General features: G+C 36.3%; 6 protein-coding genes across 9 annotated transcripts; 4 read left to right on the top strand and 2 right to left on the bottom strand.

Moving 5' to 3' along the window:
• The first annotated feature begins 12,466 nt into the window (after positions 1-12,466).
• Positions 12,467-16,928, top strand: LOC149416235 (uncharacterized). Of its 2 annotated transcripts, XM_089642097.1 has the most exons (5): positions 12,467-12,629; positions 13,649-13,712; positions 13,975-14,189; positions 14,383-14,592; positions 15,282-16,928. In XM_089642097.1, the coding sequence occupies exons 3-5, from the start codon at positions 14,036-14,038 to the stop codon at positions 16,046-16,048; spliced, it is 1,131 nt and encodes a 376-aa protein (XP_089498223.1). In that variant the 5' UTR covers positions 12,467-12,629; positions 13,649-13,712; positions 13,975-14,035; the 3' UTR covers positions 16,049-16,928. The 2 variants fall into 2 exon arrangements, with proteins under 2 accessions (XP_089498223.1, XP_089498224.1); XM_089642098.1 differs by lacking the exon at positions 12,467-12,629 and having other exon boundaries at positions 13,504-13,712.
• Positions 16,929-19,624: 2,696 nt separating this feature from the next.
• Positions 19,625-21,846, top strand: LOC149416234 (uncharacterized). The gene is made up of 2 exons (XM_089642099.1): positions 19,625-19,708; positions 20,349-21,846. Exons 1-2 carry the CDS (start codon positions 19,639-19,641, stop codon positions 21,098-21,100), a joined length of 822 nt encoding a protein of 273 aa, XP_089498225.1. The 5' UTR covers positions 19,625-19,638; the 3' UTR covers positions 21,101-21,846.
• A 2,167-nt stretch (positions 21,847-24,013) lies between these two features.
• Positions 24,014-34,907, top strand: LOC149416233 (uncharacterized). 3 transcript variants are annotated; one of them, XM_089642095.1, is made up of 6 exons: positions 24,014-24,114; positions 26,076-26,285; positions 26,808-26,828; positions 31,985-32,190; positions 32,336-32,455; positions 33,260-34,907. In XM_089642095.1, exons 4-6 carry the CDS (start codon positions 32,046-32,048, stop codon positions 34,363-34,365), a joined length of 1,371 nt encoding a protein of 456 aa, XP_089498221.1. In that variant the 5' UTR covers positions 24,014-24,114; positions 26,076-26,285; positions 26,808-26,828; positions 31,985-32,045; the 3' UTR covers positions 34,366-34,907. The 3 variants fall into 3 exon arrangements, with proteins under 3 accessions (XP_089498221.1, XP_089498220.1, XP_089498222.1); XM_089642094.1 differs by lacking the exon at positions 24,014-24,114 and adding an exon at positions 24,860-24,915; XM_089642096.1 differs by lacking the exons at positions 24,014-24,114; positions 26,076-26,285; positions 26,808-26,828 and adding an exon at positions 29,837-29,934.
• A 6,479-nt stretch (positions 34,908-41,386) lies between these two features.
• On the bottom strand, positions 41,387-49,727 carry LOC149416232 (uncharacterized). Its single transcript, XM_089642093.1, has 4 exons — positions 49,594-49,727; positions 48,241-48,462; positions 42,920-43,007; positions 41,387-42,126 (listed from the first exon to the last, which is right to left on the bottom strand). The coding sequence occupies exons 1-4, from the start codon at positions 49,642-49,644 to the stop codon at positions 41,948-41,950; spliced, it is 540 nt and encodes a 179-aa protein (XP_089498219.1). The 5' UTR covers positions 49,645-49,727; the 3' UTR covers positions 41,387-41,947.
• Positions 49,728-50,619: 892 nt separating this feature from the next.
• Positions 50,620-54,277, top strand: LOC149416231 (uncharacterized). The gene is made up of 2 exons (XM_089642092.1): positions 50,620-50,845; positions 52,489-54,277. Exons 1-2 carry the CDS (start codon positions 50,698-50,700, stop codon positions 53,223-53,225), a joined length of 885 nt encoding a protein of 294 aa, XP_089498218.1. The 5' UTR covers positions 50,620-50,697; the 3' UTR covers positions 53,226-54,277.
• A 6,171-nt stretch (positions 54,278-60,448) lies between these two features.
• On the bottom strand, positions 60,449-69,045 carry LOC149416230 (zinc finger Y-chromosomal protein 1-like). The gene is made up of 5 exons (XM_089641919.1): positions 69,000-69,045; positions 68,427-68,644; positions 67,312-67,514; positions 62,823-62,936; positions 60,449-60,665 (listed from the first exon to the last, which is right to left on the bottom strand). The coding sequence occupies exons 1-5, from the start codon at positions 69,043-69,045 to the stop codon at positions 60,449-60,451; spliced, it is 798 nt and encodes a 265-aa protein (XP_089498045.1).
• Positions 69,046-69,584: the final 539 nt, after the last annotated feature.

The raw sequence follows: 69,584 nt of genomic DNA, 5'->3' as shown, positions 1-69,584 counted from the left end.
TAAAATTCTCCAAAATAGGGCAATGAGAACAATACTCAGACGAAATAGATATTATTCAAATACAATTGTATACAACAAGGACATACACAAACATAAAACTAGGACGTGCAATGAAATCAGGCTACAAAAAAAGGACAAGGCGAATACAAGGAACAATATATTCTATAAAGGGATGAAATACTATAACGCGCTGCCGGAAAACCTAAAGTCTGCCCCAATTGAAAAATTCAAGATGTTGTGTAGAAGCCACATAAAGCAAGAAAAAACATAGAATATTAATATGTAAAAATTAATTAAGTAGTCATTTGTGAACTTAAATGTACAAATTACTAAAATAAAATTAATAAATAAATAATTCTCAATAAAAATTAATAAATTAATTAATTTTCGATAAAAAAATACTACAACCGACATTAATCGTAAAAATAAAACATATTTTAACACTTTTGCCCTAGTTTACCCCAAGTGGTTCGCAGCGTTTGGTGACTTAGCAGGGGTGCCCGGGTTCATAGGAGTGAGGTTTGCCTCGGTCGGCGGATGCGTTTGCTCACGGCAGGCTGAAATGGGGGAGAGACTGTTTAAGGGAGACTTTTTGACCTCTCCACCTGGATTCTCTCGACCAATCGCCTTGCACTGCAGTTGGAGAGATAGATTCATACTTTCATACACTACTGGATACACTGATGTTCCTACCCAACTCTTTAATATTTTTCTTTACCAGAACTTCCTCTCTCAAAAGACATGTGTAGAGCTAATATGAAAAATATCAATGTACCTATTTACAAAACGATTCAAAAAGTTCATGTAAAATGCGCTATATACATCTGATTCATTAATTTTTCTCAAAACAAATATTTTTTTGAAAACTAGATGAAATTATATCTACCCGGTGTATGCATTAAAATATACATAAATATTTCTGAATATTTATATCAAACGTGAAAAATTTTGTCAAAATAGCTAACCACATTTTTACTTCATTTTTTACTCCAATCGTAGAAAAATTGAGAGAACTCGATATTTCGAAAAGACATTTGTTTTGTTTGGAGAATTTGTAAGAAAACTGTAACTTCACTTTTATGTCGTTTATATAATAAAAAAAATAATTTTAAAGTTAAACCGATTGTTACGATAGCGGCGCAAAATATGAATTATTCAGTTTGGATATGTTTAGGATTTTATTAATGGCATCCAGTATAAATATTTGAGGCAAACTGGAAAAAATTATTATTTATATTTCTAACGTCAAAAAAATTACGTGTTTCCGCGTGATAGGAAAAAATGATTTTATAAAATATGGACGCTCGGTCATATATGATCCTAAAACGCTGGAGGGCAAGACTCACATGTTAATATTGTCCACGTTTTTTTTTTAATAATTAGTATTGTTAGGACCTTAACTACATTGGTAGATAGATCTTTGCATTTTGTGACCATTAACGAGCGAATGGTTTGACTCCACCGTGAGTCAATATGACGTGCCTCTTCAAACTTGACTTCTGTGAACAGGAGAAGTTACATTGGGAACATGCATAAGGCTTGACTCCACTGTGAGTGAGCATGTGCCTCCGCAAATGCATTTTAAGTGAAAATAATGAACCACAGTTGGAACATGAGAATGGTTTTTCTCCACTGTGGGTTAGAATGTGGCTCTGTAAATGCACCTTTTGCGCAAATGAAGAGTTGCAGTCGGAACATGGAAAACGTTTTATTCCACTGTGAGTCTGCATGTGGCGTTGTAAGTAAGACTTTATCGAAAATGAGACGTTGCACTCGGAACACAAAAAGGGTTTTTCTTTACTGTGAGTCAACATATGAATCTTTAAATTCGATTTTTGTAAAAATGAAGATTTACAGGCGGGACAGGGGAATGGTTTAACTCCAGTATGAGTCAGCTGGTGTTTCTTTAAATACGACTTTTGTGAAAATGAGGAGTTGCAGTCGGAACACGAGAATGGTTTTACCCCACTATGTACCAGTAAGTGCCTCTGTAAGTTTGCTTTCCGCATAAATGAGGATGTACATTCCGTACACGAAAATGGTTTAGCTTCACTCTGTGGTAGCCGGTGTTTATCGACGTTAGGCACTTGCGAACTGGAACGAGAAGATGTATTGGTAATAGATGTTGAATGAACTGGATCATGCTCTCTGATATTATCGAGTGAATTGATATCAGGTCCGCCAATTTTCTTGTATAAATCTGTATTGTGAGTTCCTGAAAAAAAAAAAGTTAATCAATTAATTTATTTCCGGTGTATCGCAATGTTTACATTTTTAAGTAGCTGCAGTTGGTTAAAAATACGCCGACGCAAGCTATTATTAAGCAATTGCTACTTAGTGGCAAGTGTGTGTAGAACATTGCAAATACTAAGCATCAGGACACGAGTGTAAAGGGTGTGTTTTAGCCTTTATTTATTTACTAACGATTACAATTACAACACATTACATATTCAATTTGGTAGGCGGGAATGGGTACCGCCGCCCTGGGAACCATTTATTGGATTACCAACACCTCTGCCACAGGTCACCCCAAGTGGTTCGCTACGTTTGGTGACTTAGCAGGGGTGCCCGGGTTCATGGGTTAAGGTTTGCCCAGGTCTTGGTGGCGGGTGCGTCGGCCCACCTTCTGCGTGGCGGGCCGGTTGGGAGATGCTGGTTGAGGGAGACCCTTTACAACCGGTTACCGCTGTCCGGGCCGCTCGATAGTACAGGGGCCCGACCCTCAGGCTCACGACTAAGGGTGGGCTGCCCCATCAGCGAGTGAAAAAACCCTGCCACTGCTGTTGTGCCGGTTCGTGACCGGAGGGGACCCAGCAGCAGCGTTTGGGGCGCATTGGATGCCCTCTCCAGCCGGACTCTCCCAGCCTATCGCCTAGCACCGCAGTGGGTGGGCTGGAACCAAACGCTCATCACTCCTGGACAGCCTGAACCCCAGATTCCTACCCACCCCTCATACCTTTCCTTTCCAGACCTTTCCTTTCACCTCCTACCCTTATAAAAAAAAATAAAAAAATTCATGAACATACAACACAACAATTTTAACATCGTTACAGCGGCGAGTAGCAGGCGTCCCCGGTGCGGGCCAAAACTGTTGGTAAATTTTGCCAACATTCGCGGCCTGCACACACATTTAAATTCCGTCCATCACCATCTTTTGTCCCAACCTTCTTTTCCTATCCGAAACTCAGATAGCCGAGCCGCCAGACTCCTCCTATCTGGACTGCCCGGGCTTTACCCTCGCAAGCAAATTCCGACTGAAAGGAGGAGTCTGCCTCTATAGTCGAGCTGACGTCAACTGTGTGCGACTATTGAGTCTGGAAAACTCCAGATTCGACGTAATGTGGGTGCGCGTCAATCTTGCCAGTACGGCAAGATTCTACGCACGTTTATACCGCTCACCGAACCATAGCGAATCAGACACTTCCGAGCTCTTCAAACATTTGAGCGATACTATTGATGATCTCTTGCCCCGCTACCCTTCGGCCGAGTTTGTTGTTCTGGGGGACTTCAACGTTCATAACGAACCATGGTTGAAGTTCTCAGGCCCAACGGACACGGCTGGCCGACAGGCGGAATCCTTTGCCATTTGCTACGGATTAGAGCAATTGGTTCAGGAGCCTACAAGGGTTCCTGATGTCCAGACTCACCGCTCCAATCTGTTAGACCTATTCTTAACTACTGTGCCATACGGTTATAAGATTGACGTCACAGCGCCTCTGGGATCATCTGACCACTGCCTAGTGACGACATCAATCCCCGTTAGCCTCAGACCAACCAATGAGAGGCTGAGGAGAAAAGTGTGGCACTATAGGTCAGCAGATTGGTTCGGTATGCGGGCCCATTTCAACGCTTTTCCGTGGTCAGCTGTTTATTTTCGGACTTCGGACCCTTCAAGATGTGCCCAGGATATTGGTGAAGTCATCAAATCGGCGATGGATGGCTTCATACAATCGACTACTAAAGAAACTGGTGTGGGCTCAAAGCCGTGGTTCAGTCGACAATGCTCCGAAGCAGTTCGACGAAAAAACGCGGCTTACCGAGCCTACAACACATCTCGAACGCCCGAAAGCAGATCAGCATACAACAAATCGGCAAAGGAATGCAAGAGAATCATCAATAGGTCAAAATTCGAACACGACCTGCAGATCAGCAAAAAGCTGGCTGCCTGCCCGCATGGCAGCAGAGCATTCTGGTCGCTTGCGGGCTCAATAGGTCGAAATTTTTGCAAACCCAGTTTGCCACCTCTTACCAGACCTGACGGCTCACTAGCAAACACCGCCACCGAAAAGGCTAACTTATTAGGGAAAATGTTTGCGGAAAACTCGACCCTCGACGACGGGGGTGCTGTTCCGCCGTCGGTTCCTCACTGCGGCTTCTATATGAAAAAGCTGAGGATCCGGCATCGGGATGTACTCCACGTCATACGGGGGCTCGATGTTAACAAAGCTAGTGGACCTGATGGAATACCTGCCCTGGTATTGCAGAGGTGTGCTGCGGAAATAGTTCCAGTTTTGACAAAGCTCTTCAAAATGTCCCTGAAGTGTGGCACTGTGCCCTCTGGTTGGAAAAAAGCGGTAATTCACCCTATTCCCAAGAAAGGTGACCGCTCCAACCCGGCCAACTACCGCCCCATAGCGATCACATCAGTTCTGTCCAAAGTGATGGAACGTGTGATCAACGACAAACTGCTCACATACCTCGAGAAGAACAAAATTATCAACGACCGTCAATACGGATTCCGGCGGAACCGCTCGTGCGGTGATCTTCTCGCGTATGTGACGCATGTTTGGGGGCGGTGCCTGGAACGTCACGGTGAGACCCAAACGGTCGCACTAGACATATCCAAGGCCTTTGACCGGGTATGGCACCGAGGACTTGTCAACAAATTGCATTCTTACGGACTTCCCGCATCCCTGTGTACGTGGATTGCTGACTTTTTAAGGGATAGGTCGATTCAGGCGGTTGCTGACGGTTTCACCTCTTCCTCGCACTCCATAAATGCTGGCGTCCCACAGGGATCGGTTCTGTCTCCGACTTTGTTTTTGTTGCACATCAATGACCTTTTGACATGTGCACCGATTCATTGCTACGCGGATGACAGTACAGTTTATGATAGCTTTTTGTTTGACAAGCCCCCAAAGGGCACACAAACTCCAACGGCTCGGAGGGCTTTGAAGCAGAGAATGGACGGTTATCTCGAGAGTATTTCCTCCTGGGGTAAAAATAATCTCGTCGAATTTAATGTTTCAAAGACCCAATCCTGTCTGATTACGTCTAAAAGGGATCCAAATGATAATCTAGTCTCCTTCAACGGAAGCAATCTTCCGAACAGGCCTTCCATTGATATGCTTGGTGTAACTATAAGTGACCAGCTCAGGTACGGGGGCTCCATCGAAGCCAGAGTAAAGTTGGCCTCTCAGAAGCTGGGCGTACTGTACAGGGCCCGCAGATACTTTAATAGTACACAACTGCTCACCCTGTACAAATCGCAAGTGCGCCCTACTGTCGAATTTGGCAGCCATCTCTGGTCTGGAGCCCCAAAATACCTGAAAAAAACCCTTGACTCTGTGCAGAAACGGGCGGTCCGTTTGATAGATTCCCCAATCTTAACAAACGGACTGCAATCTTTAGAGCACAGGCGTCAGGTAGGTATGCTGTCCTTGTTCTATCGGTATTACAATGGAAGATGCTCTGAGGAACTAGCGTCATTGATCCCTTCGGCACCGGTGCGTAGTCGGGATACACGCCAAACGCGCGCCCAACATTTGTACACAGTTGACACTTGTCACATGAGAACGGGTCGCTTCTACGATTCGTTCTTAAGTTCAACAGCTCGGCTGTGGAACGAACTGCCGGCCTCTGTGTTTCCTCCCTCCTACAACATGGGACTCTTCAAGACCCATGTTCACTCCTTCCTCTCCAAAAAAAGACCCTCCACACAGCATCCCCAAAGATGACATAGGCCCCGAGGGAAATTATTTTCTTCAGGGCCTCCTGTGTGGAGTAAATATAAAAAAAAAAAAAAAACACGACGGTAATATAAGGAAAAATCTTACAATAGGGGATAAATAAAAAAATTACAGCTATGACATAAACATGGCACAAACACAAAGAAGATAATGTCAAGTCAAGACAGGATTAACGTTTTAATGGAGTTCACGACTTTTTCCATTTCAAAACAAAATATTGCTAGCGTATTGATTGACAAAAAATTATTAAGACTTACAACAAAAATTCAAGGTCAAGACTTGAGTTGACAAGTCTTGCCATTCTGGTATGGGGAAATGGTATCCAATATTTATGGAGTGTTGATTGAGGAAAAGCAAATCATTATTTGAGTCTACGTGAAGGGGTATTTAAAGGGATGAGTTGCAATAAAGTAGGTGAGTCAATCATGCTGTTCATAATTTTGAAAATGCAGATGTGATCAAAGTCTTTCTTACGTTTTTCTACAGAAGAAAAATTTAATTTTACTTTAAGTTCATCGTATGCAACAGTTTTGCTTATTAGCATGCCAGTATCGATTATTGTAGGGAACTGAAACTTCTTTGATAACTTGTATTTTCTTGCAGTGTTTTCAAATGTTTGCTTTGAGCACGCTAATTCAGGAATACGCTTAAAACAATTATGCTGAACACAAGCAAATGTGTACTGTTGAAGAACATAATAGTTCTAAGAATGCTTATTTATGAGCATCTGTGTCTGCACCATTATTATTCACAGGGATAACTTACAAGAACCTCGAATCCTACATTAATCGCTCATAAGATATCATAATTATTATATAAATTATAAGGAAATAATTTAGAATGTAACATTGTTTTTACCAGTTATGTGGCTGATTTTTTCAGGGCTTTCTAAACATTCTTTCATAACACCTGGCAAGTCAATGCATATTTCCGTGTATGGCGTATCACATTTGTCCCCGTCTCCATCCCGTGGTTCCAATTTGACAGTGCTGGTATCTGCATTAGGAAGGTACAAAAAAATGATTTGAACAGGTGTGCGCAACAGGTATCTAGGTGACAGGTATCTGACAGAATTTGGACCAAAAGAATAAAGATGTAAGATTCCAATCACTACTCCCGCTCTTTCAGTGGCGCATCTAGGATTGGGGGGAGATAAAGTAGGGAGTAAAGAAGGACGTTACCCATCCATCATACCTTTTTTCCTTCCCAGACCTTCGTTCTCTTAAAAACACCCTCCACACAGCATCTCTACAGATGACATAGGCATCAAGGGAAATTATTTCCCCCAGGGCCTCATACGTGGAGTTAATGTATTATTTTTTTGTAACAAATAGATATAAAGATATCCTCACTGGAATTTCCCGTGCTGAGGACTTCATTTACATATGATTAAAATTTAGTAGTATGGATGATATAAGGTAATTATAAATATATTGCAGAGTTCATTATTCAGAAATAATCATTAATATATTACATGGTAATCTCTATATAGTATAAAATAAAGTCGCTATCCGCGTCTGTTTGTTTGTGCGCGTAATTCTTTTAAACTACACAACGGATATTGATAAGGTTTTCACTAACATTTAGAGAATTTCTTTCGGCAGGTGTGCATATATGATACATGCATATTATATTTATAGAAAGTAGAGAAAAGTCGATGTTTTAAATTCAAGTGTAAAAATATTTTTTTCGAGCACTACATTGCTAACGCTGCCTAAACCTTATGAGATACATCAAAATAATGTACTACGGAATTGTATATTTTAAAAAAGCCTATAGAAAACTCCAGGTTGGTGTATGTCTATCTCCTAAAGATAACTCCCAGCAACGCTGGGTACACCGTCAGCTAGTATATTATATTAACGGACCTCAGAATTAAATTCGACCATAGGTAGACTTCTGGCAAGACTGACAACAATTAAAAACAATTTTGAGGGGCAATCATCGTAGAAGAAGAAAGTACTAATATATCTAAACGAAACAAGAAACAGAACAAGATACAGACAATAAAAATGTAACGGTATCAACCGGTGATCGAAACCAGGACCTCTGTTTTCCCGGGACAATACTCTAATACCAATATTGAACTTAATAAAGTATCTTCATGTAAAATCCTTCAAGACGTCAATAATTAAATACATAAATTGAATGTTATGCTTACCAGCTGTGTGATTGATCTTCTCGGCGTGTTCCAAATATTCTTTCTTAGCATTTGGGAGGTATATATCTTTCTCCGTATATGCCATTTCACCCTCGACTCCTTCTTGAATCCCAGGTTCTAGTTTGATGGTGACAGCATCTGGGTTAGAAAAATCCATGACACTAATTATAAGTATCAATGTGGTACTTGGATATCGTTCTTAAATCACAATGTTATTTGACCTGTAACAAAACATTTGACTAAGCGGGAGTGCTACAGCATCTAAAAGGGATAGAAATGAAAAAAACTAAATTCTTAAACCAGCTCAGGCACGAATCAGAAACATAATTACGTCACTCAGAAGCTGGGCGTACTGTACGCGACCCACAGGTACTTTGATAGTATACAACTAAATATATGGTAAAAATATATATACAAAAATATATTTTACATATGGTAAAAATATTAAAACATTGCAAAATAAGACTGTTTGCAGACGACGCACTAATTTATATTGAAGAAGATAATTATGAGAAAGCAATCAAAAAGATAAATAGTGACTTAGAAACATTGTCAAAATGGCTCAAACTAAATAAATTAAAACTAAATGTAAATAAGACAAAATACATGCATATAGGCAGAACAAATACGCATGAGGAACCAAAGGTTTCTATAAATGGAGAAATCATAAAAAAAGTGGAAGAAATTAAATATCTAGGTGTTATTATAGACTCAAAATTGAACTTCTCAAAAAATGCAGACTATACAATTAAAAAATTGCAAAAAAATATCTTGTTATAATTTCTTGGTAGAATCAGAAACAAAGTAAATAAAGAAACATGCCAGATAATATACAATACAATTATATCACCACACTTTAATTACTGTTCAAGTATTCTTTTTCTCTGCAATAAAGAGAAAATGAAAAAAATGCAAATACTGCAAAATAAAGCAATGCGAATAATACTTAAGCGCAACATATACACACGGATAAGAGACATGTTAAAGGAGCTGAATATTTTGACGGTGAAGCAAACTGTGTATTTGAATGTACTTATTTTTATACATAAAATTAACATAGGGATGATGTCTAAGGAACTGAAAAGAAAAATAAATTACAATAACGAGATACACGGACACGGGACGAGAAATTCTAAGCAAATTAGATTGCCAACAAGAAAAAAAACAAGCACCCAAAAATCTCTGATGTACCAGGCCGTTCAACTCTATAACAAAATCCCAAAGGAAATTGCTGTGATAGAAAATATTAATAAGTTCAAAAATGAATTAAGAAAATATGTCTATCTCAATTATTAATGTTTCTTTTTTGTGACTTTATTGAAATATTTAAAGAAAGATTATGTTTGCCAAACAATGTACATGTTTATATGTTTATAAAACTATTAGCACACACGAAGATGTGAGCTAACTTAAGATTAATAAATAAATAAAACTGATAACCATTTAAATAAAAATCTTAAGTATGCCCCAAGGTTGAATCTGGCAGCCACTTTAGTATGGCGCCCCAAAATATCTGAATAAACTGTGCTCAAACAGGCGGCGCGTTTGCTAGATTATCTTAACTTAACAAACGGGTTGAAATCTACAGAGGCGTCGGGTGGGAATGCTGTCCTGTTTTACCGGTATTGCAATGGAACATGCTCCGAGAAACTAGCGTCTTTGATCACTTCGGCACCGGCGCACATAAAATTTAACATATACGTGAACCATAAACACGACACAACTAACAGAAGCAACACACTAAGATCTACTCTGTTTGTTTTTATATTTGATGTTCAAATGACCATAGGATAATGTAAATCAATAATTATAATATGTATACTACCTAATGCGGTGCATATAAAAAATAGAGTATAATTTGTTACTCTTTTTCAATGTTTATAAAACAAAATAAAATGATATGGGAGAATTGCATCAAAATAAGGCGTGGTCGATCACGGGAATTGGGGGACTATAGGAAATGATTCAACGTACTTCCCGTGCACAGCTAGCGGTACCAAGTTCAGTGGGCGCTAGATATTTATCGCAACACCATCGATATCAAATAACGAACTTCTTATTATCACCTTCATTCACAGTCGTTTGTTATTGTTTACATATTTATGAGCCATCCGGCTGTCTTCTCAGTTTCTTGTCAGATTACAAGTTATATTAAATTACCTGTCACCCTTATAATAGTACCCGTGAGTAAATTTGACGATGATTAGAAATCTGCAATACCGACAGTTAACAAAGCTAAAGATACCTCTAACTACATAGTTTATCATCTGTCGTGTGCAGAGATCATGTAACATACATCACGCAAGATTTCCCGCGTCTTTACAGCACTCGGTTTTTGTCGATTTCTTACCGAACCGTGTTACGAACGCCTAGGGTTCGTTAGATCCTCAAGTCTGATACATCACGTAAGATGTCATATATTACTACAACATGCCGCTAGAATAGACATAGCAGTCACAAAGTAATCAAATTAATATAGGTACCTACTATAACTGTAAAAAAACAAATATTTTTTTGAATTGTCAATGTAAGTAAAGATGCATTGAGAGGAAACAAAAAGATTAAAGAAAAATTAACCTCACAAACAAAACACAAGCAAATAAAATTGTAACGGCTAAATCATTTCAATAAACAAAAAGCACAGTGTCCTTTAAGATTTGCGGGTTCTGACATAAACGTCAGTTCAATCATTAACCATAGATGAAAGAAAATATAGAAACGGAATTTAAGAAAATATTTTTCGTAACCAAAATAGTGAGGAAAAACTGAACCTGGGAAGGTACTGCCTGCGATCGATACTTAGTGATATTTTTCGTTCCCGTGAAAAAAAATTAGAAGACTTTAAAAAACTAACCTTGAAACCTGACCTAGTCAATCTAGTTTCCTCTCACCACTTTTCAAAAGTATTATGAATTCACATCACTTTCCAAAAGTTTATTGACATGCAAATTTATTTCCATCTTCTCCGAGAGACCCTGCATCCATCTTGACGGTGTTAGTTATTAGAGCAAATTTGAATTTGTGGAGATGAACCAAAATGTTAAGAAAGAATATTTGGAACATACCGAAATGATCGGTCACACTGCTGGCAAGTATTATTTAAAAGAAGTTATGTTTGCATTCTTTATTTGTATCCTTTTAATGTTATATTTTCTTGTTATAAACTTATTATGCGATAAACTGCGCCAGCTCTCAGCACTATGGATTACCAAGTAAGACATGCTCGGTATATCTCCGTCGTAATGTAATATATTCATTAATAATTAATTATTGAAGACAATATTAGCGATTTCTAAACGAATATCTGAAACAGAAAAACCAGAAAAGGATACGATCTCATCTAGGACTTGAACCCAGAACCCTTGCCTTGCCGGGGAACTGCTCTACCACTGAGCTATTGGGACCCTATCCCCTTCGGTCATATTTAACTGTATCATACTTCGAATAAGAACTACCAACATTGTTTTTATTTTTTCACCACACATTTTTTATTGGCAACTATCTTTTCTCATTATATAAACAGAACTTCTAAAATTGGTAAAGTTTCCTTGCTGTGTTTATTTCTTTATCTCGTTACACCTAAGGGGGTATTAATAGTATTGAAAAAACCATGTTGCACAAGCATCATTCATTTGGTAATCATGGTTTTACTGGGTGGCAATTTGGTAAGATATTAATAACCAAGGTCGCCGGCTTATATCATACTTTTAAAATGAGTTTAGTTTATCAATATTGAGGAAAACATGAATTGAATGATGTTTAGTTGGTGAATGGTGATCTGTGTAATGCAAATATTACTATGCACATTTCTTGATTGACAAATATTTGTAAACCGTTGGGGTTTTCAATAAAGATATCAGAAACAAAGGTAATATAGTTATTATGAAGATGGAGATTACGAAATTTCATGTGTGTTTCTGGATTAAGATGTTTTCAATATAAAAAAAACCGTTCAGAATGAAGTTTTTAACGTCTGTACTTACGTAAGTGTTGATGACATCGTAATTTTTGTTGAGTGGACGCACATTTTATTTAATATAGTTTGTGATGGTTGACTTTTGAGGATTGAATCTTTTTATTTTCTATCGTGAGTTAATGTATGTTGGTGAGAGGTATTTAAGTGAATTGTTTTATGTAGATCAGCCATAATGTTTGGTGGTTAAAATCAGGACAGAGTTGTTACAAAGAAATAGGCACCTACAGACATGAACGAAACAATTCTGCAAAAACTGGCTAGTTGGCTTTTGTGGATGAATAGCCATTCGAAAAAGTTGGGTTAATTTCTATGGTTGACTAATCTGACGTCTAATTATTCATTTCTTAACCTTCGCAGTGTTTCTGATATTTAGTTATTGTACCTAAAAGATCATTGCTCATTCTTAACCCACGGATACACTCCACTTTTATTGTGTATCGGTTATCGGTTAACTCTTTTTCCTAAGTATTCTACCCAGTGAATTTAAATCACTCGGATAATTCGAAAAACCTGTGAAATGGATGTAAGTTAAGGTTATTCGTCGATCTAAATTGCTTTAAATTGCAGTCAAAATGGAGTAATCTAAATGGATTTTTCATTCCAACTTCTTGACTGTTAAATGTACCTACTGCATTCTGCAAAAAGATATTATAAAGGCTTAAATGAATTTTATTATCATGGTGAATCAAACATTGTTATTACAATTATCTATTTTATCTACTCTCGATGAAATTGCGTCTCTGTATGAGGGAAGTGTTGCATGTGTTAAGGTGAAAGGTGGTTTTACAGGCTGGTTTGATATCACAAAAGGTGTTAAACAAGACTGCGAAGCAAATAATTATAAGCAATAATTAGTCGCCCGAAATACCAATACAAATTGAAAATTAAATGTTAGATTAGGATAGGTTAGGTTAGGTTAAGTAAGGTTGGATTGGGTTATTATTGGTTAGATTAGGATATGTAAGGTTAGGTTAGGTTCGATTATTATACTTTAGATTGGGATAGTTAATGTAAGGTTAGGTTATTATAGGTTAGATTAGGATAGGTTAGGTTAGGTTGGATTATTATAGTTTAGATTAGGATAGGTTAGGTTAAGTTTGATTATTATAAACTAGATTTGGATAGGTTAGGTTAGGTTGGGTTATTATAGGATAGTTTAGGTAAGGTTAGGTTGGATTATTAAAGTTTAGATTAGGATAGGTTAGGTTACGTTAGGTTGGGTTACTATAAGTTATTACAGTTTAGGTTAGTTTGGATTATTATAGGTTAGGTTATGTTTGGTTGGATTATTATATGTTAGAATAGGTTAGGTTTGGTTGGATTATTATATATTAGGTTAGGTTAGGTTGGATTATTATAGGTTAGATTAGGTTTGGTTAGGTTATTTACGTATAAAAAAATTATAAAAAACCTTCCGTTAATACGTTAAGTTTTATAAATAACACGTTTCTTATTTACAAGATTTTTATTGTATAAATAAATTAACACATCATTTTTAAAATATGTTGTTCATTGTCTATGATATATGTTTTTTATTGTTAGGTGGGCAGTGCCCTACACTACGTAAAAACAAATGAGGACTATGCGAGAACTTCATATCGGTATTGTATGTCAAATTTTCTCGTAAATTATTATTTCGTAAATAATATTAAATATCAATATTTTTCAAAATCGTAAATACAAAAAGTTATTGTTTATTGTCATTAAGTTGAATCAAATGATAGTTTTTTTAAATGTGTATTAAAAACGATGGTCTTATGTAAATATTTTCCCTAAAATCATCCTGAGAGATGTGTTGTATCATTCTGTCTGTTTATTTTGCATGCATTCCACTTGATAACTCATTGTGAATGTAATGTCTGTTTTAGGTAGTATTCAATGTAAGCTGTGATCAGTTTTAAACCATCACTGACATCTTGTTGTTGTGTCATGGAGCCTAACACAGATATTGTTTCCATCAAGATGGAACCACAAATTTTAGAAGGAGATGGACAAGAAATGCCATATACGGATAAAGATATAGACCTCCAGAACATTAAAGAGGAATTTTTGGAGTATAATGAAACGGTTGATCGGATGACAGGTGAGAGGAATAAATATTTGAATAAAAAATTAGTTGAATCCTTTGATTTTTTTTACAAGAATTTGTCCTACCATCAAATCCAATGTGTTTCAAAAGAATTAAAGGCGTACAGATTATCTCCATTTAACGAAACTTGGAACAAATAATCGTTTTGCACACCAACGCTGTCTATGATCAAAAAACTGTTTTTCAGGTCCAATTTTTGTGAACGTCCCAGCGCTACGCTATCTCTCCTGTAGCAGTACCGTGGACCTTCCTAACTCTGATAGTATCACCATCAAGGTTGAATCAGGGACTGCAAAAAGAGGCGGAGGTGAAAATCCGGATTCAGGCATTGATATAGACCTCCCAGATGTTAAAAAAAAATGTTTGGATTCTGCCGAGAGAATTGAACCGACGGCTGGTAAGACACGATATAAATTGGTAACAGTTTCAGTTTCTTTTATTGATTACTATTCGCGAAATCTTTTGATGGATGCGCTGTCAGATTAGTTTTTTCCTTGTTGTATTTATTCCCGACCATTGCGAAATTAATTTTTCTTACTGTCAAGAATGTAACTTCTGCGTAGATGCGTTCCACGGTTCACTTGGCTCCATACGAAAATGAAGAGCTTTTTGCTGTGGCGAAAGCCGCACACCGTCAATGTCAGTGATTATGATGGGTAGAAAAATGAGAACACGTCCATTGGAGGTTGTGTTTATTGACTGAATTACTAAAACTGATATTCTATACTAAATTATATCAACTAGTGTGGCACCTTATAGTGTCAGATAATTTTCTTCCCTTTTTACATAGTTAAATCATCCTTTGTTGACCTGTGCAGCTGCCTCAACTATCTTGGAATTTAAAATCACTGACATCAAGACGACAGCCATTGCCAACCCAATAAATTCCGCACATATCATGTCTTCATATTCCATTGCTTCTTGATTTTGGTTCAGTATAGCGTGTGTGTCAAATCTAATTTATTCAACCCCTGATATGTTATTTTTCACTACGGCGTTCCTACACGTTGTTCCGTTGCAGGTTTACAGTTAAATATCATAGGTGTCAGTTATTGTTACTATCATTAATTTACTTCTTTTTTCCAGGATTGCAATATTGGGATGAATGTGACAAACATGAAGAACCCGATAATAATTTATCCAAGAATAACAGGGAGCATGATCTGGTTCATTCAAAATCTCCTACCTACACCTCGTTAAATTGTTCTCGTGTGCATGATCGTAAATTAAATAAACACCAACAGAGAAATGAGAAACCATTCTCTTGCACTGAATGCAACTCTTCATTTTCTCAAAAATCAAAGCTACGGAGACACACGCTAATTCACAGTGGATATAAACCATTCTCATGTTCTGATTGTAACTCCTCATTTTCACAAAATTCACATTTACGTCGCCACAAACTATCTCACGTTGGAGTAAAACCATTCTTTTGTTTGGACTGCAAATCTTCATTTTCTCAAAATTCTGATTTGCGAAGACATGTTCTGAATCACAGTGGTGATAAACCGTTCTCATGTTCCGATTGCAACGCTCCATTCGCAAGAAAATCGTATTTAAAGGTACACATGCTGACTCACAGTGGAGTAAAACCATTCTCATGTTCCGATTGCAACTCTTCATTTACTCAAAAATCTCATTTAAAGAGACACATTCTGATCCACAGTGGAGTAAAACCATTCTCGTGTTCCGACTGCTCTTCTTCATTTTCACAAAAATCAAGTTTGCAGAGCCACATTATGATCCACAGTGAAGAAAAACCGTTCTCCTGTTCCAAGTGTGGTTCATTATTTTCTCGAAAATCGCATTTACGGAGGCACATGCTTACTCACAGTAGAGTAAAGCCAGTTTAAGATTCCAACTGCAACTTTTTATTTTTAGCTCATCTTTTTTAGTCGCACCTGATGATTAACAGAATGGTAAAATATTTCGGGTGTTCCAACTGTTGCTTAAAGTGTTGAAGCGAATAACAAATTAAGAAACCCGTAACAAGTATATTGCCACTTGCTACCATTTTCTATCTCATTTCTGTGCCGATTTTTAGCCTCTCTACCCCATTATTTATTTTCTCTTTTCATTTAGGTGTTGTAATTATTATGTTTTCTTTATTTCTCTTTTCATTTAAATTTTTATACGGATCACGTTGCATTGTACAACCCCCGCTTGTATTTTTATACTTTGAACTGAAAACCGTTGTTCAGACATATAGCCGATTGTTATTTTCAATAATTTACTTCCTACCTTCCCTTCTTATAACCTTGTCATCAGGAGAGGAAGTACCTTCAGTACCATTTTTGTTTTGTTGTTAGGTTGCAATTCCGGGTTAATTGCAATACACCGTGGAGTTTTTTGCTGGCAGAGAGAGAGGGAAAGTTGAGGACACCAAGACCAAAGGTAGGACTTTCATTATTCTGGTGGCATCCTCAACTAGTTCCATTCCATTCCCCTTTCAAAATATCATACACAAGAAACTTGCTGCCGGAAATATTGTGGTATATTCCAAGAGCTATCTAAATAACCATAGTTGATGTACTGTCGATTTTCAAGTAGTTTTAAATATTTCCGATACATGTTTCTTCTTAAAATATAAATGAGGTAAAGTATACTGGCAATAAATTTACCGGCATTATTATTTTAGGTGTACGGCAGACTATATTTCTGATGGTAATTTCTTAGAGAACAATGGTTTTCTTCCTGTTCTAATTCTACTGACTTATTGTGAAGAGTAGTCAATAAAAGAGACATACTTATGTAGAGACAGTGTTTTTCAATCTTCCCGCAATCCAAATTACTATCGGTATCTTGTATCTAATTATTATACAATCTGTCCTATCTTATTATTCCATAACGGAGATGATTCTAGTTCTACATATATTTTAATGAATTTTGCCACGATAACGATTTAATTTTTAACACAAATTTTCATCGATAAGATGTTTTGTATTTTATATACGTAGGTACATCAAAGAAGACATTTTGTGTTCATTTACTTGTTTATGTTATTTTATTAGTGGAGAAATTTACTTAAATAATTATTTATGTAAGTTAAGTAAGTATTAATGGTATTCTCCTAAACAAACCCGTAACTCAAGATACATTGAAATACAATTCTAATATTTCGTCACCCACACTGTAAAGCACCTCAGAGAGAGTTCACCACAAAATTTTAAATTCCTCAATATCAAACTATCTATACCGATTGAATAAATTAATTATGTTAATTTATTTTAATTACTTGATTAACCGACTTATCTTGCTAATTTGAACGAATAAGTCACTTGGTATATACGAATTACTTTGATTATTAGCTCAAAAGATGTTTTCCGACTTCTTCTTCTTTCGTATGATGGAGCAGGGGTCAGAGGGGGACATCTAGGTCTGCGAGCCATTCTAGGGCCTCAGGCGTCGCCATGTGGACCTCATCAATTCGTTGACCACATATTCGGTGATCTGCACCCCACCACATTCACACATCGCCGACTCCTTAAGGCCCCATCTGTGGTGCATCATGTGGGCACAGCGGCTGTGATAGCACCTTAACCTACTGATGGCCCACCAGGTTTTGCGAGGCAATGAGAACCTAGGCTGTCTCTCGGTGGGGTTCTGTATGAGGTGAGCATTTCCCACATTGGCCGTTGGCCACTCAAGTTTCCACCTATCTTCTGGGGTGAGAGGTAATCGGAGGAGCCTCTCTCCTTCCGCCCAGAAAGGCTTTTGGGACTTAAAGCGGAATGCCGGGTGGGAGACGAAATCTTCGTGCAAAGGTATGTATCCGACTAAATAAAGCTAATAACGTTCCGGGTATCTACCCCGAGTTGTTCTTTGGCAGGTGGTTTATCTATACGCAGTGCGGCAAGTATGTTTTCGAAAAACATGGACCTCAAAGACCCTGGATGGAGCAATTCAAGAACAATTTGCAGCCGTGGGGTGAGGCGGAAGTGGTATGGAAAATGCCAAACCCTTTTTAACTTTTTTTAATGACGTATCCCATTTCTTGTCTCATCAAATACCCAAAAAAATAAAAGCCGTTATAATTGCATTAACAACACAAACATAAAATAATATTACACACTGTAATTTACCTACAAGTTCAGAAGTCCCACAAGATGGATGCCAGGCAATTTACCCTCACCATAGACTTGGCATGGACCTAGGTCTATGAAATTTAATAATGTTTAAAACTTTAATGACATTCATACAAAATCGCATTAATGCTCTGTCCAGGGCGTTTTAGGTCCGTGTTGAAAAAGTATGGCGCTGTGGTCGACTTTACAAAGTAGGTGTGGTTGCCAGATTAAAATATAAAGATGTAGCGTTAGTTCTTGTTTACGCCACCGCCAACTGCTTACAGCTCTGTATCTATGATTATCCGCGTCTTGACACTTGACCTTCGTACATTCGACCTGTCTCCGTGTTTCTGATATCTAATTATTGAAAAAACCACCTCTTCTACTACACCCGCTATTGCTTATGTGTAAAATCGAATGCTTTTGTTTTCTTCCTAAGACCTTTCTATTACCCTAAAATTTATTGATATTCTAAACTATTGTTGTAAATTAAAATGTTATCGTTTAATGCATAATTCGAAAAACACGAATTTAATGGGTTATTGTTTTTCCTCCATATAGTTGTTTTTTTGGAGATGTCATCCTTTTCGTAGGTTTAAATTTTCTTTCTAGTCAAAAACCAGAATTAAATGTATTTATGGCAATCTGCAAAAAAGTGGGTCGGTAAAGTGTTACAAAGGCTCATTTGGAGTTTATTATCACCATGAATCAAACTTATTATTAAATGAATAACGTTTCAACGTTTATGGCTGAAATAATCTTGTCCAGCTCCGCCTGAAACATTTATTTGTTAAAATCGTCTTGAGATATGAGTTTTATCATTCTGTTTAGGGTGCACGCATTCCACCCGATGAATTATTTAATTCCATTTGTAATATCTATTTTAGGTAGTATTAAATGTAAGCTGTGATCATTTATAAAGCATATCATCATCACTAACATCTTGCAGTTGTGTCATGGACCTTCCTAAGACAGATATTGTTTCAATCAAGATTGAGCTAGAAACTTTTGAAGGAGATGGTCAAGAAATGCCTTATACCGACAAAAATATAGACCTCCCGAACATTAAAGAGGAATGTTCTGAGAGCAACTATATTGCTGATCGGGTGACAGGTGAGAAGCAAATTTAAACAATTAAATTATAACTGGTTGAAGCAATGAGATTTTTTTACAATCAATGTGTTTCAAAGCAATTAAAGGCGTAAGAATTATTTCCGTTTAACAAAACCCAGAACAAATAATCATTTTACACTACTTTTACAGGTCCTATTTTTGTGACCGTCCCAGCGCTACTTTATCCTAACACTGATATTGTCACCATCAAGATTGAACCGGGGATTGCAGAAAGAGGCGGAGGTGAAATACCGGATTCAGTAATGGATATCGAACTCCCAGATGTTAAAAAGGAATGTTTGGAGTACGCTGAGAGTATTGAACCGACAGCTGGTAAGACACCATGTTAATTGTTAAAAACACTTTTGGACGTTCGAAAATCTTGTCTATTTTCGATTGCCTCGCAGAGGTTTCGGTTTTTTAGGAAGAGATGGGCAAATGTGTAGATTCTACGCTTTGTCACGGCTTCATTTGAAAATGAGCATCTGCTGATGTGGCGACAGCCATACGCCTTCTGTCGTCAGCGATTCTGATGCGTAGGTAAATTACAATACGTAGTTACGAAAGTTGTTGACTGTGAATACTGAAAATGATATTCTATGTTGAATTTTAACAAACGGAGTGACGCCTTTTTATTATTTTAAAACATTATCCTATCTTTTGCACCTCGGTATATCATCCTCTGTTGGACTGTGCCTGCCTTGTATTAGAATTTAACTGAGCTGGCGTCAAGTTATCGATAACCCAGAAAATTCCGCTCATAAGGTTTTTTTATATTCCACTGCTTCTTGATATTGGTTCAGTATAACGTGCATGTCAAATCTAGTTTATTTAACCCCTGTCATGCATTTATACAATAAATTGCTGGGTTTTTCAAGGTTGTAAGACGTTGGTTGACAGTTAAATAATATCATCAGCATTCCTTTTTATCAATATAAAATAGCAACTCATTTTTTGTTATTGGTTTTTCCAGGATTGCAGCATTGGGATGAACGTTATAAATATGAAGAACCTGATAAGAATTCAGCCAAGAGTAACAGTGATCTGGTTCAGTCAACATCTCCTACCTATACAGCGTCCAATTGTTTCAGTTCTAATTTAAATATACACCAACAGATGAAAGAAAAACCTTTCTCTTGCACGGAATGCAACTCTTCATTCTCTCAAAAATCAAATTTACGGAGGCACATGCTTTCTCACAGTGGACATAAACCATTCCCATGTTCCAACTGTAACTCCTCATTTTCACAAAAATCGCATTTAAAGAACCACATTCTGACTCACGATAAAATTAAACCATTCTCATGTACCGATTGTAATTCCTCATTTTTACAAAAATCACATTTAAGCAGGCACAAGCTGTCTCACAGTGGAGTAAAACAATTTTTTTGTTCCGACTGCAACACATCATTTTCACAAAATGCTGATTTAAGGAGACATATCCTAAACCACAATGGAGATAAACCGTTCTCATGTTACGAATGTAGCTCTTCATTTTCAAAGAAATCCAATTTGAAAGTACACATGCTAATTCACAGTGGACTAAAACCATTCTCATGTTCCGATTGCAACTCTTCATTTTCACAAAAGTCTCATTTAAAGAGCCACATTCTTATCCACAGTGGAGAAAAACCGTTCACGTGTTCCAAGTGTGGTTCGGTATTTTCACGAAAATCGCATTTACGAAGGCACACGCTTACCCACAGTAGAGTAAAACCACTTTAAGATTACAACTTCAACTATTGACTAGCACTGTAAAATACTGTAAAATCGTAGCTTATAACAAGAAAACTCTTCGATCTTCGAAAAAAAATTCTTCAATCAAAAATTGTGAAAATATGATGCTTGAATTTTTTATCTTCCTTTTTGTTGATTTTTACTCTTTTCTCGCCACTTTTTTTTTCTATTCGTAGTTATAATTTCAATTTGTATTACGTTGCATTCTACAACTTCTGCTTGTAGCTCGTAATAATTTGAACTGAAAAGCATCATTGGGTGTACAGTCCATTTACAAGTAGTTTCAAGAATGTCACTTGTTGTTGTGTACTCTTATTTTCCTCTGATTATCAACACACTTGGATTATCGGGAGTTTTCAATAACACTTCGGTTCGTTCTGAGATTTCGGCTCTGTTTACTGTCGAGTTTTTTTTTTAATTTGAATACCGCACAAAAGTTCCAACTTCTCTCAACCGTCTGGAGCCAGTGAGACTTTGGCATCCTCAATTGGAGTGTCTTGTTAGGCTGAAGGTAGCAGTAGTACATGTCTATTCAAATCTGGTCACCAAACACGGTCTTACACCATGGCGATACTGAGAGTTTCTTCCACTCTCGAAAGTGCCGCAAATATACTTTAAATTATTTTTTTATTAATAAATTGTAACACGACACTTTTGAAGATATAAACGGAGTATAATATACCGGTAGACCATAAGATAATTTATTTTCTAACAATGGCTTTCTTGCTATTATAATTGCCTGATCTATTGTGAATAATAATTAATAAAAAGACGTTTGCTTATTTGAATGATATTGTGTATCAATCTTCCTACAATCCGAGGTCATCACAATAGTTATTATTTGCGAAAAAAATATGATAATACTGATGTTATTTTGATTTTGTAAAAGCCCTAAAGGTATCGCCGACGTGACAATACACATTTTAACATATACAGAGTCGCATCTGCCCTGATGATGGACACTGTAAAGAAGGAGTTAGCGCAACACGGCATAACACCCCAAAAACAAACAACAAAAATACTTTTGGCCGTGAAAATCTTTAATAATATATACAGAGTGTATGGGGGTAAAGTGCACTTACTTTGGGAGGTGATTCTATATGATGGTAGAAGTAAAATAGATAAATAACTTTATTCGAAAATCCAAACTTATTTTTCACCAAATAAAAATATTTTTCCATAGAATTCCAAACAATGCATTTTTTTACCTAAAACTACTTTGTTATTTCGAAAAAAGTTATTCATTATATTTTCTACTTCTAAAATCATGTAGAATCACCCCCCGAAGTTAGGTTAGGTTTTGGCACTTCAATCCCCCGGTCACCCTCTATTTTATACATACCGCACGTCTTAAAGTATGAAATACATACCGACATATACTTTGTATATTCATCTTCATGAGGCATGAAACTGAACCGCCCACCAGAAAAAAAAACCTCTGTTTTTGCTTATTGTAAGGTACAGTTAAAAAGACGAATCTGTTGTTCGATTTTTTTATACAAATCGTTTACAGAATAGAAGAGAAATTGTATAGGGTTTTCCAATAAGAGGTGTTATTTTGATATTCAAAGAAACTTTTCCCGTAAAAGATCAATGGTTTCGTTACTTGTGTGGCACGTAGCGCCGTTTTGTTGAAAGTAAACGTTGTCCAGATCAATACCATCTAATTCCGGCCATGAAAAATCATTAATCATCTCTCGATAGCGCAATCCATTCACCGTAACTGTTGCTCCAGCCTCATTTTCGAAAAATTAAGGTCCGATGACTCCGCCGGACCATAAACCGCACCAAACAGTCACACGTTGAGGATAAAGAGGCTTGTCAACAATAACTCTTGGGTTTTCCGAGCCCCAGATGCGACAATTTTGCTTGTTGACGAAGCCACAGAGGTGGAAATGGGCCTCATCACTAAAGATGATTTGCATTTGATTCACTCAAGTGAATTTTAATAATTTTAATGCGTTGTTGAAGCGTGTATCGTTTATCATTTTTATTGATGACGTAGTTTTTACTTGTCGAATGATAAAAAATGACAGCTTCAAAAGTAACATCTACCGAAATAGCGGGCTATTCATAATAACACCTCTTATTGGAAAACTCTGTACTATTTCTCTAAGCGCTACATTACAGTATTATCTAAAATAACTAAACGTGTAATCTTAAAATTTAATAAATCAGCACTTTCTTGTTTAAAAATTAAACATGAAAGAAAAACTACGTTAAAAATGCATAAAACTATTTTACAATATTCTCAGAAAAATATATTTTTTAACTGATTTAATTTTTGATTCTTGGTAGATACTTCAATACTTTGGGAATATATATTTTTTAAATCATTGGTAAAATGAACTTTTTTTTTTAGATTAGCTGGCGTTTACCCGGCGTTGCTGAAGGTTATCCTTAGGAGATAGACATTATATATACAATTCCGTTGTACATTATTTTCATGTATCTCAAAAGGTTTAGCCAGCGATAACAATGTAAGAGCCCTAAAATATTGTTTACACGGCTTGATTACAAAACATCATCGCAGTTTAAATATAAACAACTTTGTCTTATTGCTAATAAAACTTATAAATTAGCCCTGACCTAATAATTACAAAATACAATCTTTTGTATTACACACTTTTACTACGAAATCAATTGCTTGTGAGTAGGGCCTGGATTTTAATAAAATTGGAGCATACAAAAATCGTATAAAAATTGTTACATACAGCTACGAAGAACTCTTTTTTTTAAAACATTTCAAGAGCATTCTTACTTATTCCACTGGCTAGAACACTTTTGGGTGAATAGCCATTCGAAAATGTTTGGACAGTTTCTATGGTGAACTGATCTGACGTTTAATTATGCGAATATATCTATGATTATTCGCGTCTTAGCCATCTTCAGTCTTGACGTGAGTGGTTTATTTATGATTTATTGTCTTGACCATCGCGCGTTCTACCTGTCTCAGTTTTTCTGATATTTAATAATTTGAAATAACATCATTAAAAACCCTGGTAAATATTAAGGATAGCTGGCCACGAAATATTTTTTAATAAAACCTTTTGATTTACCCCGATCCGATAAAAGGAAAGTGACATTTTAATTTTTAATTACATAAACTGAAAATTTACTTTTGTTCTACGGGATGACAGCCATTTCAAATAATTTCTGTCAATTGGTATTACTGATTCTACATAAGTGACCGACTTCATGCGGAGAAAAAAAACAATGACGCGTAATTTTGTTTGCAATGGTAGCGACATGAAATAATGATTTTTTACTCTACCAGCCATTTACTATAAAGAACACAATTGAAACGAAAAATGTGAAATCATCAATAATATAATGTTAACAAACCTTTAAGGCGATGCACTACGTCGTGTAATATTTTAAATTGAACCGCTATCAATAACAACCCTTACGTAGATGGCGATAAGGTTTAAATTCCCGCTTAACACCATCCGCCTGTTTTGATTTATGCAAGAAAAAAACATGGCCAGAAAGTGCCTTTTATTTTATTTTGTGGATGTTCAGGCATAAATTTTTTTTTCGATAATTTTATAAATAACTTAATTTGCCACATTATACAATAAAATCATAACCGAAAATTAATCAAATTTTCAAACCAAAAACACATAATTTTGAATTACTACGTATGGCATCGCCCGAAGAGTTACAGAATTACTTGAGAGTTCCTTTTCTAGTAAATAACGTAAATCTGAAGGTTTTAATTAAAAAATATTTCGTATTATCCGTGGTATAATGATTACCAAAACTCTTCACCCGCGGATAGTTTTCACCGGTGTCGTGTATTGGTTAGTGGTAAACCTTAATTATTTTGTTTTTTACCCGAAAACTGCCACCACCCCGATTTTTTGGTATTATTTTTAATTATTGTTACTATAAATGTTACTTAATTTTATGCTTAATTTTTGTTAGTTAATTCAACCCAAAATTAGATGAACCGATGAAATTTATTAGAGCGAAGCAATGAGTTATTCTTTCCCCTGCTTTAAGATGTTTATTTGGAGAAAGCATCCTATTCTTCGTGTTAAATTTTGTTTCCAGTCAAAGAGAGAATTAAATGTATCTACACAGTGACGTTACAGTGTATTTTATTATTTATTTAGTAAATTAAATACATATTATAGATTTCTAAAATGTTTGTCATTTAATTAACATTCCAGAATGTTCTGGAATGTTGTGGAATGCTTTTTGAATATTCTGGACTGTTCTAGAAATTTCTAGATGGTGAAACTTCCAGCCCTTATATCTGCACGCCCTTCAGGTAAAAATGGGATCCTTCTTCATGGATGGGGGATAGAGGGCTACTACACCATGTAGCTCCCTTTATCGTACCGGGACTCGTTTCTGAGTTTTAGCGGCACGCACATTGTACACTTACTTGTATAATATATATTGATTTAACATTATTAATTAATATCGTTATTTATCCATTCACGATGAAATAAGCGACGTCGGTTTCGTCTAATTCATCAATTATCAAAGCATATTGTGTTATGCCATCAATATATCATTCTACCAATTTAGCGTAGTCTTGGTGTAGACGCATTCCACTTGATAAATCGTTGTAAATTTAATTTGTCTTTTTTGGGTAATATTTACTGTAAGCTGTGATCAGTAACAAGGTATGAACCTGCTTAACACAGTTAGTATTTCCATCAAGATCAAACCAGAAACTCTAGAAGGGAATGGATGTAAATGGATCTATAGACCTCCCGAACATTAAGGAAGAATGTTTGGAGTACCACGAAATAGTTGATCGAGTTGCCGGTGAAAACCATATTTAAATGATTACTAGTTGAACTGATGCATTTTTATCAGAGGAGCGCGAGATGACATTATTTCTTATCATCAAAACGAAACAGAATCAATGCGTAAAAATCCTCTTCATTAAACGGAACAAATAATCATTTCAACACCAACACTCTCTGCTTAAAAACGTTGTTTACAGGTCCAATTTTCGTGAGCGTCTCAGTATTCCTTGATCACTCCTATAACAGCGCCATGGACCTTCCTAACATAGATAGTGTCACCATCAAAATGGAGCCAGGAACTGCAGAAAAAGTAGGAGGTGAAATGCCAGATTCAGACATAGTTGTCGAACTCCCAGATGTTAAGGAAGAAGCTGTGGAGTATACCATGAAAATTGAATCGACGGCTGGTAAGACATCATGTAAATTGTCAACAAAATCCATTTGGAAGTTCAAAGTCCTTGTCATTTCCGATTGATTCACAGAGGTTTAGGATTGTTCTTGTGATTTGAGTCGCAAAATGTTTTCATGGCTATGTGTTGAAATTATACACCGTAATTATACGTACTGCCTCAAACGGATCACGTTCTCTTGCAAATTGTATTTCAACGGCAAATAAAATTGAATACATTTCTTTGTCAAAGATAGTAATAAATATTGGATAATTCGTAAGCGCCCTTTTTGTGAGAATCCTCCTCAAGGACACTATGCAAATATGACTTCCTACGCTCTTTCTAATTATTATGTACAAACAGATACAGAAAACATCTTACCTGGCAGATAACTTCAGATAAACGCTGTGATGTCAGACAAAATCAATTTATTTTCTAAGCTTTTTTTATTCTTTTGCAAATTTGATGTGTCTTTTGAAAATATTATTTGAAAAGCAGAAGAACCATTTTTAATTAACGAAAATCATGTTTTTTTTTCAGAAACAGCTACTACGAATAAAAGTAAGAATTTTCGCCAAACCGACAGTAATCTGAACAAGAGTCTCAATATGAAACTGCAAGGAAATTCATCATCAACGCCATTAGTTGGTTCTCTTGGTGATAGCAACTTTAAATATCCACGAGTGTCAAAATTAGAGAATCATATGCTGTCTCGTATCGGAAAAATATCATTTTCCTGTCCCGATTGCAATTATTCATGTTTACAATACTCCCGTTTAAAGAAGCACACGTTGATTCATAGTGTAGGAAAACCATTCCCTTGTTCCGACTGCAGCCAGTCATTTTTACATAAGTCACAATTAAACAGGCACATGTTTATTCATGGTGGAGTAAAACCATTCTCCTGTTCCGAATGCAACTATTCATCTTCACAAAAGGCACAATTAAAAGCACACATGTACATTCATAGTGGAGAGAAACCATACCCCTGTTCCGTCTGTAACAATTCATTTTCGCAAAAGTCACATTTAAACAGGCACATGTTTACTCATAGTGGAGAGAAACCATTCTCCTGTACTAAATGCTCGTATTTATGTTATGACCGTGGGCATTTAAAGAGTCATCTTAGGACTCACACTGGAGAAAAACCATTTTCGTGTTCCGACTGCAGCTATTCATCTTCACAAAAAACAAATTTATTGAATCACATGTTTACTCACAGTGGAGACAAACCATTTTCATGTCCCGACTGTAACTATTCTAGTTCCCGAAAGACGTATTTACGTAACCATATGCTTACTCACACAGCAGAAAAAGTATTCTCGTGTGTTGAGTGCAACTATTTATGCAAACGAAAATCTCAAATAAAGGAGCATATTCTATCACATCGTTGAAAGCAATTGTGATAGTGTTCTTGCAGAAATTTTTCTTGCTAACCCACCCTGCCCGAAGATACAAAATCCCTATGGTCCACCTTATGCACGATATCTCGATAATTAATCGTACAATTTCATTAACATTTTTTGTTATTCAATAAAAAATAATATACTGTACTAATTTCAACGTTTTTTAAATTTGTTTTAGGCGTTAATACTTTTTTGTTGTGGGCAAAGAGGATAAACCGCCACACAGCCTTGTCGTGGCACATACTCCTTTATTCACGTATATTCATAAAACGCCTCATACATACTGCTTTTGTTATTATGACTCTTGACCGGACTCAAGTATATAATTAACTTGATCGTGCCATGTCTTCCTCACGCGCTCTTACTTCTACAGTTCACATCTGCAGCATATATCTTAACCGTTTTTTACAAATGTATCTTGGTGTAATTATTTATCAAAATAATATTTGCAAAGGTAAACTATATAAAGGAAATTTTCATTGTTATGTAAAAAATGCTTTCTTTGCAAGTTTATTGAAATGTTTGCCATTTTAATGAGAAATAAAGAACAGCAAAGTTCTGCAATTGTATACAAATTATATTTTAATTGAAAATATACCCAACTATCTAAAAAGCACCGGAGTGCGTTGTTCAGGCGACCTATGGGCTTACATATAAAGTTTAGCCAGCGTTAGCATTGTAAGCGCCTGTAAAGTTTTTTTTTACGACTTGATTACAAAACATCGAATTTTCTCTGCATTCTATAAACACAATATACTTGTATTATTTATGTGAACCTTCCGGAAGAAATTCTCTAAATGATTAAACCTTTTAAAAATCCGTTGCGTAGTTTACAAGAACTAAGCGCACAAACAACAGACGCGGACAGCGACTTTATTTTGAGGTATTTTAAAATCAATTTATAGGAATATAAGCCAATTACAATTACAATTACAAAAATACAATTTTTAATGTTTAGTATGGGGAAGGTTAATATACATTTTTGTAAATGCTTTAGCTGGTTTTATTATTTCTACTATATTCTCAATTCATTTTCACATTGAACGAAATACTTGCAAACACGCAGTGTGTATGCAACCATTTTGGTTTCCCAAATTAAATTTTCATTAGAATTTAACTGCTATTTAATGAAGTACGTGCTTTATCAAAACGTGTTGCATTTTTTTTTAATTAACTGGTGTTATAAGCATTTTTACACTTGTGACTTTAACTTGAATGTAGTAGAAATAACCAAATTTATAATAATACTTTTCTCAGATTTTAAAAGGTGCTTTTTTTTGTACGCGGAGAAGTTTGGTTCTTAATAAAGATCATTTAATCAAGTAATTATGAAGTTTATAACTAAATTATTTTTATGCGCTAGAAAGATAAAATTTATGTTAAAAAATATTTACGCGTAAAACAACGTCAAACACATTTAAAGCTTAAAAATGCGTACAGAATATTTTTTGAAAATAAAACTTTTTTTATTAAATAATGGTGTTAAATAAATTTACAATTCAAAATAAACCTTTTAAAATGAGTTCTTTGTTTTGTTTTAAAAAAAATAAATAAATAAAATTTTCTTGTAAAAGTTATAGAGTATCAAATTAATAATTTGTGATTATGTATTGAATACTATTTAGTTAACCTAGTAATAAAAGATAAGATAACAACATAATATTAATAACATAAAATTACTTTTCATTATTGTTGTTCTATTTTTATTTGAAGTGTAATTATTATCCCCATTTTAATGTGCTGTTCCCCGTATATTCCCCATATGTAAAATATTTCACTTGTTTTAACAGTTTCTGACGTTTTCGTGGGTAAGGTTTGAAGGTTAGGAAATAATTGCATGAATCAAACTAAAAACTTAATAACCTCTTTTGTGCGTATTTTACAATCCCCACCATAAATAATCGTTATTGTAGTAATGAAGCTGGAACGAAGTGTAATTTTTATTTTAAATGCATTTCAACCGTGTCAAGTAATTCTAAAAAAGCATTTTAGTCACATTTTTACAACTATTTTCATTTTTGATAAAAATTACAAAAATAATCGGTTTCAGAAACAGTTTCCACAGAGAAATATCGACGGTTCCAGCGACAGCAAAGAAACCGGTTCCATGGGACAGGAATATCGAGCTTCTCTAAAATCCGTTTCTGTAAATAATGTGTTTATCTTAGGTTATCCAAATGACGTTTGGTATCTAGCTCCTATTCATATTCGAAAGTAATCGAGAGGCACAGCTTGGCACGACACCAAAGTAAAGTGTGTAGGTCTGTAATATTATTTTTATACTAATTCCACACAGTTTAAACTTTTTATTTTATTCGATGCAAGCGCTTGTATGCCTCTAGTGTGTTCTGAATTATTACCATTTTCTATGGTTAACTATTGACTCATGAAAAATACAAATTATTACTTTTTGTGAGAGACCACGCTATACGTATCAATGTTTTTTTGAGCGTTGCCTATACAGATTATATGCTGAGATGTCAAACTACGCTATAATCTTCCTCTCCCTACTGCTGGATAGGAGGTCAGATTAATTGGGCAGCTGCCGCGGAATACCATTTCCTTGTACTGGTAGCGGCAGCTCCCTAAATTGTTCTGGGATCGCTACATTCATTCCCCGGCGAGATTAATAGGGTCCACCGGTCGCATTATTTTCAAATATCGCAGCTTTTCATCTGCGCCCACATCTATAACACATTATGTGATAGGTCTGTATGGGATTGTTTGGCGAGCGATACGGTGATAAAGGCCATTGAGTATTTCAAATTTCTTGCTCCCAGTACGATAAATGGATATACAAAACTTGCGTGAGTTATTACGTTGATTGTAGCAAATCTATTTGATTATTTTATGTGAGGTTTGTTTTTTATAATAAAATAAAAATAATACGAGTATTTTGATGATTTGTGTTACTCAGTTTTTGTGAAAAATCACCTTAATAAAAGGGACTCTATAAATTCATACTACTAACTATGGACAATCTTTACATTGGTCGTTCAATATAATTAGTAGATATTTTACTATTTAGTTAGTTTGTGGCCGCTGTATAACTCAAACTCGAATAAAATTAATCTCCTAACATGATAGTTTAGTTAGATCGAGAAATTGAGCGTGTGACGTGGTTATGGCCACATTTTAGCTCAACGGTCACTTAGTTTGTTTGGGAAAAGCGGTCGTTAAGGCACTTCAAAAAAGCGAATGATGTCGTCTCTCATCCTGCATGCTGCTTGAAGTTCCGAAAACCATTCTGGATGGAAGGAGAGAGGCTCCTTCGATTACCTGTCACTCTCAGTGGAAACTTGAGTAGAAATTAGCCGACATGCAATTGGGGAAATGCTCATCTCGTATTCGACTCCACGAAGAGAGAGCAATAGATTCTCACTGCCTCGATCCGCCATCAATAGGATAAAGTCCTCCCACAGCCGCTGTGCCCACATAATCTTCGATGGGACCTTAAAGATTTGGCATTGTGTTAATGCGGTGTGATGCAGTCTATCGAATATTTAGTCAACGAATTCCCTTCCCATTCTTTCTCAGGCGAGATTAAATCCATAGGGGAGTTCTGCCCTATACTCTCCTTGACTTCACTCACCTCCTACACGAAAGAAGAAGAACGTGTTTGATCGAAAATGGAGCACTTCCTTCTTATCCCGTAGCCTTAAACATAACCGCACGCTATCATAGCACTTTCAGGACAGTCAAATTGATAGGTTTAGTCATTGATGTATTATATTTAGATGAGATATGATGCGGAAAAATAGGTTCTGATTTTTGAACTCCAACTCTTCCATCGCACTAACTAAAATCACCCATTCGGGTCTACGCGCACCGCTTATCGCGTTCAAATAGTGGAATTTGACGAGATATTAGTATGCAGCAGCACCTCTAATTAGAGCTCTTGGGTTTAGTTATTATCAATAAGGTAATGTAACACAAATACATTAAAAACATTGTGAAAATTACATTCGTGTTTACAATATAAGAAATAAGTTAGGTTAGGTTAGTCAATTTTTTCACTGTTTCTGTCATGTGAAGGAATTATTATTTTAACTGATTTCATACTAAAGAATATTTGATTTTGTGAAGTTTGGTGGGAATTCAAGGTCTAGAGGCAAAACATATTAAATAATATTTTAGACCATTATCCAAATATTCCGGCATTACTTAGATCAGTGTCATGGATAGAGTTACACCTAGCTTATCAATTGGAAGCCATGATGGTAAGATTGCTTCCGTTGAAGAAGTTAGTTTTCATTTAGATCAATTTTAAATGCTGTAGCACTCACGCTTAGTCAATTTTTTCTGTTACAGGTCTAATATTGTGATTTGAGAACGATATCCAAGTACCACATTGATACTTATACTTATTGTCATGGATATTTCTAACCCTGATGCTATCACCGTCAAGATGGAACCAGGAATTCATGAAAGAGATAAAGGTGACATGTCATATGGGGAGAAAGACATAGACCTCAAGGATATTAAGAAGGAATATTTGGAACACGCTGAGACGACTGGTAAGCATAGCGTTTAAAGTAGCGGGAGTACTGTTTGGAATCGTATTCCTTTTCTTTTTTTGTTTGAACTCTGTCAATTGTACGACTATTCAAATATGTAATTATCTTTTGATAACTTTCTTATTTTGTTTTTGTTCTAACCTAGAAGCCATCATCGTCAAGATGGAACCAGAGAATGGAAAAGGGTTCAAATGTGATGTGGCACGTACAGATATATACATTAATCAACCGGAGATTGAGATAGAATATTTCGAAAACACGGCTGGTAAGCGCAATGTTTGAACATAATTCACTGTCATCTTATATATTTCTTATGGATTTCCAGTAAATTTTTAAAAGATCCTGCGTTCTTATAAGTTAACCTAGCTCAGTTAGCTCTAGCCTTGGACAGCTAAATAGCATCAGTGTATTTTTTTATCCAACGGCAGCCACTTAAACTGCAGTAATTGTTGCTAACAGGAAATTAATTTATATGCAGCTCTCAATATATGTAGGTACATTTTAATTCATTTATACTGGGTTTTTACAGATGTTCTCACTTACGTGAGAACAATCCAGTTACAAAAATTCTGTTAATTTACAGACAAAAATCTACAATTGCATAATATACTGTAACATACAGGTAAAAATGCAATTAAACACAGGTTACGTTCAGTTTAAAAACCAAACAAATAATAGTGTAAAATTATACATAAGCTCAGTAAAATGACAAATAATACTAGGAGAGACAAGAGACACGAAAGTTACAGTGATACATAATATAATTATCTAAACATATTATTTAGCAGCAGCAGAACATTTTGTTTTAATCTGTATAGATTATCGACGAAAATATCTACTTCAGCACACTCAATCTTATTATACATTTGGGTCAGAGGGCTAAAATAGGCGGTATTATTTTTTAATGTATTCAGGTAAAAAATGCTATGGTGTCTTAAACAATAGGAATTGGGGACATTTATTTAAATATTGCTAAGACATAATGAGGTATCAAAATGTCCGTGGATAATTTTATGCAAACATATTAGGTTGATATTATGTTACACTGATAAACATAAACTTTTTTCAGGAATCCATTATTCGGGTGAATATAACAAATATGATGAAAGTGAAAATAATTCACCTAAGAATATCAAGGAGCGTGATCTGGTCAATTCTACATCTCCTACACACACCTCGTCCAATTGTTCCAGTTCGCAAGATCTTAATGTTAACAAACAACTGACTCAGAGTGAAGAAAAAAAATTCTTATGTTCCATCTGCAACTCTTTATTTTCACGAAAGTCATATTTAAGTAAACACCTTCTTACTCACAATGGAGTTAAAGCATTCTCATGTTCCGACTGCAAATCTTCATTTTCGCGAAAAGCAAACTTACAGAGGCACATGCTTACACACAGTGGAGTAAAATCTTTTTCTTGTTCTTACTGCAACGCCTCATTTTCGCAAAAGTCGTGTTTACAGATCCACAAGCTGACTCACAGTGGAGTAAAACCATTCTCATGTTCTGATTGTAGCTCTTCATTTTCGCAAAAGTGGCAATTACATAACCACACTTTGGCCCACAGTGGACTAAAACCATTTTCATGTTCCGACTGCAAATCCTCATTTTCACGTAAGGCAGTTTTACAGAGACACATGTTGACTCATAGTGGAATCAAACCTTTCCCTTGTTCTGACTGCAACTCGTCATATTCACGAAAGACGGATTTAAAGAGACACATGCTAACTCACGGTGGAATTAAACGTTTCTCGTGTTCCAACTGCAAATCCTCCTTTACACGGAAGTCAAATTTAATGAATCACATGCTGACTCACAGTGGAGTAAAACCATTTTCCTGTCCCAACTGCAACTCTTCATTTTCACAAAAGACTGATTTAAAGAGACACATCGTGACCCACAGTGGTGGTAAATTATACTCATGTCCCGAATGCAATTCTTTATTCTCAACTAAATCAAATTTGAAGGTACATCAACTGGCTCATACTGGAGCTAAACCATTCTCGTGTTCCGACTGCAACTCTTCATTTTCACAAAAGTCGCATTTGAAGAGCCACATAATGACCCACAGTGGAGAAAAACCGTTCTCGTGTTCCAAATGTGGTTCTTTATTTTCATTAAAAACGCATTTACGGAGACACATGATTACTCACAATAGACCTAAACCAGTATAGTGTTCTATGTCCCACGCATTAGTCATCCAACCTCTAGGATGTAAATTTTTTTGGCGACATTTTAAAAATATTTTCCTTAGCCTTGTATGGGATCTCAGCATTGTGATAATGGTTAAATATGTTCCGAATGTACCAATTAATATTTAAATCAGTCAGTTGTTTAGAAACATGTGCTGACTCCGAGGGTGACCAGATTTCAGTTGTGATCCTGAGACAGGCTCCTTTTTTTTATGTGACACCTGATAAGAACGTCCCTATTTGTACAGTGTAAAGACAGGGCAACTATATCGCCACCCGGTTGGGCATAGTTGTGAGGCGGGTTAAAGTAGGGGCTGTAGGAATGTAAAAAATTAAAAACGGCCCGTTTTCATGAAGCCAACATCAAGTGTAAACACGTTTTCTTCTCGTGTCGCGTCGAGTTACACACACATGCATCGGCGGACAGGAGATCAATGCTGCTAGCACCTTAAGTAGGCTCCATTGAAATACCCGTAGAACAAAGACAGCACACCAACATTGCATCTGTGCATTAGCGATGGCAATTGGTCTTATATATAAAAAAAAATCAATAATAAAATTGCATGGGAAATAAAAATGGAATTTCGAAAAAGTTTTTTTTTTCTTCTACCATCAGGTAGAATCACCTCCCTGACACCATGAATTTGAAAAATTGCTGAATTCGAGTTCAAATTCGTTCAAATAAATATTATTTTTTTATTCTCTAATATTAAACACGACTGAATATTAACACATTGTTTCACCTTGACACTGTTTAATTCATCCATTTTTCCAAATATTTCTTCTCCTTTTCACTGTTTTTAAATTGTATTTTCGCTGACTAACTATGAGTATATTAAATGAATCTCGTATGGCAGACAGAGTATTGCACCCACAATTCTGTTCAGCTAAAACAAACAATATTATATTAAATATTTGAAGATAAAATTAAATCTCAAATGAAAAACAGAAAAAATATAAAAAGATTCCGTTACGTCTAGGAATTAAACCCAGGACCGCAGCCTTGCTGGAGTTTTGCTCTGACCACTGAGCTTATTCGACCATATCAACTACAGTCATATTTAACTGTATCAAACTTCGACTAAAATTATCTTCATTTTCTTCATGCATATTTTTTTTGGCTGCTATCTTTATAAGTAATAACAAGATTCCACATTAATTAAATTGCAATCTAGTGGTAAAGCAGAGCCCAGGCAGCTCTGAGATCCTGGGTTCAATTTCTAGTTGCAACCGATTATTTTTCCGTTTCATTTTTAAAATTTGAATGTCAACATTGTCATCAAAGATTAAATATCACAATTTTAGGTTTGACTTAATAAGTTATTCCATGTAAATTTTTTGAATAAACATCATTATTAAATATCTAAAAAATAGTTTTTCTGCTTTTAAAATTTAGGTGTCTTATGTATGATAAATTAATTTAGGTCTTTTTCGTACAAAACTTAAATTTGGATTTGTACCCAAAATACCGAACCAAATTAAATAATTATATTTTAATTCAAACGGCATAACAAATATGTATTACGGATATATCCTATTTTATTTATTTGTGTTTTAAATTTTGATATATATGCCATCAAATTATTAAATTTTGTAGGATTTTAGAGCAGTGGCGGCTCGTGACTTTTGGGTTACTAGAGTGCTAATATTACAAAAAATGGCTTAATTGATGTTGTTGTAGCTGAAAACAATTTTTTATTTTTTTTAGAAAAATTGATTTTTTGTATGAAGATTTTCAGGAATTCCGTGCGGCGCACGGCTATACTGAAATTTCCTGAAAATCTTCATACAAAAAATCGATTTTCGAAAAAAAATAAAAAATCGTTTTCATCTATAACAACATCAGAAATGCCATTTTTTATAATATTAGCACTCTAGTACACCCAAAAGTCACGAGCCGCCACTGTTTTAGAGTCAACTTTAGCATTTTTTTGTGAGTTTATTGTAGGTTTAAAAAAAATTATCTTCCCCTAACTACAGTTCAAATATAATGACAAATAAAATTAAAAAAATAGTACATTGCAAAAAAGGCGTTTTTTGGGTAGAAATTTTAATTTAAATATCACAAATTTTGATTTCAAACGTAAATCGGTGGTTTGACATTTAATTTTTCGCCCATCAATATGATTTTTTTTAATCATATAAATGTTTTGTTGCAATTTTTTTTAAATAATTATCATTAACTCACAAATAATTGACAAAGTTGCCTCTAAAATAATGATAAATTGAATTATTTAATGACCTACATTTAGTTATTTAAAAAACCGTACTAAATATTTACTATATAATTTTTCAGTTTGGTTGGGAATTTTGACCTTAAATCCAAATTTAAGTTTTGTATGAAAAAGGCCGCGCAGCCTTAGGGATCTGGTAGTTCGCTCGCAAGTAGGTATTCGTAGACAGGTAGGTAGCAAGATAGGAACGCTTCGCATCATGTCTGGAATGTTCCGGTTTCTATGCTTTTTGTATTGACGATTCGTTCTAGATGAATCTCGTAGCATCGCTACAGCGCATTTGTTCAGTTTGCAATATTTTCTATGCATTTCAAATGCGTTATATACAACTAATTTTAAAATTTTCCGTATAAATAAATACTGTTTTAGAAACTAGGTAAACTTATCTTTCCGTTGTATGTATTTAAAATAAAAATTACTATTTCTGAATAATAAAATTTTGATATCAAACATGAAAAGTGTTGGGAAAAACTCTAACCACATTATTATTCCAATCGTAGAAAAATTGAGAGAATTTGATAATTCTAAAACACATTTGTTTTGTTTGAGGAATTTGTGAGAAAACTGTAACTTCACTTTTTTCTCATTCATACAATTTATAATAGTAATAGTACAATTTATAATGTAATATTTACAAACAAACAATAAATAAATAAATAAATATAAATAAAAAATGTTCGTTTTTTCATAATCTTAAATCTTCGAAAGTTCTTCACGGATTGCTTTGAAATTTTGAGACAACGTTGCATTCGAACACGCGTATGTTGTAATATACTATATTATTTAGATATCACCTGTGAGAGGTAAAGACATGCTTTTTTAAAGCGCCATCTGTTGGACGCAAAAGCAACATGTGCTATTGTTTTTCTATCTGCACAGACAAACTGAGCCACAGTTGAAAATATTTTTGATGAACCAATTATTAGAATAGCGGCACGAAATATGAATTATTCATTTTGGCTATTTTTAGGATTTTATGAATGGATTCCAGTATAAATATTTGAGGCAAACTGGAAAGAATGATAATTCCTCTTTCTAATGTCAAACAAATTACGCATTTATGCATGATAGAAAAAAAGATAAAAATACTTTTATAAAATATGGACGCCCGTTCATATTTGACCCTAAGGACCCTAGTTAGGACTAAAAGTTATTTACTCCAATTACTGTTTGTTACGTTTTTTTAAACTCTTTTAAGTAAACAGTAGATTAACTTCTTGATCGCCGGTGTTAAATTTTCGCCATGTGCCATCTGATTCTATTTTCGTAATAACTTACTTGTTTTTTGCAAAATGAAATAATCGCTTCCCGGTACGATTAAGGGAGTTATATGGTGTGGTAGCCCTCTATCCCCCATCCATGATGAAGGTTCCCGTTTTTACCTGAAGGGCGTGTTTTTAAAGATACAATGGCTGGAAGTTTTGCCCTTTAGAAATTTTACTTCAAAACATTCCAGCAACATTCTGGAACGTACATGAATAGTCTGGAAAGTTAGGGGACATCCCGGAACATCCCAGATCATAATAAATAAATAACTTTTATTAAATTCGTAATTGTGACAATATTTATATATTTATTGGACAATTTGGATATCGCCGCTTTTGTACAGTTGATGCAGGTATTACAAAAAATATAAATATTACAAAAATAAAGTGAAGTTGTTTTAAAATGAAGTACAGGAACAGGTGACACGAAGATAGAAGACGGAGACTCTGCAGCAAGAATCTTAGGTGATGAAGAAACTGGACCAGCTGCTGCAGCGAAAGAGTCCACCAACAGTGCCAGCACGAGGATCGTCATCTATCCAGGTATATGTCTGCTGCTAATAAAGCGCTGACACAATATCCTCATATAGATACCATACCTTGGCAGCACCGCTGTGACATTTGACGAAGATAGAAGATGGAGACTCTGCAGCAAGAATCCTAGGTGGTGAAGAAATTGGACCAACTGCTGCAGCGAGAGAGTCCAACAACAGTGCCAGCACGAGGATCGTCATCTATCCAGGTATGTGTCTGCTGCTAATAAAGCGCTGACACAATATCCTCACATAGATAACAGACCTTGGCAGCACCGCTGTGACGTTCGACGAAGATAGAAGATGGAGACTCTGCAGCAAGAATCCTAGGTGGTGAAGAAACTTACAATACATTGATTTCTCTAAATAGTATAAAACAAAGTCACTATCCGCATTTGTCTGTTTGTGCGCTTAGTTCTTCTAAACTATGCAACAGAGTTTGATTGGGTTTTTCACTATCATTTAAAGAATTTCTTCCGGAAGGTTTATGGAAATTATACGGGTTAAACAGTTAATATTTATAGCATTCGGGGGTATGATTTTTGGAATGAGAATTGCCAAATCTAAAACCGTATCTCTATTGCTCAAGGCATTTTTAAAAAATACGCTCCTAGTGGTGTTATAACATTTATCGACGGTTGTAACAGACCATCTAAAGACAGAGGATAACCACTTCGGATTTAAATCTGCACTGTCAACATCTATGGTAATATATTCCTTAACCGTTTGAGTGCCAAAAAAATTCATACAGTTGCTTGTAAAATGCCACCAAAAAAACATTATTTTTTATGAAACTATATATTTTTTTAAAACCCCATAAATTCTTCAAATTTTCAAGGATTTCGATGAATTTTTCGGTGTTTTATTAAAAAATATTTGTTTAGAATCACGCGGAGGAGGATCCCGAAGTCCAGGCGTTTCGAAAAAATGAGAATTTTACGTACAGACGTACGCGCGAATCAGAACACGACTGACGCAATCGACGGAAATCGACGATCGGCAATCTTTGTTAAAACACGAATCGACGAAAATCGACGATTGGTACCCAAACGGTTAAAAGAAACCATCAACTATTATAAACCAAGGAAAACGCCAATCTATACCTGCTTTCTAGATCTTAGCAAAGCTTTGATCGTGTTTGTCACAATTAACTCTGGGAAAAACTTAGGAAAAGAGCAGTTTCAGAAGATATAATAGAGATTCTTTCAATTTGGCACACGGCACACGCAGCAAGAAAATGTGGTGAAACGGTCTGACGAGTCTTCCAACTCATTTTATTTTAAAAGTGGCGTAAGGCAAGGAGGAAGCATGTCTCCAGCACTCTTCAATATATACACTGATGAACTCATTTAAAGACTAAATAACACTAAAATAGGTTGCCATGTTCAAGGAGATGATATGGTTCTTCTGGCACTGTCACTTAGCGCACTAATGAAACTACTCCAAATATATGAAGATTTGTATATAATGCGTGCAAATCAATTGTTACAGTTTTCGAATGTAAAAACGAAATCATGCAAACACCTTCAGTATGGCTAGACGGAAGGAAAATGGATGTTAGTCGTAGCGTCAAACACCTGTGACATATTATCACAGACAACCTGAAAGACAGCGAGGATATGGAAAGGCAAAGAAGAGCGATATCCGTCAGAGCAGGTATGCTGTCAAGGCGTTTTCACTTTTGCAGTACAAACGTCAAAAGTATACTATTAAACGCATTATGCACTTCGCTGTACACGTCAAAACTGTGGGTAGATTACACTGCACCCCAATGGCATAAGCTAAAAGTTGCTTACAATAATGCTTATCGCCAACTATTCCGCCCACCAAGATACTGCAGTGCTATGAAAATGTTCCTGGAGGGACGAGTGCATTCTTTCAGAGCGCTTTTCCGCCACCACATGGGAAGCTTATGGCGCAGACTACGCCAATCAAATAACACTATCATCACTGCCGTGGTTGCCTAGATGGAGTCCCTTCTGATGGCCCGACAGGAGACGTTCAAATATTGTCCATAAACGGCTGCTTGCAGACATTTTACACTACTATTCCGCATTGCCTATCTGTGTTTTCTTATTATATGTCTGTTATTTTAAAATATGGAATGTATTGCATTGCACTACCCCTGCATACATTTTGGAATAAACTCCTGTTATTATTATTAAAACGATTATGCTCTAATATATTACGGAGAACATCACAAGTTGATGATAAATGAGGTAAATGTAAGTGTAAAAGGTGATGGGGGCAATTTTACTATTTTGTGACAAACGTCAAAATATAGTTGCTGAACTGTCTGTAAGTGATGTTGAAAATTTCAATGGTGAATACAGAACCGTTAACCAGTTGAGTCGCTCTTTTGATTGGAGACTTTTGATAGGCAGGAGTCCTCGCTTTCGAAGTATGAAAAAGTGAATGTTCTCTAATATATGGGTTTTATATTTTCACTCCACTATATACTTTTCTGGTGTTATAGAGTAAGACATCATATCTAGGCACAAGTAATGACATTTCACTAAAAAAACAAATTGATTTTCATTGTTTGCAACAATACTTGAAGAACGCATTAAATAATTGTCTGAAACGTTATTGTCATGATATTATGAAGAGTATAAATTAGGTTAGTTGACACACTTATGGACGACTTCTGTGGTTACAATCCTTGGCTACGAATTCAGCGGTCGCGGATTCAAATCCCGGCGTACTAATAAATTTTAATTGATTGAAGAATAAGATAATACTTACAAATCTGAAGGAAACATGAAACAGAACAAGACAAAAAAAATAAAATAGTTAACTGTCTCAATTGGGTATTGAACCCAGGATCTCTTGTCAGAATCAAAACTCTGTTGAAATGGCTTTGGCTATGTTTGGGTAGGTTAATAAAGTGTGCAGGTAACTTAATTCAATAATAACTTGTAGTTCTGTGAACAGTAGACCTTGTGTCCAAAAAAGCATGTCTTTAATTTTCTCTTATTTAATAAATCAAAACCTCAATTTTCTCTTATTCAATAAATCAAAACCTTAATTTTCTCTTATTTAATAAATCAAAACCTCAATTTTCTCTTATTTAATAAATCAAAACCTCAATTTTTTCTTATTTGATAAATCAAAATCATATTTTCCTCGGAAATCATAAGATTTGTGAGTAAGTACTTAAATACCTACCATAAATATTTTATATAACATTTTTTTAATTTTAAATAAGGAAATATACCTACAATTTGTCCAAAGAAACGTCACCATTTCAATGACAATAATTTTTTTTTTTTTAACTATCTTTATGCCGGTAGGTATCATGATATTAATTTTTTCCGATTTGACAGCTCGTAGTAGGAACCACAATCATGCGAACTTTGGCGGGAAAAAAGGTAGTATCCAACAAGGCATCTTGAACCGGAACGTTACAAATAAATTTACACATGGATGAAAAGCCAAATGATTTAAATAAAACTTCGCCACACTCGATAAAAATATTGTAATAATTTAATTTAAAAAAAATATGCAGGTGACGGCAGCACGTTAGGTTAGGTTAGTCGGGTGACCAGGTGACGGCGGCCATCTTCCTGTTGATCTCCTGCAGCAGCGTGGCACAGCGCTGCAGGCGGGCGGGGTGCGGGGGTGCTTCGGCTGTCCCCCTTTGAGGCCGACTCTCGGGTCCTGGGCAGCGCAGTTTCAGGGCTCGGCGTCTGGCGGCACGCTGGGCGGTGGCTAAAGTCACATCATATTACTGCAGATTGTATTAATGACAGTTGACGTAAAGAATTGGATTGTTAAAATAGATTGCCCCATTATTGCAAACTACCGTTTTATTTGCATATCTGTTTAGTATGATTATGTGCCTGTATCCTAAATATACAAAACAATTAAGGCGATGCCATACGTAGTAATGCAAAATCATGTGTTTTTGGTTCGAAAATTTGGTCGCCTAGAAATGTTTCAGATGCTTTAATTAAATACTGCGAGTAGAATACATCTTGGCCTTTGAAATAATCGAGTATTTTTTAGATAAGTCTTTTTATAAGCCCAGAAAAAAATAATGTATAAGGCCTATGAAAACTGCTTTAAAGTTTAAAATCTCCTACTTACGAACCCATTTTCGTTTATGATTTTATTGTATAATGTGGAAAATTAAGTCATTTATAAAATGATCGAAAAAAAATTAAATATTTATGCCTGAACATCCACAAAATAAAATAAAATGCACTTTTTGGCCATGTTTTTTTCTTGCATAAATCAAAACAGGCGGATGGTGTTAAGCGGGAATTTAAACCTTATAGCCATCTACGTAAGGGTTCTTATTGATAGCGGCTCAATTTAAAATATTACACGACGTAGTGCATCACCTTAATTCATTTTGTCGAGGCGGGTTAACTTTGAAATTTAATGAATTGTTCAAATTTTGTAAAACAACCCGTCTTTAGTGTTATTAGAGTGGCGGTAACAATCTTCAGCAATGAAAAGAAACATAACGAATGAACAAGACGTTAGAAAGACAACTCACCGCTATCTTTGCTGCTGTCTTTAGATCTGTCCCGAACTCTCTCCTCTTCCAGAGATCCCTGCGACACGGATCTTCGCTTATTTGGAGCCTGCAACGGACAAATTTAAGTATTTATTTATTAACAGCATTATCAATAATGTAAATCCCAGAGTCTTGTACAAAGCTAGAGGATTCTTCAACAGTGACCAGCTTATAACCCTGCACAAATCTTAAGTACGTCCAAATACTGCATTTGGGACCCAACTCTAGGCTGGAGTCCCACAATACCTGACAAATCTACTTGATTCTATCCAAAGGAGAATAGTCCATTTGATTGACAATCCATTGTCCAAAAGACTGATGGCCATCTCTTATGCATGTAGGCATTGTTGGAATTTGCTCTTAGTTTCAAACCAATTATAATTAATATAACTGACTTAGAATGTAGATGGCGCTAGTTTACGCCTTCTTTAAAGGCAGCGAAACTAGGTTATTTAAGGTCCAAATTTAATAAGGGAACTCGCTTCTCTTCGATAGTTTCTAGCTAAAGGAACGCAAAGTGACAATTATATTTTGCTCTCCGTTGGTGGAGTGATCTCCACAGAGTGTCGGTAGGAATATAATCTTTGGAAAAAACATAGCAATAAATCGGTGTGATTTCAACTTCACCAGTTCACCGTGTTTTATTTTAACCTTTCCCTTACTGTGCTAAAAAAATACACGCGTTACGGTGCTGTGTAGTCAATACACATATCAAAATAAGCGATTTAATATCGGAAAAATATGAATATTCATAGCTAATCGATTATGTTTATTATATTTTATATCAAAAGTGATAATAATTGTAATTTAATTGCTGAAAACATGAAAAAACCATCGGCAGATGATAAAGAAACGTGCGAGGGGTCCACATCTAACGACGGTTCGCGGCTAACTGGCTAGCGACGCGGCTGGCGGCTGGCACAAACACATCTGTGCGGTCGTAGGTATCAATGGTCTAAATCAAAAACTACAACTGCAGAAGTGTGGATGTCTCATGTTCCCGCAAAGCGAATTAAAGCGGGACATCAATAGCGTGTCATTTCCTCACACACTCTTCGCATATTTAGTATCACACGGTTGATTGTATTGGTGTATTTGTTCCCGATTTTTAACAAAAAACTCTGATTTTAAATTGAATTTGAAAACTATGTAATATATTATTTTTTAATTCAGTGCATAAATGTATAACGGAGGAATACCTAAAATCTGAACTCAGAATTTATTATATTTATAGAGTTATTAAAGTTATTAGAAGCAATGTGTATTAAATACACACCACAGATGAGGAAAGGTTAAAAGAGGAATCTACCCTTTTTTCCACAAGTCCTAACTTTTTACAGGCATGCTGGATCTGTTCTACAGGTACTTCAATGGAACCTGCTCGATGTAGCAAGCAGCATTGTTCCCCTGTCATGAACTCGACGAGTGTAACACAGTTGATGTTGGCTTCACAAGAACGGTGTCGTTTCTTCGACTCGTTTTTGTGTAAATTGGCTAGCATGTGAAACAAGCTACCGGCGTCTGTTTTTCCTCCTTCATTTAATTCGGGCCATTTCAAGACCCGCATTAATAAAATGCGACCCAACCGAGTGGCGACATAGTGCCCCAGTCTTTACATTGTACAAACAGGAGAGTTCTCGTGAGGTGTTACATAAAAAAAAATTTAAAAAGGAGGGTTTTGGCCGACTACACAAATGCTCCCCACTGACTACGGTCTCGCGCCATTGGCCTCCAGGCAGTCCTCAGTCCTTCCCGTTCTGCTTCAGTCATTTTTAACACATCCATCTATCTCTTATTCAGCACAACTTGTGAAAGAGGTGGGATTGGGCGCGAATTTGAGTAATCTGAAAGTATGTTGCCTGTTTTATGCTGATGATGCGGTGCTGATTGCTAATAGTATGGATGATCTACAGTCTCTCGTGTCTAGGATGAACGAGGTATGCATGAAGAATGAGTTAATGATGAATGTAAGTAAGTCTAAAGTAATGGTGTTTGAAAGAGAGAGTAAGAAAACAGTGTGCAATATAGTTGTTGCTGAAGAATACTTGGAGCAGGTGGATGAGTTTGTATATTTAGGAAGCATGTTTACGAGAGATGCGAAGGCTGACAGAGATATTAAAAGAAGGGTAAATGCAGGTAACTTCATTAATGGAGGACTGAACGCAGTTGGCGCTAACGAAACATGGTCCAAAGAAGCAAAGCTAGCAGTCCACAATGGAGTGCTGGTACCTACCCTGATGTATGGCAGTTAGGCATGGAACTGGTAGAGGAACGACAAAAATAGACTTAATGCTGTGGAAATGAGATCCCTGTGGTAAAACCATGTGTGATCGTGTGAGAAATGTGGAGTTTCGCAAAGAATGCAAGGCAAGAAAGGGAAACGTAAGGAAAACGTATGAAGCAACGTCACTCGTACCCCATCAGATTTTAATCGTTTTGCCTGGCTTTGAAAAATGCAAATCGACTTAAGTAAAACAAATTAAAAGTACCGATAATTAAGTTAGAAGGTAAACTTTCGTAATAAAAAATTGAATAGAATTCCTTATTGCATGAAAAAAAAAAAATAATAATATGATATTATTTGGTTGGTAAAGTTGTTCTAATTAATAGAAGTGCCAACAGGTAGCACTACTTGCTATATTAGTGATTTGTACTAGAAGTGGTCGCTCGCTAAAGACTCGGCTCAGTGAACTGGATCCCCAATCGGATCAGTGAGGATCCAGTTCGCAAAGACCGATCTTCACGGTTTGCGGATCTTTGCGAATGAGAGACCTGGTGAGCGGAGATCCGTGAGATTGTTCAACGGGTCGTGGGTCACTTATAATATGGAATATGGAGATTAATATTAATTAATATTGAAAACGTAATACTTAAAGCCACTGAAGACATAAATACTCTTAAGAATTTCTTCGAAATTAATTTACTATCACTAAATAGCGACAAAACATATGTAATTCCATTTGCAATACACACAAAAGAAATCCCTAAAAATTTTGACATTATCATTCATGACAATTCCAAAATACATAATAAAAATTACTGTCTCCAAAACTGCACAATACTAAAAAACACAAACACAATCAAATATCTAGGAGTAATTATCGATAAAAATTTGAATTGGAAGGAACAAATATGTCAAATTGTAAAAAAAATCAGAAAACTGATATATGTATTTTTAAGAATCAGAAATTTTTTGTCTTTAAAAAAACCTATATTTAATATATTATGCCTTAGTCCAATCAACTCTACAATATGGTATCATTAGTTGGGGATCCACATACAAAACTAACCTTACTCCAATAGAAGTGGTACAAAGGTTAATAATTAAAATAATATTAAGAAAACCTTCCGATTACCCAACGGATCGATTATTCGAAGAATTTCAAGTGCCTTCATTTAAAGATCTTTATACTAAAAATGCATTAATTCAAATCATAAAAGAAAAAGACAAGTATCAATTTCTAACTGAAAACCGTACTCGACTTAAATATATTTTTCCATGCCCAAAATTAAACACTTCCTTTGCACAAAATTATTACACTTACCGGGCGAGAATTTTTTTCAATCGACTACCTGAAGAAATTAGAAACATTAATGATAACATCCAAATAATAAACACAGTGAAAAAATATTTAAAAGACAAACTTACAAAAAATAAAAATGATTCCAATTGAATTAACCTTAAGCATAACTCATCTCAATTAATTTCCTTGTAACTTTCCATTCTTCAAATAAGTTTAAAATCATTTTATTTTTAATTACTTACTTACTGTAATAAAACAATGTACACTCCTCTTCCAGCCACAAGCTAATGCTTCTATGGAAGAGGGGTCTTGAAATATTGATCATATATTGTAACAAATAAATAAAAATGTACTTATATAATAAAAATACAAAAATAAATTAATGGTATGCGTGCTCACTTCAGTCGTGGCGATGTGTATATTAACCCTTACAGGTAGGTGTACGAAAAATGCCAGCGACGCGGCAGCGCTCTTTTCGACAGTTCACATTTGGCGCGCGTCAATGACAAACGTGTTCACGCGTTTATATTTTTATTCATTAATTTGCATTCTAACTTTCGGTTCCATGATATTACATCAAAATGAAAATTCAACACACCTTTAAAAAGTGATATAGAGTCATTAAAAGTGATGAAACAAAAACTAGGTTTAATAGTTACCTATGTAACCTATTTAACCTAGTTTTTGTTTCATCACTTTTCATGATTTTATATCACTTTTTGGAGCTGTGTTTTGTGAAAAGATTCAACCTGATTTGCTCGTTGTATAAAAAAGAACTGCAAACACTCTTGTAAATAAATCTTGTACATTTTCCATATATTTTTTGTAATTTTCTTGTCAATAAATATGTAGTATTCAATTTCTGCACTTTTATCATGATAGTTTGAAACCTTCTGAAGAGAATGTTGAAAAAATTATGAAAATTAGTGTACTGTAACAGAAATGGCAAGTGTTTTTATTTTTTATATAAATTATCTATAAAAATGCACTTTTTTACTGGCATTTTCAGCATATTTCGACAAAATATTTATGGCACTAAAAGGGTACAAGGGCACAAGTTAGGTATTTAACTACCTATCCACAAATCATATGATTTCAAAGAAAATTTTGGTTTTGATTTAAAATAAGAGATAATCAGAAATGTGAACTACTAGTTTATTGTCATTGTGTATCAGACTTCTAGATTTAATTTGATTTTTTCAAAAGGGGTTCCAATGATATTGGGATACCCTTTTGTAACAATGAAGTATAAAAAGGAGAGCCGAGGAAGTGAGGGTGGGGGAAGAGGGCTTGCTCGTTCGCGAACCACCGTTCAATCGAGCCGGCTCACTGAACCGGATCTTTACGGAGAGCTGGAATTGGTGATCCGGCTCGTTAAACTGAACCGCTTCGCCCACTGCTGATTTGAACCAAAAGGCATGACCTATTTCGACACTAACACAAGGACACGACACTAACACATTTCTATGTCGAATGAAGACAACATGTTTTGAATATGTGGTCGTTTAGCTCTTGCCTTTGGTACCTTATAGCGGTCGGAGCTGCGATTCTTAGATGACTTTGTGCATATTTTTTAATGTGTAGATTGGTTTCTTGAAAAGAAATGTAAAAGTTAATATTATTTACATTGTTATACGAGTACAGTTGGGTAGACAGTGCTTATGTGCTTGTATGGACTGCACTCCCCTGACTCCAGCGCATTGGGGTCCTCAGCCTATTGATGGATGGCTGGCTTCAGTGACTTAACATGATAATAGAGTGGTGCTCTTTTCTTACCCGCTGATAATCTTGACTGTCGTAGAAGTGCGGTCGGGCTCGACGCACCCGTCCTGTCCTTCGGCGTCCTCCCTCCGTGCGTCCCCCCTCGGAAACCCCGCCCCCGGTACTGCCCCCAGTACTTCCGCTTCCGGTGCTGTTTCCCAGAGCTGAGGCACGCAGCCTACTCTTGGCCGAGAAGAAGCAGTGGCCGCACTTGCAGATCTTGGTTGCTACGGCCACCTGGAATAATACATGTTTTTAATATTGACGGACTGACAGACGAGGGAGGAAAGGGGCGAAAGCACCATTTGCAGGATACGTAAAAGACCAGTCCATATCCTAGACCTAGGGAACTGGTAGGACTACTAACAGATCACTAACATCTCAGGAGACGCATGCGATTGTTGGGAGTGGAAAACACCAATAGATGCAGGAAATGTGAAGAGATTCCAATTCACCTTTGGTGCCAAGGTATTTGGTGCTGGAAGTGGAAGACTCTGGTGAATTTATCAAAGGAACCAGGTGACTATTAAAGGAATGAGGTAAAATGGAAGATAGCACATTGGGCCCATGGCCTGAGTGCTCACGGGAATTACAAGTAAATCGTATCGGCACATATTTTCTTCTTCTCATCGTATTTGGGTCAAAAGCTTCGCCTCAAGAAGGTGGCTCTACGTGTCCTTGTGCTGCACTAATTCACCGGCCTTCGTTCATTCTCCTGCCCTCTCCTCGAAGGGTGGCCCACGGAATGCCGTACTTATTTACACATGGTGAATCAGTACATATTCAATAGAGAGAATACAGAGGCGATTCTCAAAAATACCAAGAACTTTGAAAGACAGGCAATATGAACGAACTAATATTATTTGTTTCTGTAAATAGTTGTTTCTTGTAGTAATTTTTGAAACAAAGTATAATTTCCACAATCTTTGCATAAAAAAGCTGCGGGTAGGGAAACAATTACTATAATTTGAAATCTTTTCTTTACGCCATGTTTTGACATGATAAACTAAGAAACCATTTTAGGATCATAGGTTTATATTTTAGTTTAAATAAGAGAAGAAAAAACTAACTTAAAAACTTTAACGTCAATAACATTGGCCGCGAAGTGAACAATCAATTTTAATTTTAACGAAATAACTATTAAAATGTATTATTTTCCATTTCCATAGACTGAAAAGCTTACTTCTCATTATTATCTAACTAATACAAAGTGTTTTTAAAATAAACTTGCTTATTAAGCAATTTTCGGTATATTTACTACAAAACTGAATGAAAAGAAATCGCAAAAAAACAATACAGAATACAACGTTTATAGGTTAGGATTACAAAAACCGGTCAAAAGCGCTGAAAAATAAGTTATGTTCAAACCTGCTGGTCACATTTAGGACAACTTTTCGCTATCATTTTGTTTTTTCCCATTCTTATAACGCCATCTTATAAAAATTTAAACAACACGAATAATACCATTTGACTGTCAATGTCAAAATAGAGTTATCAAAAATTTGGAGTTGCCATATATATATATTTATATATGTGTTAAAAATTCCAATTACTTATTTCTCCGTGGTCTGAGTTCGACTATTCTGAATTCGACTACGAATCCAGAGGTCAGGGGTTCATATCACAGCCTGCGCAATGAAATATTACTTATTAGAATGTCATTTCACATTTAATTAAAGTAAGTTCTAGAATGATCAATACAATCAGTATTGTTTTAAATTTGTATCTACAATATTTTTAAGCACTTACTGCCGACTAGAGACTAGAAACAAACTACATTACAATACAGAATTGAACGCATACCTACCATAAAAGATAGAAAAAAAAACAAGACTAAAAAGATTGAGCAAATCAAAGAAAGATATACAAATGTGTGGCTTAGCTCCCAGGAAAGTAAAAAAGGTAGATTTAGCATACTTTAAAACAATGTACCTTTGTTTATATAAAACCACACGAAGTGTATCTTTTTTTCTTAAATTTTTTTTTTATTTTTAATAAAAGACAATTACTTTGAAAAGAAACGTGAAACGACTTTAGCGGTGTTTAATGACCAGATCTAAAGAGTCGGGTACTCTTCCCATCTCCTTCCTTTTTCCACTCTATTCAGCCACACAACATAGCTCAATCATATTATTTTCACCGGGTACAAATACTTAGGAGCAGTTGGATAATATCTTGAACTTGAAAACTGTTCAAAATATTCACATAAAGAAAAGAAGTTGTGGAATCTCTATGGAATGTACAGGTTCTTCATATTTTTCCTATGGTTTGTCTTCTTTCTATGGATTTCGGTTTTCTAAACGCTTCGAATTTGGCCATCACTATTGTCCGTTTGTTCGTATTACCATAGATAAAGCAAAACAGCTGTCAAACGTCGCAGAGGCGAGAGTTTATGCATTTATTTTCTAAGAATTTTACCTTTAATACGTCGTCCTACATCGTATCTGTTTTTTAAACTCTTTCAGAAGAGCCATGGATTTTGATAGTCCTAACTGTTCAACCAGAACCGTGCAGATGTCCCTCGAAGAAGGTGGTGGGCAACTAGTATACGAAGAAGTGGAATTCATAGATATTAAAATGGAATGCATGGAGCACCCTGACGATATTAACATCATGAACGGTAAGGAGACCAATCTACATATATGTCGCGCAATTAGAGTTGAGGCGAACAACACTTTGGGTTGCGATATTGGTGCATTATGTATACACCTCACAGTGCTTCCTGGCGAGATATAACCTTTGTCGTGCTTACGCCAATTAGTAAATAAACAGAAAAATGTGACCCGGTTAATACACACTTAACAATAAAAAATACTGTACATCAATTAGATAATAATGGGAAGTGGGTATTTCTGGAAATGGAAAACTTTTTTTTTTGAATAATTTATTTTATTCCTTCAAATTAAAATCGATTGTTATCGATGTGAATGATTTAAGATTATTTTTTCTTCTCTTATGTAACCTAAACAGGTTCTTAATTTGAGTAACAAAAATTAAATAAAACCAAAACTACCGAAAAAAATTATTTATTTAATTAAAAAATTATTATTATGCCCAGATATTTATTTATTTAAAAAAAAAACGGCACGACATGTGCCATTAACATAAATATAATGTTAAAAAGCATAAAGTATTCAGCATAAAGTTTGAAGTATAATTTACGGTATAAAATGTAATGGTTAAATATAAAGTATAATTTACGGTATATAAAGTTAAGTTAATTATAAAAAATAAGTACAAAAGGGAAGAAAAAAATTGATAATAATGACTTGGAAGAATCATTTTGTCAAAATATAAATAATAATCAATTATCAAAGTTACGATAATGCAAGCAATAATGTATGCTTAATTACTTATCTTTTGATTCTTGCATAGGTACATAAGAATTTTTTTTCGCATATTTTATATGATAACATACTTCCTTTATTATTTATATCAAAGTATTCATTTCCTAATCTATGCAGGCGATATATTAAAGAATTTTGTTATATCAGGCGATATGTTCAAGATATGGCGTGAAGAAAAGCAAAAGTTTTTTAAACAAAATAACTGTTAAAATGCACTATTTTCGGTCACTGAAATAGTTGTTTCTTATTATTATCTTACTGATGTTGTGAAGTGTTTCTTATAAAATGTTCCCACTAAGCGTTTCCCACTTTTCAACATGCCAACGCATTTTTGCACGGTTAACATTAGCTACATAAAAACGGGTCGCTTATGTGACTCTCAATCTAGGAAATCTCAATCTCAAAGAGTCGGATTAAAAGAAGTGCATGTATGAGACTGTATAAATGTGAATGAAGCAAGAACGTTTGCCAAAATAGAGATGTGCGATGGTTCATTCTACATTTATATCCCTTCGGAAAAACAGGGAACGATTGTCGTTTGAATATTTTTAAAATTCTACCTAAATGAAAACATATTTTGTTCAAAAATTCTTTATTATAATTAGTTAACTAGTTTCGGTTAACCTTAAAGTGATTGCTTTTTCCGATATTTGTTGATATTATTTCAATAATTAATATCACAATGTGGATAAAGCTTTATGGAGTTGATTTTAATTTTCAAAAATTTTTTTTTTCGTATTTCGTGCATTATTTTGCTTATTTCAACGCTGTCTAAATGGCACATACTCGAAACCGCTAGCGGATTTGTAAAACATAAGCAAAAAGTTTACATCGAAATAAACTCATCAAAACGGATTTTTTTTTTATGTGCAACTCGCTGTTTTAGCATGTGTAACTAAAATACTTTTGATTTCAGAAGAAACCACTGAAAATGATAACATGGACGGTGAATTCATCCGCCCGCTAAAAAAGAACAAGAAATCCAGAGAAAAAAATGTTCACAAAGGAGAAAAAGTATTCGAATGTTCACAGTGCAACTCTCTGTTCAAACGCAAAGCCAATCTGGAAAGGCACATGATGTGTCATTCTGGAGTCAAGATTTTCGCATGTCCCAGCTGTAAATATTCCGCCCTAGAGATGTCCACCTTAAAAACGCATATGCTTCGTCACTCCAGAGAAAAACCGTTCGCATGTTCTGAATGCAGCAAAGTATTCGCCCGAAAATCCCACCTAGACAGACATAAATTGATGCATACGGGTATAAGGATCTTCGCGTGTCCCTATTGCAACTACTCTTCGCGCGAGAAGTTCACGCTGAAGAATCATCTACTCACACACACGGGAGAAAAAGCGTTTTCATGCATCGCGTGCGGTGCAAAGTTCGGGAGAAAATCGCATATGGAACGACACATGGTAACGCATTCCGGAGAAAAAAAGTTCGCGTGTTCTGGCTGCAACTCTTCATTCGCGCAAGTGGCTTATCTCAAGAGGCACATGCTTACGCACACCGGAGAAAAACCATTCTCGTGTGGAGTTTGCGGCGTGTTATTCGCCAGAAAATCACACATGGAGAGGCACACGCTCTCGGCGCATATATTGAGAAAGAAAGAAATGAAAAAGGCTTTAGCTATGGGATTGGTTTTTCATGCATAATGGGCACCGTGTTGATTTAATTAAGGTTGCGGTGTTTCTCAGAAATTCAAATTTAATATTGCATCAAATGTCCAATCGACGCCTTTTAAAAAAATTGAAAAGTCCCCGTCAAATGCCGATTTTAGGTCTGTTTTAATTTTTAAGATTTTTGATCCACAGAAAAGCGTAACTATCCTGTTATGTTTTGTCAGCTAATCACAATCATCTATTTATATAAAGAAGAGTGTCTGTGGTGGGCGGCCTGGCTTTAATTTTTATACAAATCTACAGTTTTATTCCGATAACGATGAAACTTTGCACGATTAACTTTAGAAACAATGGGAAGGTCATTATTTGTATGAGTGAAACAGACCTAGCATTGACCTTTAACCTCAAACCTTAAGCCACCGAAATACAAGTGCTAAATTTACTTAAGTACATTTTTTTTAATAAATATTTTATCATGTTTAAGTATTGAAAAATCACAGGAAAATTAATAAAAAAATAAATTTAAGATAATCGACATATATTTTAAACCACTTTTATTGTTTTAAAAACCAACATGTTTCGTTACATTAGTGACACTGCGATAATGAACACAAATTAATCTCATGATATATCTGTGGTCCTATTGTATTTTGTTCCTGTCGACAGGTTCACATTTTGACGTTTATTTTATTAATTTATAATATAATTAGGGCAGACCCATGAAAAATCACGGGATATATTTATTATTTTGAAAAATATAATTTTCTGTTGAAATATTATAAGTAAGTACCTACTTTACCACTTTTCTGAATTCTTCACACAATCTGTTCCAATTTTGAAATCAACACCTAAGGCGATGCCATACGTAGTAATGCAAAACCATGTGTTTTTGGTTTGAAAATTTGGTCGCCTAGAAATGTTTCAGATGAATTAATTAAATACTGCGAGTAGAATACATCTTGGCCTTTGAAATAATCGAGTATTTTTTAGATAAATCTTTTTATAAGCCCAGAAAAAAATTATGTATAAGGTCTATGAAAACTGATTTAAAGTTCAAAATCTCCTACTTACGAACCCATTTTCGGTTATGATTTTATTGTATAATGTGGCAAATTAAGTTATTTATAAAATGATCGAAAAAAAAAAAAATATTTATGCCTGAACATCCGCAAAATAAAATAAAAGGCACTTTTTGGCCATGTTTTTTTCTTGCATAAATCAAAACAGGCGGGTGGTGTATAGCGGGAATTTAAACCTTATTGCCTTCTACGTAAGGGTTGTTATTGATAGCCGCTCAATTTAAAATATTACACGACGTAGTGCATCGCCTTAAAATCAAAGCAAATCTGAGTTCTAGAGTTCATTGAATCAGAGTTACAGACACACAACTAAAATTAGAATTTTTGATGATTTTATGTTATGTTATTTTTTAGCATTGAATGCGGTCATTTTTAATTGCTAATATTGTGTTATTCCAAAAATAAAAAAAAATATTATTTATTTAACTGTGCATCAGGAATCAATGTTGCTAGTTCTTCCGAGCAGACTCCATCCCTATACCTGTCAAACAGACTCAGCATGCTTACGTTACGCCTGTGCATTAGCGATGACAATAGATCTGTTAACAATAGATTATTAATCAGACAATTTACCATCCTTTGCAAATAGTCAAACAAGTTATTCAAGAATATTGGAGATCCAGTCTAGAGGTGGCTACCAAAGGCTTCCTGAAATTTAAATGTTTATAAATTTGGTTACTTATTTTTTGTACCAACAGTATTAAAATATACACACAAATTTTTTAATGTTATCTTTATTCTTTAAATTAAATGATAAATATATCAAAAATGCAAGTCTATTTTTTTTGTCATAACCCTAATAAAGTAATTTATTTTATTTATTTATTGGACACAGATATCACCACAGGGGCGCTTTATAGTTGATGCAAGTATTACAAAAAATATAAATATTACAAAAATAAATTGAAATCAAGTGAAATGAAGCACAGGAACAAGTGACATGAAGATAGAAGATGGAGACTCTGCAGCAAGAATCCTAGGTGGTGAAGAAACTGGACCAGCTGCTGCAGCGAGTCCACCGCGTCCACCAACAGTGCCAGCACGAGGTTCGTCATCCGTCCAGGTATGTGTCTGCCGCTAATAAAGTGCCGACACAATATCCTCTCATAAATACCAGACCTTGGCACCACCGCTGTGACGTTCGACGAAGATAGAAGATGGAGACTCTGCAGCTAACTAACCATCATGCCGATGCTGAAGGGATGGGCAGAGAGGATACACTGCCACACAACTATCTTGGCACGCACTCCTTGCTTATTCTGACTCTTGACACGGTAAAGTCTTTCTCGGACGTAATTTCCGCCATCTATCCATCTGTCTATCCACCTACCTAATTTCCGCCATCTATCCATCTGTCTATCCACCTACCTAATTTCCACCATCTATCCATCTGTCTATCCACCTACCTAATTTCCGCCATCTATCCATCTGTCTATCCACCTACCTAATTTCCGCCATCTATCCATCTGTCTATCCACCTACCTAATTTCCGCAATCTATCCATCTGTCTATCCACTTACCTGATTTCCGCAATCTATCCATCTGTCTATCCACCTACCTAATTACCGCAATCTATCCATTTGTTTATCCACCAAATAATAATAATTTTAAATAAAATGTCGACAACAATTAAAGCATTTCCCAATTATTCACCGCAAACCTTTTAAAATGTTCACTGCTAACGTTTCTTTCGTTTTGTTTCAGGTAAGTTCAAAGTTATCATTTTAACATTTTCGCCAAAGCTTTGCGCTATTCACAAGTGTGTACGAGTCTTCATCTCCTATCGAAGTTCGTTTTGTTTAAAGTTTTTGTTTTTATTGTCTGTTTTTGTTTATGTATTTTGTTACAGATGACACACATAAACTTCACTTTGACTTTGGTTCAAGATTTTGCTTATGATAGCCTGCGATAAGCGAGCCCTAAGGGTCTGAGACAGAGGTGTGAAATCGTCGGATCACGACAATAGTAAGAATGTATTGGAGCCAGGAAGGAGTCTGAAAGGGTCGAGAGGATGCACTAGGTGGCATGAAAGGCTGGGAGGTGACTGGAGAGACTAAGGCAAACTAGGATGAGGTGATTTTGCACAGCGGTGCTGCCAAGGTCTGTTATCTATGTGAGGATGTTGTGTCGGCGCTCTTTATTGGCAGCAGACACATGTCAGCGCTATATTAGCGGCGGACACATGCCTGAACGGATGACGAGCCTCGTGCTGGCACAGTTGGTGGACGGGGTAGTCTCTCTCCCTGCAGCAGCTGGTACAGTTCCTTCGCTACCTAGGACTCTTGCAGCAGAGTCTCCATCTTCTGGCTTCGTCGAGCGTCACAGCGGTGCTGCCAAGGTTTGTTGTCTATGTGAGGATGTTGTGTCAGCGCTCTTTATTGGCAGCAGACACATGTCAGCGCTATATTGGCGGCAGACACATGCCTGAACGGATGACGAACCTCGTGCTGGCACAGTTGGTCTAAATAACAAATGTAGATCCTAGGAAATAAATTGTACAGCGCCCTTGAGGTGATTTTTCACAAAAACGGCGCTATAAAAATTATCCAATTATTATTATTATTATTACCTAATTTCCGCAATCTATCCATTTGTCTGTCTACCTACCTAATTTCCGCCATCTATCCATCTGTCTATCCGTCTATCAACCTACCTAATATGTGGCTTAATGTTTCGCCGGTCTGCCGCTACATGAATCGGCATGCCAATTTTAAAAAAGTCTTGTAGGAAATGTTCATAACTACCCTCCTTCTTTCCTCCATGTCAGGGACTCGTGTGGAGCTAACCTAAAAAATGTATGAATGTGAAAGAAACAAGAAGTGTGTGGCGAGACAGAGTTTTGTGGCGATCTATCCTCTCTCTCTATTTACCCCTGCCGGGAATGTCATGATGCTTAGTTTGTTAGAATTATTTGACAACTTGTTCATTTGACATCTTCATGTAATATCAGCGCTGCAATTTCCGTTATCTGCCTTTCTGCTTGTGGTCTTGTTGCGTTTGATCTTCAAGTGCACGAGTTTGATGTGCGTGGCAAGCGCAGACCTCTGCGTGAAGGTGTTGTGGCAGAAGTCGCACGCGTGGGGACGAGCGCCCGTGTGCGTCAGAGCGTGCCGATCTAGCACGCTTTTACTCTGTAAAAAAAAAAAAAAATATTTTAATTATTAACACCGTTTTCAGGCGCAATTACATAGGAATAGCAAAAATTGTACATAACTGAACTGCGTCTGTAACAATTTATTTAGAGATAAATTGAAGATGTCCACTAATCGGAATAATTATTTCCCTCTATAAATATTCTGGGCAATGAGGAATACATATGGCAGTTAGTCCCAGAATCTCTCAACCAAAATAAATTCTGACTTCTAGTAGGTAGGTTTTCCAATAAGAGGTGTTATTTTGAATAGTCCGCTATTTCGGTAGATGTTACTTTTGAAGCTATCATTTTTTTAAATTTGACAATAGAAACTACGCCATTCATAAGAATAGAACGATACACGCTTCAACAATGCATTGAAATTATTAAAATTCACTTGAGTGAATCAAATGCAAATCATCTTGAGTGATGAGGCCCATTTCCACCTCAGTGGCTTCGTCAACAAGCAAAATTGTCGCATCTGGGGCTCGGAAAACCCAAGAGTTATTGTTGAAAAGCCTCTCTATCCTCAACGTGTGACTGTTTGGTGCGGTTTATGGTCCGGCGGAGTCATTGGACTGGAGCAACAGTTACGGTGATTGGATTGCGCTATCGAGAGATGATTAATGATTTTTTATGGCCGGAATTGGATGGTATTGATCTGGACAACGTTTACTTTCAACAAGACGGCGCTATGTGCCACACAAGCAACGAAACCATTGATTTTTTAAGATTGAATATCAAAATAACACCTCTTATTGGAAAACCTTTTATTACGTAGTGCAATCCGAAAGCTTATCAATGTAACCAATTCTGGACTCTCAAATGCATCATTTAGAACATTGTGTTTGTGTTGTAGTTCAACAAAATTGCTGGAATACCCATTTCAAAACGTAACAATTTATTTAGTATTCTTTCAATAGCTTGTACATGCATATTGTAATGTGGTTTCCTTAATGGAGAATTGTACTCAAGTTGACTTCTATCTTCTAACAAAGATAAAATCAATATAATTTAATCAAATAATCATGATAATCTGAAAATATGTATCCTGTTGTATGCGGTGCTGATTGCTAACAGTATGGAAGATCTACAGTCTCTCGTGTCTAGGATGAACCAAGTATGTATGAAGAATGAGTTAATGATGAATGTAAGTAAGTCTGAAGTTATGGTGTTTGAAAGAGAGAGTACGAAAACAGTGTGCAATATAGTTGTTGCTGAGGAATACTTGGAGCAGGTGGATGAGTTTGTGTATTTAGGAAGTATGTTCTAGAGAGATGGGAAGGCTGACAGAGATATTGAAACAAGGGCAAATGCAGGTAACTCCATTCATGGAGGACTCAACGCAGTTGGCGCTAACGAAAAATTATCCAAAGAGGCGAAGTTAGCAGTCCACAATGGAGTGCTGGTACCTACCCTGATGTATGGAAGTGAGGCATGGAACTGGCAGAGAAAGGATGAAAATATACTGAATGCTGTTGAAATGAGATCCCTAAGGCGTATGTGTGGTAAAACCATGTGTGATCGTGTGAGAAATGTGGAGATCCGCAAAGAGTGCAAGGCTGGTGTAAGCGTAGTGAGTAAGATTAAGAAAGGGACGCTTAGATGGTTTGGACATGTAGAGCGAATGAGCAAAGCAAGGAGTGTAAGGAGAATATATGATGCGAATGGTAGCAGAAGTCGGGGTTGCCCGAGGAAGACATGGCACGATCAAGTGAATCAGATACTTGAGTCGGGCCATGTCAAGAGACGGAATAATAGAAGAGTAAGACCGAGTTCTTTGACGGTCCGTCCTCTCTGCCTACCCCTGCGGTAACGTCGTGATGGTTAGTTAGTTATAATTATCACTTCAATTGTGTATTATTCTAAAACATTTCAAAACAACATTTTGAAGCGTTTTTCGGGACATTTTACAAGTTCGCGAGCGATCAATTTCAAAGGAGGGCGATGGAGTTCAGACAAGATTCTATAACACAATAGTGTGAAGTTTAGCAGAAGACAACATCGTCAGATTTTGACTATATAAGGAGTAATTTTAGTTCGTGTAATTCAGTTTATATTATTCAAAGCCTCTTGTAACTTATTCAGCAAATGAGGACTGGGTCTGGGACTAACTACCGTATGTATTACTCAGAATACCAATGGAGGAAGGAATACTAAAATAATTTTCCTCTCTGCTGTGTGGTGAGTCTTTTTGAGAAGAGATAAAAACGACCCATTCTCATGTCACAAATGTCAACCATGTACAAATAATGGGTGCGCTTTAAGCGTATTTTCCGACTATGCACCGGTGCGGAAGGGACCAATGACACTAGTTCCTCGGAGCATCTTAGTTTAAAATACCAGTAAAAGAGGGACGGCATGCCTACCTAATCCCTGTTCTCTAAAGATTGCAGTCCGTTTGTTAAGTTAGGGGAATCTATGAAACGGACAGACCAGAGGTAGCTGCCGAATTCAACAGTTTGTACAAGATCAGCAGTTGTGTGATCTCTGGCTCTAGCTCTTGACTTGAAGGCCCCTGCCTCAGCTGGTCACTGAAGACGATGATGTCTATTATACCCTGTGTTTGAACACACCTGAAAAGCCTTGTGGCACAGTTGGCAGAGGTACTTTCTAGCCGGCCTGTATCCCAGGTGAACCTTCCTCCTGTGCACGTAGAGCCGACGCCACGAGCTGAATCCGAGTCCGCACGTTTCACATGCGTTGCACGTGATACGCTCATGCACCTCCCGCACGTGTGTGGCCAACTGAGAGGCTGATGGCAGGCGACGCGGACAAGATGCACACTCGAATCTGATGAAGAAAATTAATCAATTTATATTTTTTTAAACGTGTCTATGGCGGGCGTCTGTGGTTTAATTCCGAGATTGATGAAATTTTGCACACTTGACATTCAAAGCAAAACGGTTTATGTGAGATTTTGAAAAACCATTTTTTTTGACCAGGCAACATCACATTATTATAACATTAATATAATAACATTAATATAATTATTTTCCTCAGGGCCTTCTGTGTGGGCTTAATGTAAACTGTTGTTAAATGTCTCACTTGAGCGTGCTGGGGTCGCGGTGCTTGGCGGAGCGCGTGAGGTGCACTTGAAGTGTGACTGGCGACTTGAAGTGCGCGTCGCACTCAACGCAGTAGTGCTGCGTGGCTTCCGTGGCTGAGTGCGTGGCGGAGTGCGCTCCGAGGGCCTCAAGAGTGCAAAAGGTTTTGTCACAAATTGAGCACGCATGCGAACGAGATGATTTCAGATGGAGCCTGCGTTAGAAAATATAAATTAAAATTTAATTTTAAATTATTACTATCTCAATGTATGTCTGCTTGATTATCCAACAACTACTATAATCCTCTGTTATTTATACTAGTTTAAATCAGAAAAAAAAGCTCTATAATTGCCTGGTATTTGTATGTTAAATTCAGTAGTCATGTTGTAGGAGGGAGGAAACACAGTCGTTCCACAGCCGAACTGTTGAACTCAAGAAAGAGTCACAGAAACGACCCGTTCTCGTGTGACAAATATCGACATGTAAAAATTTTGGGTGCGCGTTTGGCTTGTTTCCTGACTCGTTCCTCGCAGCATCTTCAGATGTAGAACAAGGATAGCATACCCACCTGATGCCTGTGCTCTAGAGATTGCAATCTGTTTGTCAAGATGGGATTATCACAGAGTCCAGTGTTTTTCTTCAAATAACTCTGGGTCCCAGACCAGAGGTAGCTGCCAAATTCAATAGTGAGGAACACCTGCGATTTGTACAGGGTTAGCAGTTGTGTACTATCTGCAGTATCTGCGTTCCCTGTACAGTACGCTCAGCTTCTGTTGTGCTTACTTGACTCTGGCTTGGATGGAGACCCCGTGCCTGAGCTGGTCACTTACAGTTACAGAACTCAGTTAGACAACTCAAGTCTGTTTGAAGAAATCTTCCCACAGAAGCAACAAAACTACTTATCAACTCTTATGTAGTATCTCGTCTCGATTACTGCAACGGCATTTATGCCAGCCTTCCAAAATATCAAATTGACAAATTTCAATCAGTGTTTAATGCAGCAGCACGGCTCATAACCGGGGTTTCAAAATATTCGCACATTTCAGAACACCTTCGTAACCTTCACTGGCTCAAGTGCCCTGAAAGAATCCAGTACAAACTGTGCTGGAGGGTGTTTAAATCCACTCTGAACTATGCGTCCCGGAAAACACTGGTCTGAGGCTGTCAACTCTTAGATCAGCAACATCATCAGCAGTAGGCAGACTGATGGAACCTAAGCATCTCCTTCCGGAACTAAGTATCCTAACAAGTCCAACAGAATTCAGGTCTAAACTAAGAACTTACCTTGTTAAGCTGTCATACCCTTAAATTAAATATACCATTCCTGAGAGAAAGTCCAATTATATCCAATTTTCCAATTATGTCCTAAATGCTGTATCTTAATCTCAAGAGACCTACCAGGTAAGTATGGTACTGTATATTATCTCCAATATAGTTAGTAATAAGATAAATCGTTGTAGAAATGTATTATATATTTGCACAGCGCCCTTGAGGTGATTTTGCACAAAGGCACTATACAAACCATCCAAATATTATTATTATTATTACACCAAGCATATCAATGGAAGGCATGTTGGGAAGATTGCTTCTTTTGAAGGAGACTAGATTATCATTTCGATACCTCTGATGATTGGGTCTTTGAAACATTAAATTTGACTAGGTTATCCCAAGAGAAAACTCTCACAAAGTAACCAAACAAAAAGCAATTATGGACTGTACAGTCATCCGCGTAACAATGAATTGACGCACACAACTAAAAAAGGTTATTGATGTGCAACAAAAACAAGATGGGAGCCAGAACAGATCCCTGTGGGACGCCAGCATTTATTGAATGTGAGGAAGAGGTGAAACCGTCAGCAACCGTCAGTTGAATCAAACTCTCCCTCAAAATGAATGCGAGTTTGAGAAGGCAGTTTGTTGACAAGTCATCGAACCCAGTCAAAGACTTCTATGTATTATAGTACAGATGAGAAGTTGTAGCAGTTCACTTTTGCCCCGCTACCGTATTAAAACAAAATTAAACAACCTTTAACAACCTCCATCCAAGACCGCCTTCGTCTATGGGACTCGTGCTCTATGGGCCTTTCCAGAAGAAAATAGAGGAGATAATTTCCGAAAGCCAGTACCATTCGGACAGTATTAATCATCGTACCTCTTTTATTCAATAACAAAGCAATCCTTATAGTCTTTTACTAATCATGTTACAAAGGCCCCAGAGTGGTGGATTTGTACGTGAGATTATTGCATTACACTAGGCGCCAAACGTGGTTTAACTAATAATTTTCCACTGTTACAATGGCGCACAGCGGTTCCACTGTTACAATGGCGCCGACGTGTTACAAAGTGAGGTTATGTGTTTGAAGGTACTCACATCTGGTGCTTGCCGAGTTCCACCTGGTATTGGAAGACCTCCGTGCAGAGATCGCAGTGGTACTCCCCCTTGCGGTGATGTATGGAGAAGTGATACCTTAATGTTGATTTATGCCTGACAAACAAAAAAACAAAATATAAAAGATTTAAATTAAATTTAGAGAAATCGTGTTGTGTTGCTCATTCAATTTACATTTAAAACTACATATTAAGAGGAACGTAGTTACGGCCTGTTTCATACAAAACTTAATATTGTATTTGGATCCTGTTTTATTCAAAAGTTATGCCAAATATTAACTAATACACTTTATGACGTGGAATGAATGTTTGAAGTCCGAGAAAGATATGGCGTGATCAAATGAATCAAATACATGTTTGTAGTAAAATGTGGCGCATATCATGAATAAAGAAAGGATAAGTAAGGACGGGTTGTTTCGGAGTATTTCAACAATTCATCAAATTTCAACGTTCATTTCTGGGATCTGTGAAAGTCCAATTCAAGTTCTGTTATTATATCATTATAGGCTAGTTGCTTGACAAAACTGAAATAAAAACAGAACTTGAAAAAATCTTTCACAGAACTTGAAAATGAACGTTGAAATTTGATGAATTGTTCAAATACTCCGAAACAACCCGCCCTAAGAATAATATATGACGTGGAAGTGAATTGTAGAAGAAGTGGAGAATTCCTGAAGAAGTATTGTGATCAAGTGAGACTAATATTTTAAAAATAGATCCAGTTGATTCCGTTCTAACTTCAACAAGAAACAAAAGTTGTTAGTTATGATCAAAGATAGAGAGACGAAGTCCTCTTCCATCGTGGGGCCTTTAGGGAACCAAGGGGGGGTGGAGAGGAGAGACGAAGGCCTCTTCCTTCGTGGGGCCTTCAAGTAACTAAGGAAGAGTGGAGAGGAGAAATGAGACCTTCTTCCCTCGTGGGGCCCTCAGGGAACCAAGGGGGTGTGGACTCTTTCGTCGTGGGGCCTTCAGGGAACTAACGGGGAGTAGACTCTTACCCCATGGGGCCTTCGGGGAACCAAAGAGGAGTGGAGAGGAAAAATGAGACCTTCTCCCCTCGTGGAACCTTTAGGGAATCAAAGAGGAGTGGAGAGGAGAGATGAGGCTACCTCTGTCAACTGATCCTTTATGGGGCCTTCAGGGAACCAAGGGGGATTGGACAGGAGAGATGAGACCTGGGAAGAAACATTGTGGAACCTTGATTAAAGATTATGACAGCTTCGGAGGGGTAAGGCTCTCGACTAATAAGCTGGAGGTCGCGGGTTCAAATTCCGGCATGCGCAAGTTAATTTGATGGATTAATTTGTGTTAATTAAAAAATTATGCATTTAAAATAACATATAGTATATTTGCTGCACGTTCCAGAGTGGAAGTTACTTTCAGTATCGCCCTAGTGCAAGACCACCATACAGAATTGAAACGTTGCTTAAAATGACTTTGGCCATGTTAGGTGACCAGATATGAATAACCAGGTACTTCCCCACCTTCATCCTCCTCATCTCCTGCCCCTCGTCACCACCAACATACCCCATTTGGGGACGCCATAGTCTCACTGGCTCCAGACGGTAAATAAAATAAAAATATCTCATTAACTAAATAACTCACATCTTAGTGTCAAAAAGCACTGCCAATGTAATTTCTCAGTATTTTTATCTTTCACATAGCAATCTGACGTTTAGGAATGTTAATTAGACATCTGCGTCAGTGTTGCCACCATATGTCGATTCGCATTATCTACATCGGTCCAGCAACTGCGACAGTACTCGGAAAATTGGTATAAAATCATGGATAGTTAGGCCTATTGATCCGATATTGTAAAATTACTGATTAAACTGTGCTAAATCCCCCTAATAATAAATATAAATTCATGTTGACAAGTTCTATCACCTATTTTTAAATAAAAATTTCTTCAGGACCTCAGTATAAATACATACAGGGTTTTCTAATAAGAGGTGTAATTTTGATATTCAATCGTAAAAGATCAATGGTTTCGTTGCTTGTATGGCACGTAGCGCCGTCTTGTTGAAAGTAAACGTTGTCCAGATCAATACCATCCAATTCCGGCCATAAAAAATCATTAATCATCTCTCGATAGCGCAATCCATTCACCGTAACTGTTGCTCCAGCCTCATTTTAGAAAAAGTAAAGTCCAATGAATCCGCCGGAACATAAACCGCACCAACAGTCACACGTTGAGGATAGAGAGGTTTTTCAACAATAACTCTTGGGTTTTTCGAGCCCTAGATGCGACAATTTTGCTTGTTGACGAAGCCACCGAGGTGGAAATGGGCCTCATCACTCAAGATGATTTGCATTTGATTCACTCAAGTGAATTTTAATAATTTCAATGCGTTGTTGAACCGTGTATCGTTCCATTTTTATTAAAAACGTAGTTTCTACTTGTCAAATGTCAAAAAATGACAGCTTCAAAAGTAACATCTACCGAAATAGCGGGCTATTCAAAATAACACCTCTTATTGGAAAACCCTGTAGTTAACATAAAAAAAAGTCTTCTCTGTATATTTTCCAACGTTTAAATCACATACTCATTAGTTTATTTGTTTTTTTACACGCATGACTGTATGCACGTACGGACATACTTGATATGTATATTATACTTGTCGGGGAAACCCGAGGTAGACATGGCACGACCAGGTGAACCAGATACTCGAGTCGGGCCATGTCAAGAGTCAGAATAATAGAAGAGTATGTATGAGACGATGTATGAATGTGAATGAGGCAAGGAGTGTGTGCCAAGACCGAGTTGTTTGGCGGTCCGTCCTGTCTGCCTACCCCTGCAGAGAAACGGCGTGATAGTTACTTTTTTCCAATATATACAACAGACATTATTTTTCTACTTTTTTTTTAAACTTGTGTTTTATAATACATATCAGTATATTATTATATATATTTATTTTTTATATACCTTATGAGTAAATTATTTTCCTGTCTTCAGTCTTACTGGTTTGCAACAAACATGAATGATTGTATGCATATACGAATATATCAGGCGCGATCCGTCCATACATGCTGTGGATGCTCCGCATCCCTTGCATTTTAGCGTAAAAAGATTTGTACTTCTAACCGTAAACAGGCAATACTGCTATTTAAATATTTTAATATTTCTACAGCGACCTTAATGTGTTTCTGTGTACGCACAACGAAAGGCACGATACAAACAGCGCGGGCGAGTCTAAATACACACACATTCTCAAATACTGTGTAACCCGTAAAACACACTGTGACGTGGAAGCGATCTGTAAACCGTATTCAAGAATGCTAGAACGTACGTTCTTTCCGCGCATGCGTACTGACACCCGCAAGCCAATATCTTCGTCAACTTCATACGATATTAATGACAGCATCCAACGTGCAAAAACGGTCTTTAATGCTCATATGTATGATGCACAGAATCGTATACTCTATTACTAATCCATTGGATTGTATGCGCGCGCTGCTTTAACAGTTTGCTTTGAGCTTGAATACTTCGCCAACGTGTTCTAAATGATAAAAGTGAATTGTGTGGTTGTATAATTGAATCATTAATGCGAAAAAGTTTTGTGTCTCGGCCATTTGCGGAAAAAAAAACTTATTCTTGAAACTGGAAATATTGACTTATGGAGCTTAAGGCGATGCACTACGTCGTGTAATATTTTAAATTGAGCCGCTATCAATAACGACCCTTACGTATATGGCGATAAGGTTTAAATTCCCGATTAACACCATCCGCCTGTTTTGATTTATGCAAGAAAAAAACATGGCCAAAAAGTGCCTTTTATTTTATTTTGTGGATGTTCAGGCATAAATATTTATTTTTTTTTCAATCATTTTATAAATAACTTAATTTGCCACATTATACAGTAAAATCATAACCGAAAATGGGTTCGTAAGTAGGAGATTTCGAACTTTAGAGCAGTTTTCATAGGCCTATACATTATTTTTTTCTGGGCTTATAAAAAGACTTATCTAAAAAATACTCGATTATTTCAAAGGTCAAGATGTATTCTACTCGCAGTATTTAATTAAAGCATCTGAAACATTTCTAGGCGACCAAATTTTCAAACCAAAAACACATGATTTTGCATTACTACGTATGGCATCGCCTTAATGGATTTATGGAGATAATTTTAGACGGTACCTAATGTATCTTGTTTGTGGGCTAGCGTCTAGATGTGCATATTTGATATCAAGTACGTAGTAAGTACGAGTCACTTGATGTCCAGCATCCATCCTACAAAAAGTCACCGACCGCCACTGCAATTTACGTACTTACTTTATATTTGAAACTTTGCTTTATTTACAAAATCAGGTGTTGTTATTTGGATTTGATGTTAATCTTAGTATTAGCATTTGATTTTTATTTTTTTTGTGTATAGTTATGCTATTATCCATGTATTATTTTACAGATACATAAGACCGAAAGGGCATTAATGAATAATAAATAAATAATTTATTTAATCGTCACAACCAACCTGAATGTCTTCTGGCAGTCACCACAGGAAAGCGTTTCCCCGGCGTGCCACCTTAAGTGCTCCCTGAGTCTGGAGCGCTTGGAATAGCTCGCCCCGCAGGCGAGGCACAATAGTCGTGTGGCGTGAATCTTGCGGTGTTCGTACAGGCGGTCACCTTTCTTGAAGCGCAGTCGACACACCGGGCAGATAAACTCACCGGCCGACTGTAGAACAAACGCTTCAATGTTAAATACTGATTCAATTCTAAATAGACTGATTCCCCTTATTGTTTACATTAACTCCACTACGAGGTGTATGTCATCTTTGGAAAACATGGGTCTTAAAGAGACGGAGGAAATACCGAGACCAGAAATCGTTCCACTGCCGAGCTGAAGTCAAGAACTAGTCGAAGAAACAATCAGTTTTTACGTGGCATGTCAACCATGTACAAATGTTCGGTGTACGTTTGTGTATTTCCCGACTATACACTGGTGTGAAAGGGATCAAGGATATTTATTTACTAATTTTCGTGAAATTGACAGTTTACATTTAATCAGTTTGTACATATAGCCAAAGTATTATATAGCCAAAATAACACAAACCATCAGAGAAACATTATTTTATGGACCTCTTGTATTTGGTAATTTCACAGCTGAAAATATCAACCTTGGATAATACGCTATTGTAATTATTGCATAGTCTGTTAAGGCAAGAATTCTGAACAGACTATGCAATAATTACATGGACGACATATGCTTGTGCGCTAAAGATTGCAATCCGTTTGTTATATGGGAATTTATCAAACAGACTGCCTGTTTTTGCACAGTCTAAGGTATTTTGGGACTCCAGAACAGAGGTGGCTGCCAAGTTTAATAGTGAGGCGTACTTACAATTTGTACAGTGTCGGCAGTTGTGTACTATCTGAATTATCTGTGGGCCCTGTACAGTACGCCCAACTTCTGTGAGGCAAACTTGACTCTGTTTTTACCGGTATAGAAAAACATACGCATATTCGAAATTATGTCAAAATTTCAAAGCAATCGTTGAAGAACTTTCGGAGATATAAGATTTTGAACAAATGTACATTTTCCATTTTTATTTACATAGATAAAATAAAAAAAATTTAAATGGCTTACCTCTTTATGTTTATTCATGTGTTTCTCTAGAACATGTTTGTATTTAAAAGTTACTGTGCAATGGTCACATTTGTAGGGGGAGCTGATGTAATCATGCTCCATAGCTTTGTTCCTCTTTTCCTGCAGCTGTTCGGTAAGAGTGAGAGAGACCTCGCTAGCTTTACCGTCTTCAATCAATTTCTCTCCATCTTTGCTTTTGGTAGGACTAAATATCTCACCTGGAAAAATTCAGAGTGTATGAGAAAATTTTTGCAACAATGTCTTTAAAACCTTTCCTTATCTGTGGTGTGTATTTACTACACATTGCTTCTAATAACTTTAATAACTCTATAAATATAATAAATTCTGGGTTCAGATTTTAGATATTCCTCCGTTATACATTTATGCATTGAATTAAAAAATAAAATTTTACATAGTTTTCAAATTCAATTAAAAATCAGAGTGTTTTGTTAAAAATCGGGAACAAATACACCAATACAATCAACCGTGTGACACTGCCACGTGAAGAGTGTGCGAGGAAATGACACGCTATTGATGTCCCGCTTTAGTTCGCTATGCTGGATCGATACCTACGACCGCATAGCTGTGTGTGTGGGTCCAGCGTCCATGGCCTATCCATCCAGCACCTGCAGCCAGTTGGTCGCGGGCCGACGTTAGATGTGGACTCCTCGCACGTTTGTTTAGCATCTGCCAATATTTTTCATGTTTTCATCAATTAAATTACAATTATTACCACTTTTGATATAAAATATAATAAACATAAGCGATTAGCTATGAATATTTATATTTTTCCGATATTAAATCGCTTATTTTGAGATGTGTATTAACTATTCAGCACCGGAACGCGTGGATTTTTTTAGCACAGTAAGGCAGAGGTTAATACAATCAACATACTAATCTCGGTTGTTCGTGCATGTACAAGAAAATAATGTGAAATATTTCTGCGTAATGCGTAACATTATCTAACTTAAATGAACTACGATAATGGATACGTAACTGAGACAATGTGCGTGGTTTACAGTTGACATACTTTAGCGGCCCGTTAAAGTGCAACGATTGTTCGATTAGTATGAAAATAACGTGTCTTAGAGACGGTACACGGCTGATAGAGATATTGAAAGATGGGTAAATGCAGGTAACTCCATTAATGGAGGACTG

The sequence above is a fragment of the Hesperophylax consimilis genome, chromosome 17 (assembly GCF_061612785.1).
Source record: "Hesperophylax consimilis isolate HC1 chromosome 17, BYU_Hcon_1.0, whole genome shotgun sequence".
NCBI classification, from domain to species: domain Eukaryota; kingdom Metazoa; phylum Arthropoda; class Insecta; order Trichoptera; family Limnephilidae; genus Hesperophylax; species Hesperophylax consimilis.
The sequence above is the reverse complement of the archived record's forward strand: the minus strand, read 5'-3'. Positions and strand labels throughout refer to the sequence as shown.

Bases quoted from the DNA above. Each gene is read 5' to 3' on its own strand.
- LOC149416234 (XM_089642099.1), top strand. From the start codon at position 19,639: ATGGATATCGAACTCCCAGATGTTAAAAAGGAATGTTTGGAGTACGCT. The intron at 19,709-20,348 runs GTAAGACACCAT...TGGTTTTTCCAG, and splicing joins GAGTATTGAACCGACAGCTG to GATTGCAGCATTGGGATGAA.
- LOC149416233 (XM_089642095.1), top strand. From the start codon at position 32,046: ATGGATATTTCTAACCCTGATGCTATCACCGTCAAGATGGAACCAGGA. The intron at 32,191-32,335 runs GTAAGCATAGCG...GTTCTAACCTAG, and splicing joins GGAACACGCTGAGACGACTG to AAGCCATCATCGTCAAGATG. The intron at 32,456-33,259 runs GTAAGCGCAATG...AACTTTTTTCAG, and splicing joins ATATTTCGAAAACACGGCTG to GAATCCATTATTCGGGTGAA.
- LOC149416232 (XM_089642093.1), bottom strand. From the start codon at position 49,644: ATGGGAAAAAACAAAATGATAGCGAAAAGTTGTCCTAAATGTGACCAG. The intron at 48,463-49,593 runs GTTTGAACATAA...GTATTATTCCAG, and splicing joins GTCCTAAATGTGACCAGCAG to GTGGCCGTAGCAACCAAGAT. The intron at 43,008-48,240 runs GTAAGAAAAGAG...TGTCCGTTGCAG, and splicing joins ACAGTCAAGATTATCAGCGG to GCTCCAAATAAGCGAAGATC.
- LOC149416235 (XM_089642097.1), top strand. From the start codon at position 14,036: ATGGAGCCTAACACAGATATTGTTTCCATCAAGATGGAACCACAAATT. The intron at 14,190-14,382 runs GTGAGAGGAATA...ACTGTTTTTCAG, and splicing joins AACGGTTGATCGGATGACAG to GTCCAATTTTTGTGAACGTC. The intron at 14,593-15,281 runs GTAAGACACGAT...TCTTTTTTCCAG, and splicing joins GAGAATTGAACCGACGGCTG to GATTGCAATATTGGGATGAA.
- LOC149416230 (XM_089641919.1), bottom strand. From the start codon at position 69,045: ATGGATAGGCCATGGACGCTGGACCCACACACACAGCTATGCGGTC. The intron at 68,645-68,999 runs GTAGGTATCGAT...GAATTTTTCCAG, and splicing joins ACACACACAGCTATGCGGTC to GTGAGATATTTAGTCCTACC. The intron at 62,937-67,311 runs GTTGGTTGTGAC...TTTGTTTGTCAG, and splicing joins GACTGCCAGAAGACATTCAG to GCATAAATCAACATTAAGGT.
- LOC149416231 (XM_089642092.1), top strand. From the start codon at position 50,698: ATGGATTTTGATAGTCCTAACTGTTCAACCAGAACCGTGCAGATGTCC. The intron at 50,846-52,488 runs GTAAGGAGACCA...TTTTGATTTCAG, and splicing joins CGATATTAACATCATGAACG to AAGAAACCACTGAAAATGAT.